The sequence below is a fragment of the Musa acuminata genome, chromosome BXJ1-9, assembly GCF_036884655.1.
Source record: "Musa acuminata AAA Group cultivar baxijiao chromosome BXJ1-9, Cavendish_Baxijiao_AAA, whole genome shotgun sequence".
Taxonomy (NCBI): domain Eukaryota; kingdom Viridiplantae; phylum Streptophyta; class Magnoliopsida; order Zingiberales; family Musaceae; genus Musa; species Musa acuminata.
In genome coordinates this window covers 25150060-25222148 of record NC_088335.1, presented here as the reverse complement: position 1 = coordinate 25222148, position 72089 = coordinate 25150060, and the positions used below count along the sequence as shown (strand labels likewise).

The 72089-nt window shown below is 38.8% G+C and overlaps 2 protein-coding genes and 1 pseudogene across 2 annotated transcripts; 1 reads left to right on the top strand and 2 right to left on the bottom strand.

Moving 5' to 3' along the window:
• Positions 1-18992: 18992 nt before the first annotated feature.
• LOC103973184 (protochlorophyllide reductase, chloroplastic-like) lies at positions 18993-20154 on the bottom strand (annotated as a pseudogene).
• Positions 20155-21422: 1268 nt separating this feature from the next.
• On the bottom strand, positions 21423-48599 carry LOC103973180 (probable protein arginine N-methyltransferase 6.2). The gene is made up of 13 exons (XM_009387682.3): positions 48138-48599; positions 41347-41412; positions 41179-41247; positions 39191-39226; positions 36392-36457; positions 33951-34019; positions 33702-33779; positions 30968-31046; positions 30679-30773; positions 29633-29717; positions 22182-22387; positions 21929-22047; positions 21423-21822 (listed from the first exon to the last, which is right to left on the bottom strand). The coding sequence occupies exons 1-13, from the start codon at positions 48354-48356 to the stop codon at positions 21780-21782; spliced, it is 1230 nt and encodes a 409-aa protein (XP_009385957.2). The 5' UTR covers positions 48357-48599; the 3' UTR covers positions 21423-21779.
• A 927-nt stretch (positions 48600-49526) lies between these two features.
• On the top strand, positions 49527-52799 carry LOC135586141 (transcription factor SRM1-like). The gene is made up of 3 exons (XM_065084514.1): positions 49527-49616; positions 51004-51320; positions 52466-52799. The coding sequence occupies exons 1-3, from the start codon at positions 49527-49529 to the stop codon at positions 52797-52799; spliced, it is 741 nt and encodes a 246-aa protein (XP_064940586.1).
• Positions 52800-72089: the final 19290 nt, after the last annotated feature.

Sequence of the window (72089 nt, the reverse complement as noted above, 5' to 3'; positions counted from 1 at the left end):
ACTACGAGATCCACATTTAATATACTTGAGGAATGAAGTTGAAAAGGGATTGAAGTTGAATTTTCAAATTTCAGACGATGGCCTATTGAGATTTGGGGATAGAATATGTGTTCCAAATGACTCAGATATCAAGAACCAAATTTTGAACGAAGGCCACAATTCAAAGTACACTATGCATCCTGGTAGCACAAAAATGTACAGAGATCTCCAAAGTCATTATTGGTGGAAAGACATGAAGAAGGAGATTGCAATATATGTTTCAAGGTGTTTGACTTGTCAGCAAATCAAAGCAGAACACCAGAGACCTGGAGGTTTGTTACAGCCCTTAGATATTCCTGAATGGAAATGGGAATGCATTACTATGGACTTTGTTTCAGGACTACCCAGAACCTCTAGAAAGCACGATGTTATTTGGGTCATTGTTGATAGGTTAACTAAATCTGCACATTTCTTACCAATCAATATGACTTATTCTCTTGATAAGCTTGCAGATTTGTATGTTGATGAAATAGTAAGACTTCATGGTGTCCCGAAGGAGATTATCTCAGATAGAGACTCCAGATTTCTTTCTAGATTGTGGAGGAGATTACAAGATTCTATGGGCACCAAAGTAAAGTTTAGCACTGCCTATCACCCTCAGACCGATGGTCAATCTGAAAGAACAATTCAAGTACTTGAGGATTTGCTTAGAGCCTATGTTATGGATTGGAGAGGTGAATGGGATAAAGATATTTCTCTTATTGAGTTCACTTACAATAATAGTTACCATTCGAGCATTCAGATGGCTCCTTATGAGGCATTGTATGGGCGAAAATGCAGAACGCCTATATGTTGGGAAGAAGTTGGTGATAGGAAGTTGTTAGCACCAGATAAAGTACAAGAGACTACTGAAAAGATTCAGGTTATCATAAAAAGGCTAAAGGCTGCTCAGAGTCGGCAAAAGAGCTATGCTGATAACAGAAGACGAGATATCGAGTTCCAAGTAGGGGATTTTGTATTCCTAAAGGTCTCCCCTTCCAAAGGCGTTGCAAGATTTGGAAAGAAAGGAAAGTTAAACCCAAGGTTCATTGGACCTTTTGAGATCCTTGAAAGAATTGGCTCTGTCACTTACAAGATTGCCTTACCACCATCGATGTGTCATATTCATGATATATTTCATGTGTCAATGCTCAGAAAGTATATACCTGATCCCTCTCATGTCATTGAGTATGAGCCGATTGTGATTGAGAAAGACTTATTTTACAAGGAAGAGCCCATTCGGATTATTGATAAAAAAGAGAAGATCTTAAGAAATAGAATCATTACTCTGGTTAAAGTAATTTGGAAGCATCATTCTACAAATGAAACGACCTGGGAGCTAGAGGAAGAAATGAAGAAAGGTTATCCTCATCTTTTCGCTGAATGAGGTATGATAAATTTAGAGGACTAAATTTTCTTTTAAGAAGGGGAGAGTGTAATATCCCCCATTTTTAAAAATTTAATAAATGCTTATTTGTAAATATGAGGATTATTTAATAATTTTTTTATATTAAATAATATTATAATAGAAGTTTAATATGATTTATGAAAGTTTCAGATTTAAGTTATAAAAAAAAAAAAAAAAATTTAGTGGACATGTGTCACTAGCTAGCCTAATGGTGCCACCTAAGTTTGCTCTAAGGATGACACCTAGCACTTTTCATGCATGCTTGCCACCTTGAAACTTTACAACTCTTGTGTTAACAAAAAGTAATTAAGTAAGAGATTAAAGGAGAAACTAAATGTAACCTTCAGATGCTGCATCCAACGTGAGTTTAAGAAGAGAAGAGAAGGGAAGAAGAAGAAGAAGAGGAATTGAAGAAGAAGATTTGATTGAGGTTTTGCATCAACTCCCCCCCTTTGGGAATCAAATTTGTTTAAGGCAAGTGTTCTAACCTCTTCCTACAGAACTCCTAATCTTTGTTTTCCTTTTAATTCTTCATAATGCAAAAGATTTCAGCTTAGTACCAAACCGTTGTTTCCTTTTGATACAAATCCATGAATCTGAAATTTTTTTGGTAATCTGACCTCTATTTAATATTTCGGTCATAACATTTTGTAATAAACTCTGATTTAGACAAAACCTATTCCATTTGAAAGTAGACTCAAATATCTTTATTTTGACACTAAGATTGAATGATTCGGAGTTTAAATGACTACTAAGACTTCTGTTTCAATTAACCCTACAGATTCTGCAAAATAGGGATTGAAATTTCTGACCTTCTGTTACTAAATTGCTCATAACTCTCTAGAGAAAATTCTGAATTAAGCAAAACTTAGTTCCTTGGAAACTAGATTCGTGTATCTTTCTTTTGACACCTAGTTGGAAATTTTGAAGTATGTTTGCCTTCTAAAACTTCTGTTTAAATCGATTCTATCAAGTCTGCAAAACAGGGATGATCAAATTCTGACCTTCCTTTACTCTATTTGTTGTAACTTCCTGTTAAGAACTCGAAAAAATTATGAATCTGAGTTTATCTGAAAATAGATTGAAACAGCTTTCCAATGACACCTATTTTTAGTGATTTGGAGTATGTTTGGTCACTCGAACAATTCAGAAAACGTACCATTCAAATTCTGTCATAGTTGAAAACTTTGTTGGGTTTTGCCTATTCAATTTTCATCCTATTGTAAATATGATTTCTACTAAATTCTTCTTCAATTGAGCTTTATATTAGTCCTTTGAAGTTCTTGTATTGTTCATCCTGAAATTATTGTATAACTGAAATTTATTATGTAATGCTTTGTTTGCATTTCCTTGTTTGATAAGGCACATGCATATCTTCGTTGTTCCGCATGTGTTTCTGATATGTGTCAATGTTATTGTTCATACTACCCTTTTGTACTCTGGTGTCTTGTGGGATATTGTGAACCTTTGCCAGAAATGGTAAAGGGAGTTATGCTTAGAGCCCGCGATTGCTCTGCCGACCCCATTGACTTCACTCAGACGTGGGTGGATGGAACTCCCAGACGTGGGAGACTTATGCTTGGTGGTCATCCAGAAATGGATGAATCACATTATGTATGTGGTCCCATAGCGCCATCTATGCTCATTGATATGATATCCAAAGTTTTGTTTATGAGTTCATATTATGCTTTGGATAAAAATGGAATGCATGCTACATCAAGAATGACATACAAGCTTGTGTTTATTATTCGGTTCACTTGTTATACTTTGAAGTGTTTCGTTTGTCATTATTATGCCCCCAAACACTCTTATACCTTTGGATATGCACCTAAATACTTCATGTGCCATTTGACACATGCCTAAATGCTTCCTTTGCCAATGAAATGCTCTAATTTCCTTTCTCCTATTGTTATGTCTAATGCCTGTTTTTGAACGAGGTAAACCTTTGTGATTTTATATCAAAAGAGATGACTTCAAATGAACACTTGTATTTCTACTTTTGTATCTTGATACTAAGCTTGCTTGAACTTCTCCTATTGCCATGGATATGTTAGACGCTTGCTGAGCTCTTTATGCTCACCCCGTTGCTATATAAATTTTTCAGGGTAGCTTGTCACGCACTGAAAAGCTAGAATTGGGTTAAAGCAGTGAAAGGCTAGAAGATTTTTAAGCTAATCTTTGTTGGATGATGGTTTTTGTTGTATAGTAAACTTTACTTCTGATGTAATGTTAAGGATCTGTTGATACTTATGTGTTGTAAAATGTCAAAGGACCGCTCATGTGTATGGAATGATAAGTTTAAGATGTGTAAGGATAAGAACTCATGGTAAATAATTATCTTTTTGTGATTGTATATACTTCTATGATTATGGATTTGTGTTGTGGTTGATGTTTAGTTGACTTGTCTTTGGATTTTGTGAATCTCTAAGTGAAGTGGATTATGATTTATGTAATGTACATGTTTATGAATTGTGAATATTGATTTTTGAATGATTCTTAGTATTCTCAAATTGTTAGATTGGATCTTGGATTGAATTGATGATCAATTATAATATTATTGATTTTTAGACAGGGTCACACTTCCTGAATGCGATAATTCAGGGGGGCGTGACACTACTATCAATCGAGTCCCTGCACCGAAAAGGTTAACAAGAGAAGAACTTCGGGAGCGATCTGCGAAGGGGTTATGTTGGCATTGCGACGAGCCGTGGAGCCGCGAGCATCGCTGTAAAAAGGTAGACTTCTTATGATTGAACCAGTAGAAGAAGAGGTCATTGAACATCTAGAAGAGAGCCATGAACATGAAGAAGAAGATATGGAAGAAGAGCCACAGCCGACCGACATTACGGTACACACACTAGCTGGCTACTCAAATCCGCAAACGATGAAAGTTGGAGGCCTTCTCAAACAACAGCCGATCACTGTTCTCATCGACACGGGTAGCACTAATAACTTCCTAAATAGTAAGGTTGCTGCTCGGATGACACTGCATATTGAAGGTTGCAGCAAGTTCGATGTAAAGGTTGCCGACAACAGAATCCTAAAGTGCGACCAAAGATGCCCGCAGGTGAAACTATTACTACAAGACCAAGAAATTATCACCGATTTCTTCCTCCTACCAATCGATGACTATGAGGCAGTGCTTGCTATAGAATGGCTGACTACACTAGGTGATGTCTCTTGGAACTTTTCTAAATTAATTATGAAATTCTACTGTAAGGGCAAACAGATCATCCTACGCGGGAAGCGCGGAAGCAACGTTACCACTGTTTCGACCCAACGAATGGAGAAAGTTTTGCACAAGGTAAATAGTGGATTTTTGATGCATCTCCAGCCACAACAAGAAGAGAAGAAAATAGAAATTGAAGATCAAAATCTTGCCCAATTGCTTACTGAATTTGCCGACATATTTGCTGAACCGCGCTGTCTTCCTCCTTCTCGGCAACATGACCATCGAATTCCAATCCTTCCGGGCAAGCCACCAGTGAACACTCGACCGTACCGATATCCTCACCTCCAGAAAGATGAAATTAAAAAGATCGTAAAGGAGATGCTTAAAACAGGGGTGATTCGGCCAAGTTGCAGCCCCTATTCCTCACCGGTGCTACTTGTACGCAAGAAGGACGGAAGTTGGCGGATGTGCATCGACTACCGAGCTTTAAATGGCATCACCGTCAAGGACAAGTACCCAATACCAGTGGTGGATGAACTTTTTGATGAATTAAAAGGAGCTCGAGCCTTCACGAAGTTAGACCTCCGATCCGGTTACCACCAAATTCGGGTATGTGACAATGACATTCCAAAAACTGCATTTCGCACACATAATGGCCATTATGAATTCTTGGTAATGCCTTTTGGACTCACTAATGCTCCTTCAACCTTTCAAAGTCTCATGAACGATATTTTTCGAAGCTTTCTTCGTAAATTTGTGCTGGTATTTTGCGATGATATTCTCATTTACAGCCCTTCTCTTGAGACTCACTTTCAGCATTTACGGATTGTTTTGACGATCCTTCGGGAGAATACTCTTTTTGTAAAGCAACCAAAGTGCAGCTTTCTCCAGCGAAAAGTAGAGTACCTTGGGCATATAATATCAGAAGAAGGAGTGGCGGTAGACCCAACAAAAATTGAGGCAATGCAAGGCTGGCCGAAACCTACAAACGTGAAATTACTGCGGGGGTTCCTTGGACTAACGGGCTACTACCGAAAATTTGTTAAGGACTATGGGAAGATCAGTGCACCACTCACTTCTTTACTAAAAAAAGATGTTTTCCAATGGTCGGACAAAGCCTCTACTGCCTTCGACAAACTTAAAGCAGCCATGACAACGACGCCGGTGCTTGCGCTACCAGATTTCAATAGACCCTTCATCATTGAGGCCGACGCATCTAGAGTCGGAATTGGAGTCGTTCTCATCCAAAATGATCGACTACTCGCATACACTAGCAAGGCATTATCTCCCTCCCATCAAAACATGTCAGTATATGATAAGGAGATGCTTGCCATTGTACACGCAGTAACGAGGTGGAGACCCTACCTGATCGGCCGGCGATTTCAAATTAAAACTGACCATAAAAGCCTCAAATATTTTTTGAAGCAAAAGATATCATCCCCTGAGCAGCAAAAATGGGTAACCAAACTTCTTGGATTTGATTATGAAATTATTTACAAAAAGGGGAAAGAAAACGTTGTTGCAGATGCACTCTCACGGCTACCTGAACAAGCTAAGGTTTCAGCCATCTCCCTTCCTACCACCGGTCTCCTCGAGGATATTAGGGAAGAATGGAAGAAGGATCCAGAGATCAGCAACATCATAAAAAAATTGGAGGAGGATCCAAGTGCAATAGCCTACTACACCTAGGATTTGAGGGATCTACGCCACAAAGGTCGCATTGTGCTTATACCTGACTCCCCTTGCATCACAATCATTTTGTATGAAATGCACTCCATACCTTCAGCAGGGCACTCTGGATTCCTAAGAACCTACAAAAGAGTGAAGCAAAATTTTTATTGGAGAGGGATGAAAAAAATTATTGCTGAATATGTGGCACAATGTAATGTATGTCAACAGCACAAGGGTGAAACTGTGGCAAATCCAGGGAAGCTACAACCACTGCCCATACCAGACTCAGTGTGGATTGACATCTCCATGGACTTCATTGAAGGGCTGCCATCTTCCAAAAGTAAAAGCACGATTCTCGTGGTGGTTGATCGACTTACGAAATATGCTCATTTTTATGCTGTGAGAAATCCCTACACTGCTGCTAGTATTGCCTAGATTTTCATAGAAAATATTGTTAAACTACATGAGATGCCAAGGTCCATCGTAAGTGATCGTGACAGGATCTTCACTAGTAAATTTTGGACCGAGTTATTTCAATTACAAGGCACCAAACTCAAGATGAGCACAGCGTATCATCCACAAACTGACGGCCAAACAGAGGTGGTAAATAGGTGCTTAGAGACGTACCTCCGGTGTTTCGCTAGCGACAGACCAAAAGAGTGGGCGAAATGGCTTCCCTGGGCCGAATGGTGGTATAATACTACATATCATTCATCTACAAAATGTGCCCCTTATGAAGCATTGTATGGTCGACTAGCCCCTGTGATTCCAAAGTATGTAATTGGCTCAGCCAAGGTAGATCAGGTTGACTAAGAATTGATTGATAGAGACAAACTCTTACAACTGTTAAAAGATAATCTCTCTACCGCTCAAGCCAGAATGAAGCAGCAAGCCGACACATGACGAAGTGAAAGAGAATTTTCAGTAGGAGATTGGGTTTATCTTCGCCTACAACCATACAAGCAACTCTCTATCAACACTCGAGCCTCCATGAAGCTATCCCCACATGTTTATGGGCCCTATCAGATCACAGAGCGTATTGGAGCCGTGGCGTACAGACTTAAATTACCTGAGGATGCCAAAATTCACCCTGTCTTCCACGTATCATGCCTAAAGCCCAAGTTGGGAGAACACGAGTCACCCCAGATCCAACTGCCCAACACAATGGAGGATGGAGTTATTCAAGCCCAACCACAAGCCATCCTCGATCGCATGATTGTGATGCGTCGCCGACATCCCTCTACTGAAGTACTAGTGCATTGGAATAATCTACCACTTGAAGACGCCACATGGGAACCATATGAGGAGCTGAAGACCCGGTTCCCTGAGTTCATGGAATCTCAGCCTTGAGGACAAGGCTGATTTGAAGAGTCCTAATTGAGAGGGACATTCTGTTAGGACTCTAGCTAGGAGAGTCTTAATTGAGAGGGACATTCTGTTAGGACTCTAGCTAGGAGAGTCCTAATTGAGAGGGACATTCCGTTAGGAGGTTTTTTCTTAGAGAAGAATTAGGAGTTGTAAGGGAATAGGAGTCTTGAGTAGGAGTCCTATTAGGAGTTAGGGTTTAGAAGCCCTATAAATAGCCATGTATTCCTTCTCTTTCAAAAGCAATAAATGAATCTTTTCTACAGCCTTTGAGCAACAACTTGGAGGGAGGAACCCCTATAGAGTTCCAAGGAGGCCGATCCCCTAAAGAGATCAACCCCAAGTTTAGAATCTACAAGGGTTCTAACACAATGCTCGTTAAAGCTCCAACAAGCATCTACCCAGTTTAAGCAGCATGAGGCATCTGAGAGACTAGCACATATTAAGGATGGTCTTTTTCTTCATCTGGAGGATCCATAGGAATCAACAAGGATCAACACAACTCAGCCAACCCCACACCAGAGTCAGAGTCATTGGTGAGTTGAAGCAGCATGGCGGATCAAAGGTTCGACTGCTCAAAAACAGTAGCGGAGAGCGGTTGGGAGCCAAGAGGCACATTGCAACTGGAGCAGAGATTGAAGACTCAATAAAGGCGAGGAGTTGCAATGTTCACAAAGTGTTCACAAAGGCTTCGATGAGGATGTCAAAGGAATAAGTGGGGGAGAATGTCATGGACAAACTTCAAAATAGGATGTTTGATGTAATGCTTATGTATGTCCGTGTCTTTTGGTATATTCATGCTTTACACAACATGTAGAGGGACGACCGAAGGCTTAATAGTCCCATTTTAGTTGAGTTTGATGGCAGCTTTAGGCTTGTAAATAAAGGTTATGTCATGTGGACACTTGTGAGAGATTTTCGATCTATAATGGACCATTTTGACCCTTTGTTGTGTAATTGTTCAGAGCTTATAAAGTCTGTTTGTAATTTGCATTGTCTATGAAGTGTTTCCTGGAATGTTTACTTGTGGATCCCAAGTGAGGCATTTTCTCTAACCCATTTTCTCTTTTGTGGGTCCTAAGGGATCATAGGAGGCTTCGGGGAGGCTGACCTTTGCGGACGAATATGCAAGGGTGCTGCACGACTTAGGCAAAACCAGCTAAGTTCGTGATAGTACAGGTCTGATAGCACCATGCCCGGTATATGGCCTTTGGGATACAAGATGGATGATGGACTATAGGTACACGGTAATTGAGGATAGATAGGTCCAATGGATTGGATTCCCCTATATCGTCTAGATATTGCGACGTAGTGGCCTAGTACATCAATAGTCGATGAGTTAAGTGAATTCTTATGGAGATAATAATTCACTAAGCTAGAAGGAGTTCTGACATGTATAACTCACAGCCAGCCTGATATTGGGCCTAGAGGGTCACACACATATGGTAGGTATTGCGATGAGTAGAGGTTCGGATATGAGATATCTGTCGGAGCCCCTATCTTATTGGATATCCAATAAGCCCTTGAATTATTGGATCCTATAAATGATCCAATAAGAGCCCATGAGAGATTATTGGGTAGAGATCCACTAATCTAAGAGGCTTGGGTAGTTGGATGGAGATCCAATACCCAATAGGGGAGGATCCATTAGGGTTAAGTTAACAGAGGACCTCTATAAATAGGAGGGTTTCAATAGTTTATAGGCTAGAGCTTTTTGCTTCCTCTCCTATTCTCCTCCTCCTCTACACCTCATAGCAGGCCTGGAGTTTTAAGAAGTGTTATCATAGCTCTATTGTGTGGATCACTACTAGAGAGGAGGGTGCTTGACCACCTTTACCCTCTCCTAGAGATCTGCAAGGATTCAGGGGTATATGATCTCCTTAGGTAACACAATCTATCTCACACGTGGTTTTCTATTTCGTGGATTTTTACGTACCAATCTTCGCACGATGACGAACACATCTTTAGGAATTGGAGATTTTGTTTTCAGTTCTTCCACTGCACATGTGATGTCGCCCTCAAGATTTCCTAGTACATTTGACCTTCTGTACCTCAAAAATCGATCTACTCAACTTATCATTTTGCATAGAGTTCTTTATGGTTCCTTTAGAAACCCAAATCAATTTGCATAGACTATATATCTTAAGTGGACATTTATAAGCAACATGTCTGAGTTTGCATCAAAAGTTTCATTTGGTGCAGGGTGATACATGCAAGGTAGGGCCTTTAACAAAGATGGTTGGATTTTGGTGAGAGCTACTCACAAATTCGATTCTGCCTCTTTTATGAACGTGACCCTTATTGGCAAGGATCATGTTCAAGGACTTGCTAGCAACCTCAAATTTTTCTAAAGTTTCTTTGAGTTGCAAGTTTTCCTTCTCAAGTACCTCTAAGTGTTCACACTTAGTGCATAGAGGCAAAGAAGGATTATCATGCTTAAAATTTTTAAAATCAATATTTAAATGGGCATGCTCCCTTTTCAAAGAATTATACTTTTTACTCATTATTCTACATTCATCAAATAATTCATGAAAAGCACTTAAAAGCTCATTGAACGATAATTTTGCATCTAATGAACTACTTATCTCATCTCTGATAGTCATTAGTGCATAGTTGACGATCTCTTTGTTGCTTTGTTCTTCGCCTTTGGAATCGCTCGAGTCATCCCACGTTGCTTTGAGCACCTTCTTCTTCTTTGGTTGTTTCTTCTTCATTTGGGGACATTCACTTTTGAAATTTCCTACCTTCTTGCATTCGTAGCATATAACTTATTCTTTCTTAGGTTCAACTTTATTTTTAGTGTCATTTTTATATTTATTTCTCTTTATAAATTTTTTGAACTTTCTTGTCAAGAGTGCCAAGTCATCATCGTAGTCCTCATCACTTGAACTTTCTTTCAAGTGGTCTTCATGAGTTCTTAGTGCCATATCCTTACTGTTCTTTGGAAGGTTGTTCTCAAGCTCTTTATGAGCATTGCAAGTTATTTCGTAAGTCATCAAAGACGTAATAAATTCTTTGAGTGAAAAGGTGTTCAAGTCCTTGGCTTCTTGAATTGCTATTACTTTAGGATTCTAATGTTAGGAACGAGTCGACACTAAGAGAGGGGGGGGGGGTGAATTAGTGCAGCAGTAAAAATTACGTCGATTTCATAAAATCTTCATTTCGTACGATAAAATTGATTTCGGAAATGCTTATCTTTGAAAGCAATAGAAAGAGCATAGCAGGTAATGAGAAGGCAGTTTGTAGTTTAAAGTAAATTGTAAGAAGTAAATGCAAACCAAGTTATAGTGGTTCGGTCATCGTGACCTACATCCACTCCATTGATTCCTCTTCCGTCGAGGCTACTGGCATCTACAATCGATCTTCCTTTAATAGGCGGAGATTAACCTCCTTCTTACAACTCGATTCTCCTTTTACCGGGATTAGGAGATAACCATTACAGCCCCCTTTTACAAAGCTTCCCTCACACTCTCTCTTAGAATGGTCTCTAAAGTTTAGGAGGAGGGACTCTATACTTTACAAGGGTTTTCAACTCTAGAAATATAGAGTTTTTGTTCTCTTTTTTTGCTACTCCATGCAGGAATAGCTAGGATATTTATAGACCCTAAATGACTTCAAAAATAGAGCCAAAATTTAAATCCCTTGAAATTTCAATGTACGGACGGTACCATCGCTTGTAGCCTGACACTAGGTGGTACCATTGCCCAGTTTGGCGATATCACCACCTAGAAGACTATGTCTGGGCGGTACCACCACCTAAACTGGCGGTACCACTGCCTGACACAGTCTCAGAGACTATGCCATGACGATTTCACCTGTTTGGTCACTGTTTGGGCCTTTCTCTTAGCCCAACACAGCCCAAACTTAGCCCAACTATCCCCTAATTGGGTTGGCCTAATTCTAATTCCAATTATATTCTAACTATGAATTTGAAGACATTTACTAAGCTAAACAAAGTCCATAAGTCTAGGTTTCTTCCGGTGAGCTTCTAGTGATCTTCCAGCGATCTTCTGACGATCTCTTGGCAATGTTCCATCGGACTCTCAGCAAGCTCCTGAACTTCACGATGATCTTCTTAGTGAGTTTCGATGAGCTTCTTTGGCAAGCTCCTGACTTCTCGGTCAATTCCAATAGAACTTTCGACGAATGTCCAGACTTTCGACGAACTCTCGAACGCCCAACGAAATCATGTTCTTGACTCTGGGACTTAATTTTGCTTTATGTCTTGCTATCATAGTTAATCCTGCACACATAAAACACACTTCGATCTAGATAATTATTACTAAGCATGAATCATGTTGTCCGGCATGTCATTGATCCATCGACGCTTCGTTCGATTCTTTGGCACATCGTTCTCTCTTGCGGCCTATTGCCTAATCGGCCAGTTGACCTCCGTAACTCCAATATCCTTGGCGCAATATCTGCTCTTCTTGGCCCGATGCCCGAATCCATGACCTGAAGCCTTCTATCGATATATCGACCGATCCTCCGGCTCGACGTCCAATCTTCTGACATGTTTTCCTTTGGCCCAACATGATTCTTCTTGCTTTAATTGTCTCATTCTGATCGAAGCATCCCACATCACTCAAAACGTAGATCAAATCATAAACTCTTACTAATTGGTTTCATCATCAAAATCCAAGATTCAACAATTTCCCCCTTTTTTATGATGACAACCAATTAATGACCGAGTTAATCTTAACTCCCAGAGTTTAAACAAACTCCCCCTATCAATATGTCATATTGATAGGGGGAACCACGCAGGGAGTTTAGGAACCACGTAGGGGTCGTCGCCTCCCATCATACACAGGGAGTTTAGGAACAGCATGGGCACCAACTTCGCCACGTGCATGAACTCCATTCCAAGAATCACTTAGAAGTCATACAGTGGCACTACCATCATATTGGTGTTCCCGCTCCATGTTCCGATCTTGATGGGAACTCTCTTTGCCAACTCGGAGATTCGCCTGGCCTCCGAGTTCACCGCCTTCATTCGACTTGGGCTCTTCTCCAAGATCAACCCAAGTCACTTTGCTTCTAGATCGACAATGAAGTTGTGGGTAGCACTCGTGTCCACCATTGCATGGGTCATTTGGCCATTTAGTTTAATGTCTATGTACATCAGCTCACCACTTCTTGCTTTTTATAGCTTTGTCTTCATGTTCTCCCCTACTTGACCCCACATGGCATTCAACAAACGCATTGCCCCCATCCGAGGTCCTTGCGATTCCTCATCATCGCTGCTGGATTTAGAACTGCTCGAACTAAGAGCGATAGCTTTGCCCTTGTCTGATCGGGAGCGGAGGGTGGATGGAAACTGTTAAAGCATTGAGTGCATGTTTTTGTGGGCACTCCCTCACCATGTGTCACGGACAAACTTCTAAACAGGATGTTTGATATAATGCTTATGTATGTCCATGTCTTTTGGTATGTTCATACTTTGCCTAACATGTAGAGGGACAGCCGAAGGCTTAATAGTCCCATTTTAGTTGGGTTTGGTGGCCGCTTTAGGCTTATAAATAAAGGTTGTGTCATGTGGACACGTGTGAGAGATTTTCGATCTATAATGGATCATTTTGACCCTTTGTTGTGCACCTGTTCAGAACTTGTAAAGTCTGTTTATAATTTGCATTGTCTATGAAGTACTTTTGAAAATGTTTGCTTATGGATCTCGAATGAGGTGTTTTCTCTAACCCGTTCTCTCTTTTGTGGGTCCTAAGGGACATGGGAGGCTTCGGGGAGGTTGACTTTTGCGGACGGACACGTAAGGGTGCCGCACGACTTAGGCAAAACTAGCTAAGTTCATGACAGATGGTATCAGAGCAGGACAAGCACTCATAGAAACACTTAGCATGCAAACGTGGGGGACCTAGCGGGGCTGTGTTGAGGGCAGTCAACACACGCGCGACCGTTTGGGGGAAAATGGGCATGGAGATATAGGGAAAAGGAGTCGCTCGGAGGAGCGAGCATCTGAGATTGGCATTCAGAGGAATGGCCAACCCTTCGCACAAGAGGCACCACGAGAACAGACAAGCTTGGAAGAATGCGGAGCGCACAAAGGTTGGGATGGGTGAGTTTGAGCTACGGCTCAACGTTGACAACTATACTTGATGGTGCTCAAGGCAAGTGAGGCGCTTGGTAAAGGATGAGACCATGCAAGGTAGAATGAGTTACTCAGCGACCGTAAAAGTTGTGCAAAGCTCACAGAGGTGAGGGGAATTGCTAACTCAAAGAATTCGGTACTCATACATGGGCTTGTATGCAAACGATGGAATGTTCACGGCCATCCCAAGGCAACCAAAACTCGGTGCCACGGAGCATTGAAACTTTCTCTTCGGCATGTGAAGGATACGTCCGTAGGAGGCTGAAATGTGCAATGAGTTCAGCATGTTGTTAGGCCTTGAGTGGTGCAGTGGGGGCTGTATTGATGTGGAGTCACAATCTAACAAGTGCGTTTGCAGGAGGCAGAACAATGCACAGTTTGTTCAGCAAATCGGATGGTGGTCTCCGAAATGAAGAGAGATGGTACTCCAACGGGACAGTTATCCAGGAGGGATAAGTCCCGGCTCTCCAGAGGGAGAATCATGTGGGATGGACCTCACATGTTGAGGAGGAGTACCTCAACAAACAATAACTCCACGAAGCGCAATGGACCGAGTAAGCAGCGAGGAGTCGTCGCATGATCTCGCTTGAGAGAATACATTGGTAGATGCATTGCGAGATCAAGTGGGGGAGCGACCCAAAGCAACACAAATGAAGTCACACTTGGAGTCGATATGGAGATCGGACTCAAGAGAGGGCTAGCCCGTGGAATGGTGGGCGCGAGCGCCATCATCAACTCAATGCAAAAACGAGGAGCGGAGCAACTTGGGTGTGACTTGGCAAAGTACCCAAGCCGTATAAAGGGAGCCAGCATAGAAGTTGGAACATGGAGCAGAGGCACAGTGCTTTCCTTGGACAGAGGTCAAGGACATGAACTCTTATAGAGGTAAGAGCAGGATCATGTTGTTCCATGGGTCCTTCATTCTGACGGAGCAGACTCATCTTGCGTGCCAAAGACAAAGGGAGCTTCTGGGCACATGCACCTTATCTCGGAAAAGCATTTGATGGAGGAACTAAGGCGACTCAATTTGCGGAGGCGAAGTTGGGTTTAGAAGGCCTTGGCATGGGGCAAGAGGACGCGGAGGCGGGTACTCTTGAAGAATATGCCATAGTATTGTCATTCAAGTTGCCAGGCAGGAAGTGGTGCGCAGCGAAGATTGTGTTGGTAGGGGCAGAGGCCCTGGATCCAGACAATGGTGCACTAATTACAGCGAAGTCGGTGGACTTCGGGAGCTACTAGGCAACGGACTGTCCTAGAGCGATGCTTCATCTAGGTGTGACCCAAGAGTGGGTGGATGAAGGTCGATTGCCAAAGGAGCGAACAAAATCGAAGGTGAAAGAGACCCTGCGATGTATTGGCAGAGGCCACACATGGAGGGATTACAATTCGAGTTCATCCCACAAGGATCAAAATGCAATGGAGATGTCACCAAGAGGCGACATGGTGCAGCGGATCGTGGTGGAATAGTTCATGGCAAATGCGATATACACGACATAGTCCCATGAGGGACTAGATTATACGGAGGTATGATCGGGAGCTACTGGAAGCTCCACTTCGGTGAACAATACGATGGCAAGAAGGGCTATGGATTCAAGGAGTGAAGGCCATGGTACCGCAGAGGCGGGTCTTTCGTGCGTGCATCGAATTTTGCATTAGATGAAAATCTTGGTCATCAGTATATGGGGGGCTGTGTTCCACCAAGGGAAAAGTTTGAATGCAAGTACCAGTGAGTCCCATGGAGGCGACAGCTTTGCCCTTGTCTGATCGGGGGGGGGGGGGGGGGGGAGGAGGGTGGATGGAAGCTGTTAAAGCATTGAGTGCATGCTTTTGTGGGCACTCCCTCACCATGTGCGGCCCTCCGCATAAGAAGCATCCTCCAAGTTTTGAGGCCTTGCCTTTCGGGTTTGGCCCTTTGTGGGAACTCTTCTTATTTTGTTCACCCCCGAGCTCCTTTCCTCGAGAATATTTTGGAGGGTGATTATTTGAAGATTGTTTCTTCCTTCCTAGGTCTTCAGAGGAAACAAAGTCGGTGAGTCTTTCTACAGCAGCAATTGCCCCGACCACATCGGTGACATTCCTCCGATTTAGTTCTTGTTGAGCCCATGGCTTCAGACCATCGAGGAAGCTGAATAGCTTGTCCTTCTCGGACATATCTTGTATGTCCAGCATTAGCGCAGAAAATTGTTTCACGTAGTCTCGGATGGAAGTACTCTAGCAGAGTTGTCTCAACTTCCTTCTTGCGATGAACTCGGTGTTCTTCGGTGGAAATTGAGTTCTCAAATCCTGCTTCAAGTCCTCCCATGTGTTAACCCGACACCGAGCTTGTTGGATCTCCTCCCAATGGGTTCGCCACCAAAGTTTTGCATCTCCATTCAGATACATTATTGCTAGAGAAACTTTGGTATCTTCAGAATCGGGCCTCGTAACTTGAAAGTATTGTTCCATGTCGAACAGAAAATTCTCGAGTTCTTTGGCATCTCTAGCCCCTCCATAACCATGAGGCTCGGGTGCCCTCAAGTTTTATGGTGGTGTAACGCGGGTGTTGCTTCCTCTCACATTTAGTGCTCTTGTGAGCATGGCCACTCTTGAAGTGAGTTCCGCCACAACTACTTGCAGGTGTTGCATGGAGTCTTTAGTATCATCTAACAGTCGGTCGACTAGGGCCTCGACCTTGTCGATCCTGGACTCCGCTTCCTCTTTTGAGCTCTCTACCCCCAACAAGCCTTTGTTAGCCATGGTAGAGTTCCTCCACGCTTGCTTCAAGAATATCCAAGTGGGTTTCCACTATTGTGAGTCTCTCCTTGTGACTCTTTTTCCCGATTGGCACTCCAGATTGCGCCTCCTCTACTCACGGAGAGTAGCCAACTTCTCGCTCATCATGTTTGCTATCGTGCTCCTCTTGAGCAGCTCCAATAGCATGAGAGCAAGTGTGCACATGCAGCCCACCTGCGGCTGCTTAGTGCAAGGGTCCGGTTTGCCCCGTCTTGCTTGATTTGTCACGATGCTTTGCCATGGCGAAGTTGCGAAGTTCCTTCGCTGCTCGCTCGAAGTGCTTGCTTACTCTAATACCATAATGTCATGGCCTTAGCTAGAATTGCCTAAGGCGTGAGGCACCCTTGCGGCCAAGACGCGAACTTAGCTTGTGTTGCCTAAGTCGCGAGGCACCCTCATGGCAAAGATGCGAACTTAGCTTGCCTTGCCTAAGTCGTGCTTCGCCCTTGCAACATTGCTACGCAAAGATTAGCCCACTTGTAACCTCTCGTAGGTCCCAAAAGACCTGTAAAAGAGAAAGTTGATTAGTTCGAAAGAACGAGCGACGGACAAGTCCCAACGTCTCGCGAAAAGGGGAAGCTTTATAAGCAATTCAGCGAGCACCTTGTATGTACAAAAGAAAAGAGGGAGAGGGGGAAAACAAGGACTTTAGAGGGTTGAACGAACACTGCAAGTCCACAAACAACTGCTCACCGGGTGCCGGGCGGGACAACAAGTTCCCGTCAAGGTAACGTGCGAACTTGCGAAAGGTTGTTCAATGCCTGACACTATACCGAAGCCCCATCTAGCCCAGTGCCACTTGGGGGGTTCTAAGGGGCTAAGATGGCTGATGTTTTGGTGAGCGGAAGTGAACTGTAGAAAACAGCTCGTGGCACACGAAAACGGAGCTGTTTTGGACTGTTTTGCTCAGTTCGGTGAGTGGTCACTTTGTAGCACTGCAACTTATTCTAACTTACATTTTTACATGCAAAATGACTCAAAACCAAGATAAAACATGCTGCCAAGTAGCTATACATATAGATATGAGCGACGAACAGTTCGTTGAATGGAGTTGTTGCGGGTGCGCGATGACCGTTCGTGACAAGACAGTGGCACCGCCCCTGTCAGGCGGTGGTACCGCCCAGTGCAGTGTCAGTGTCAAACTGACACTGGCGGTGGTACTGCCCATACCCAGGAAACCTGAGATGATATGTTTTTAGGCTCCAAGTTTGAATCAACTTGAGGCCTATAAATGCCCCTCTCATCCTTGGTTAAATAACACACAACTAAGAGCGAAAAAGAAAGAAAAATCTATTGCAATTGTGTGTGAAACTCCTCTCAAAGTTCTAAGTGTTAGAATAGTTTGAGAGAGGAGTAAGTGGGGGTATAAGGGTTATCTCCTAAACCTAGTAAAAGGAGAATCAAGTTGTAAAAGTTGGTTGGTCTTCGCCTATTAAAGAAAGACCGATAGTGGATGCTGGTGGCCTCGACATCGGAGGAATTGGGAGTGGATATAGGTTACGACGACCGAACCACTATAAACTCGGTTTGCATTTACTTTGAGCAATTTACTTTTATAGCAAACTACCTCTCTTCCTTACTGTGCTTTTACTATGCCTACGCTCACATACGCTTTCAAGTAAACACCTTCCGAGATCAATTTTAATCATACGAAGATTTTACGAAACTGATATTTTTACTGCTGCACTAATTCACCCCCTCTTTTCTTAGTGCCGACTTGTTCCTAACATATATCACATGTACAGCGGAAGAACATAAAATAAAATCACAAATTTCTCAAAATGTGTTCATCGTCGTGCGAAGATTGGTATGCAAAAACTCACAAAACTGAAAATCACGTGTGAGATATTTGTGTTACCTAGGGAAATCGTATATCCCTATATTCTTGCAAATCTGTGGGAGATGATGAAGGAAAGCGTCCTCCTCTCTAACGAAGATCCACGTGGTAGGGGTTACAAAGATGCTCCTCAATTCACTGTCCAAATCTCTACACCTGCTATTTGAGAAGGAGAAGGGGAGAGGATTATAGGAGGTGGCAACCAATAAGCCTATCATATGACTATTTGGTTCTCTCGTATTTATAGAGACCCCCTATCAACTTAAACCTAAAGGATCCTACCCTATTGGGTATTGGATCTTCATCTAACTACTCAAGTCTTTTATATTAATGGATCTCTATCCAATAATCTCTCATTAGCTTTTATTTTAGCTTTTATTGGATCTCATCCATATGATCTAATAATTTAAGGATTTATTGAATATCCAGTAAGCTACAACGATATAGTTCCTTTGTGATGATAGAGGTGATTCAAAAGGTTCAAATGATATTTTTTTAAGATACTAAATTTCAATCTAGCATATAGTTTTCGAAAGTTTTATTTCTCACATAGAAGCTTGGATCGCTCACCACGTGAACCCAACCCAGTAAAAGCTCCACACGTACTTGGCTATCAAGAGGTTAATGCATCATACCTGTGCAAGTCTTATTTGGTGATGTACTTTTGCTTTTGGAAGGGAGGGGAGGAGCCTGAACAAGGCGATGTGCTCACGAAACCTTTGGTGATGTGTGTTCCAGACCTTGCTGTCCTTGAACGCCTTCGCTCCATCGAACTCCCCGCCGTCGATCATGGCCGAACTACTCAGCCCGTTGAATCCCCCTGCGAGCTCCCGGAGGTCGCCTAAGTTCGCGTTCGGCGACACGTTCCCGGCCAAAGTGTTTGTATTCCCTGTTCATCACACGAGAAACGTAGCAAGCTTGAGCCAGTACCGTAATTGGATTTGCAGTGTTGACACCATCCGTTGCATGCCTGTTATCGGCCCGACGATGATGAGACGGTTCGAGGGGTAATGAACCATTCAAGTCCTCGAAGAGCTCCCTGATAGGGGACTAGACCGCAGCATTGCAGACAAGCCCATCGAGCGGCGTTTCGGATTGCCGCCGAAAGCTCTTCACGAACTGGCGGACGCTGTCCAACCACGCGAGGTCGAGGTGCATAACGGCGTAGTTCTCGTCGAACATGCCGGCGAACTTGGCGACCTTTCTCAGCCTTAAGGAAGTCACGGCACGCCATGATCACGTTCCATTTGCTAGTCTCCGCCAGTGCCTTGGCGGTGGCAAGTCCCAGGCCGGAAGAGGCTCCTGTGACTACCACATTGCCTTTTCTTATTGTCTTCTTCCCTTTAGTGGTTTGTTTGATTGCCGGGGTTGTGACTGCTGCCTGAGCTCTCGGCACTCCAACCGAAACATTTGGTTTCTGCTAGCCCAAAGACACTCGTTGCATATAAAATTTCATCAAGTATTATGTTGAGGCAGAAAAATTCAACAATTTTATCCGCCTCATCATTGAACAAGATTAGATTTTTTGACTTTGTAAACCTATGATGCAATAACCCAGTGGTCGAATCCAGTGCCGATATGAAGCTACCTTATCACTCCCCAGTACCGACAAGCTCATGTCTGATTTCATATGGTCAGTAATTGATATTCCAAAGAAAGCAGAGTCCTTGACGCCGCCATTGGCCTTCCCCTACACGAACCGGAAAAGAAGATGTTGACGACCCAGTGCAGATGGAGGAGACTCCAAACTCTACCTCCTTGTGGACAGCGGAGAGGGCTGAGGAAAAGAAAGAGCCCTCAAAGGCCATTGGACTGCGCAGTCGCAATGATCTGGGAAGAGACTGGCTTTACATGAGGGCGAGAAGTGAGATTTGAGGGTGGATAAGGTGATAAAAACCGAGCAAATGGATGTAGCGACCCCACAGGGATCGGCAATTAGGTCTCTCGGCTAGATCTGGTCGAATTGATAATGTTGATTTAACGTGCCTTGCCCCGGACAGGAAACAGTGGTGCTATATCATGATTGCTGGGCCCCATCCCTACGATTCAGTAGTGAGCAGGGAATCAGTCGTTCACATATTTAAACCTCGGATACATTGTCTTCGAATTTTTAATCTGTCATATATGTCACTCCTGTTAACCTTCGTATAGCAAAGTCAGATTTAACATAACTAAAATACTCTTTAATGCTTTCACCCAAAAATCAATTTTAAATTTATATAATTAAAAGATAATCAATTTGGAGGAATACATGTAACAATTTCGAAGGGTATTAAGTTAATGAACGAAGATGCACTACAATGACATTTATGAATATATAAGTAATTTTGTCCAACATTTTCAATAATTAAAAAAAAAAACCAATTGTACCATCATGTAATGTTATGCAAAGTAGGCCATAACAATGGTAGCAACAACCAAGAAAAGAATACACTAAAATTATCTCGCAAGACACGTTAAACAAGAAAAGATACACTTCGAGGGTTGCATGGAGAATAGTCAACTTGCACAAGAACCACGAATCAAGAAAAACTTCCGTAATCATCTTGCAAATAAATTAATTGGTAGGACACTTTAACGCACACCAATCTTATTCTAAACTTTGCAACTCAAATAATTAATACGAGCTGTTTATAGTTTCATCCTTATTTTTTAGTTCCTATTCTTGAATCCTATTGGTGGTATCCATGAGGCTGATAAGCTTGCAAGAAATATAAAGCCTCATGCTGCTCACATACAACCTTCTCTACATGCTTGCTTTAGAGCATGTTGAGAATGGACGGACCTTGGTCTGCACTTTGTATTTGAACAGTTAAAGACTGGCTGAGAGGAAACCAGCTTTGATCTCTAGAAAGCGGTCCAAGTCTTTAGCTTCTTGTATTAGTTCATAAAGTATCTGAATTTTTTTGCATACTGAAAAAAAGTTTTCTCGTCGATTTAACAAATAACTTCCGAGAACTTGACATAAACTTTACCACCACTCGAACAAGATTTTCAACATGAATGTCTGGCAATAAACCCAAGTAAAACAAATGGTATTAGTAACAAGAAGCCAAATATTGAAGAGAACGTATCCTAGAGTGAAGAACAATTACCTTTGTCATGATAAAGGTGTTCAATTGAATCATGTTGGCCCTGGTAAAACTCCCAAAGAAAGAATTTGACAAGCTGAATTTGCATGCAGTTAAGGAATCCACTTCTTACAATTGAAATCATCAAACTACAAACACTGTTACGGTTGTCATTTCTACATCACCACAAAGAAGCTGATGCCTCACGCAAGTGTTGATCTAGTGATGGAATCTCGTATGCAGCAACACACTCTTTACCCTTGTTCTGATTATAGTAGTCTTTAGCCCCATGAAGATAAAAATTTCACAAGGGCTGACAGTTAGAAAAAGTAGGAACCTTCTAATGAAAAATTAAAACTGTATCACCGCATAACAGACTCTTTCACGAATGATCGTCCGCCAGAACTGTGGAAGCATAACGAGAAAAAAATAAAAAAGAAAAAAAAGCATTTTAGCTTGCTAAGATATCAAGTATCAAATGCTCTAGACAGAATTTCATCTTAAAACTTACGAGTATTCCAGATGAATATTTAAGAACCGTGCATTCTCTTTGCTCTGGGACAATGTTACAGAACCTTCAATTTTCTGATCTTGCTGCAACTCAATTGGATCGTATAAATACAACAGAGTCTGAAAGAAAAAATTCAATCATGACTATCAAAAAAACAGAATCAGATGGTTCAAACCTGTATGTAAAAAAAATATTAAATTAAAATATAGAATATGCCCTTAAATTAGATTAAATAGAAAATTATATGAAGTACCTGCTGCCAGTGAGTCGGAGCATCTTCTGGTGCAGTGGAAAGTACAATTCCTTCATCAGATTTTATTCTCTTCTTATTCTGACTAGAACCATGTGTTTGTTGGTCAACCAGACTGCCCAGCGGAGGTTGTAGATGGTGATTGGAAGAATAATTTGCAGGTCCATTGAAGACAACATCAAACCAAAATGCAAAGCCATGTAGTGGAGCTTTTGGAGAGCAAAGAAACAACTCAGTTGCAAATGATCATTGCAGATACAAATATAAGATATGCAGAATTGGAAGATAAAATAAACAATTTTCAATGAAGACTGAAGATTGCAGATCTACTGGGTCACCCAATAGTAGGAAACTAGAAGTTGCAAGTTCATAATTCCATAAAAAATAGCTGCTATAAAGAGCATCTGTACTGGCATGAAAATGAACTATAATTCTTAAATACCAAGAATTATAACTTGAGAGAATGTGCTAGCAACTGTATTGGCATTCAAATGATATATGGTTCTTAAATACCAAAAGCTATAGTTTGAGAGAATGTATTAAAGCTCAGATATATGATCATTGGTCAAAACTGTGGATGACACAGTACTGACAACTAGATCTCTGAATGATTTTTGACTTACCTTTCAGAAGGCATCTAAAAATTCAACCTACTAGAGTTAAAATTCAAATTCTTTCCCACAAAAGTTCTCAATTTTGATCAGCTCCATACTTGAAATATGATGATTTGTTCTTAATTTGGAAATTGGCATCGCACAAAGCATAATCATATTCATTATCATAAACCACACCTTTTTCCATCAATAGGGGGTTGATTATAGAGGCATAATTCAATATCACAAAGACTTCATGGAAATTTTGATAAAGTTCTACAAGCGGCTGTCAGTTAAATGTGAGCCTGAAAGTCAATAATTACTAGCTAATAATACAAATTAATGGTACAGAAGGATCTGCCAAACGAGTGATGTAAAATTTAAGCACCAAAAAGCAACAAAGACATTTCTCATACATCTATCCCTCCTTAGCTGGACTAAGACATTCCTCACTGATATACCAAACGTTAAAAATCCAACCACAACAAATCAATTTAGGCCTATTGCTCTCTCAAATGTAAATTATAGAATACTATCTAAAGTCATTATTCCTTAATCACCTTGTTAGTGGTGAGCAATCAACTTGTATACCTGGCCGAAGCATCCATGATAATATTCTAATTGCTCAAAAAGCTGCCCAATCGATGCACTCCCCTAAAGGAAAGAACCCACTGGTCTTAGTGAATTGATTTAGGGAAAATCTTTGATGCTCCCATGGGATGCTATAATGCATGTCCTTACTAAAGAACCCACTGGTCTAAGTGAAATTTGATTTAGAAAAAGTCTTTGATGCTCCCGTGGGATGCTATAATGCATGTCCTTACTGATGAAGAACCATCTACCTTTATAACGGATTTCAGAAAAATTTATTCTAGGCAAAAAAATCAGCAAAAAGGTCATTAATTAGTTGGAACAGAAACTCTAAGAGTCGTACGGAAAATTGAAGAATCTTTTGCTCTTTTTAGGTGCTAACATTGGGACTCTACTTTTGTATTAAGTGCACTTTTGTACTATATGCTTTTTTTTTCTCAGCTGTAATAAATCATCTTAAAGTTGTTTAGGCCTACTAGAAGTTACATTTTGGGTTTCTAAAAGACATACAAGTTTCCTAGGAGGTTACTCTTGGGTATCATTAACTACAATGATTGTATTGAGGCTCCTAAACCCCTATCAATAGTGGGGCTTGTCAACGGATCAAACACTTCAAATTTGAATGAAAAAGAACTGCATCTTCTCTCTTCTAATCTCTCTCTCCTCTCTAATCTCTAATTTGACTCCTCTCTCTCTCCTCTCTAATCTCTAATTTGACTCCTCTCTCTCTCCTCTCTAAACTCTAATCTCATTCCTCTCTTGCTCTCCTCTTTAATCTCTAATCTCACTCCTCTTTTACTCTCTCTCTCTCTCTCTCTCTCTCTCTCTATTTCTCTACCTTGTTTTACATCAGTTTGGTATCAGAGCAATCAAGAAACCCACCCTGTATCCCATTGGGCCCTAACTAGTTTCAAGAGCTTCAATCAACGGTTACGCCATTCATTGATGCTTGCACCTCCAACATCAATCCCTTGCATGTGGAGTTGGACTTTGGAGCGACTTGTCTCTTTGGAATTGATGGATCAATTCTCTCTCGATGTTTGGTAATTTTTAAAAACTTCACTAATATTTTTGTCGGAAAAAAATCGTATATTTTGTTAGATCATGGTTTTCATCGCTTCTTCTTCCCCCTATTTTCTTCTTTTTTTTATATGTATCACCTTCTCTCTCTCTCCTTTAACTACAACTATAGTACCATTAAAATTTAAACTCTTGAAAGTTATCCCAAAAAAAAGTGAGAACCACTTGAATCATTGCATTTCTACCTTGTGCATTACAACAATTAACCTCATTACCAAAAGGCAATCTATCGATAGCATTACTAGGTGAGGTGAAAACCAACCCAATCCAGATTATTCCCAAAACCATCAAGAGTGAGATAGAAACCCTTAGGACCAAACTAACAAATCATGACACAATATTAAACCAATTATCCAACTAAACGACCCAAGTCCCAAGAGTTCTCCAATGCCTTAAAAAATGACCTATGAATAAGGAGATTGATGAATTGATTATGTAACATAACCATTCTCCACAATCTATAGCTTCCAATCAAGGAATTTTACCTACTTCCCAAACTCCACTTTGAACAAATCCTAGGTCCACATATTGGACACATGTTCACAATCATGCTCCAACAATTCCTAATGACCAAAATTTTAACCTTAACGATGAATTCTTAGAACCTATTAAAAATTCACATACCTGAGTAATGGATCAATGAAATTCGGTTTGCTAACAATTTAGATAAAATGGCTAGAAGCGTCAAAGTGGGGGGTGCTAGCCTGTGATGGTTGGTTTGACCCAAAAGTGTTTGTTGACCCAAATCCTAGATCCAACTGATTGAAAAATTGTTAAACTATAAACAGTTGACTTCGAGTGGTTGAGTATTTAGCCCGATTTGAGGAACTTGTACTTAAGTATGAAATTAAGGAAGACCAAATCATCACTGTAAAGAGGTTTGTTAATGGGTTAAAGTTTGACATACAACGAGGAATCTCCCTTAGTTATCCTGACACCATAGAGGAAGCTTCCCGACAAACCATTAAGATTGAAAAGTACCTTAAACTCTATCCAACTCGTCGAGTTTCTTCTCAGTCATTGATAATAGAACAATATCCCAATCTACCCCAAGTAGTGACTCTGTCAAGCCAAAGATCCCCACTACTAGCAACACTCGTGGCCCCACTATAAATCATCCAACTCATTCGGTCACTAATTCTCAAACTAGTTCGTCTTCAATTCAATGTCACTACTATCATAATAGAGGTCACATTGCCATTCATTGTCCTCAATGCACCGTTACCTTTAAACAAGAACAAGATGATCAAATCGAGGAAGTAGACCAAGTAGTTGAACACGAAACATACTCAGGTGATAAAAATGAACTAGAAATTAAAGATAGCCATGCTAATATTGTCTGCATCATTCTCTCTACTACTAATGATTCTAATGAATGGAAGAGAACAAGTATCTTTCATACTTTTATTCAAAGCGAAGAGAAAACTTGCAAGTTGGTTATAGATAAGGGTAGCACTATGAATGTAATATCAAAATATGTTATTAAGGGACAACCTTAAAGTAGAGTCACATCCAACACCATTCAAGTAGCCTAGGTTAACAAAACAACTTTACCCGTGACTGAAAGATACTTGATACCAATTAAGATGAGCGATTACCAAGATAATTTACTATGATGTTCTACTAATGGATGTTGCCCACATCCTTCAAAGTCGGCATTGGTTGTATGACCTTAATATTACCAATCATGGGAGAGAAAACACCAATGTCTTTCGGTATTAAGGTAAAAACATGATACTATGACCAACAAAACCATCAAAAAAGGATAAATCAGGAACTCCTAAGTCCCTTCCACAAGCCCCAATCACCAAGGGACTCCACTTACTAGATACTGAGTCTTTCGAAGTAAAGAGCCTAGATAATAAATTTTATGTGGTCATCATTACAAGAGATTCTTAGCCCTTATGCTACTCTTGACCTAACTCCTAAGGATAAATCCTTGTTAGATGAATTAATATCATACCTTTGGAATTACCTAGTGAATTGCCACCCTCATGAGAAATCTAACATGTCATTGACCTTACACCCCTTCCACTTGACTATCGTGCCTCGATCATTCCACTCCTCCATTCAACATATCCATAATTTGGATGTTGAGGTTCGACAAAAAATTGTCTTAAATAATGAAAATTATAAACTTGTTACTAATGCACACTGTAGGAGTCAAGAATTTCACATTGGCAATTATATCTTGGTTTATATTCACTGTGAGAGATTCTCCACAAACTCGTTCAAAAAGTTGCATTCTAGAATCGGTCCTTTCCCCATTATCCAAAAGTTAAATTTTAAAGCATATATATTCGATTTGTCTTCTGACTCAAATATTAGTTTTGTTTTCAATGTAGAGAATTTAACTCCATATCATGGTATTTTTGAGCCTCCTCTATCTACCAATGTTTCTAATCTAACTCCTCTCTTTCTCTCCTCTCAAATCTCTAATCTCAATCCTCTCTCTCCTCTTTATCTCTAATCTCATTCCTCTCTTACTCTCTCTCTATTTCTCTACATTGTTCTACATCACTTACCTTAATGAAATTTCCTCTCAATTTATACAATGGATTTTTTTTGCATTTCTTTTTCTTCCTTTCAATGTCTAATTAATGGACAATTTTCTTCCCCTTTCGAAAGCCATTGTGGGGTGCAGCAAGGGCATCCCTTATTCCCTTACCTCTTAATCCTTGTCGCCCAGACCCTTCCGCAACTCCTAAACCAAGCTACAACTCAAAAGAAACTTGCTCTTTTTTGTTTGGTTGAAATTGCCATCTAAGTCAATGATTTCTGATGACATTTTACTACGCTTCCAAATATACCTCTCTTCATCCTTGGACAACATTAACCTTAAAAAAATCCAGTTGGAGTAGCAAACTTCTCTATACGGCTATGCATGAATTAAAAAATAATTTTTTTAACAGATCGGTGATGGTAGACTTTCTAATTCACTAAATGATCTCCAGTTATTTGACGTGTCTTTAAGTTTAAAACCTACTTATATTAATGTAACAAATCTTCCTTCTGATACCCTTGTGCGTTATTTCATCCAATCTAATAGCTGTAATATCCCATTACTATTGGATTATTGTGGTCCCTCGCTAGTCCAAACTATCGCCTGTACAGAGATTGATCATTCGCCTAGTGATGATGTATGGGTTTGGCACAGTCATACATTAGGTAAGGTTTGCTTACTATTTGCTTACACAGATTCACTTAATCAAAACTGGTATGGCTGGCATTATCTTTGGAGAATACCTGTTGTCCCGCATATCCACATCTGATAAACTTAGAAATATCAATATACATCCCAGTTTTACTTGCCCTCTTTGTCAGCAAGAACCTGAATCCATTCATCACCTATTCTTTCAGTACTATTTTTCCTTAACGTATTTGGGTCTATTGAGAACAAAACCTCAGCCTCAACTTTATATATAAACCCACTTGGTCCCAAGGAGATTGGTTAAAAGAAGGCTTTACTAAGATCCATGATTCCTTATGAAAAGAAAGGAATGATTCACTTTTCAATAGTAAGGAACCCTCTGCCTGGTGGGTTCATTTTGCTTAACTCAAGCCCTTACCCAAATTCGCTACTATACTAGATCTACCATACCTGGTAGGAAGGCACCCAAATACCAACTCTCTATAGTTGCAATGGAAAAGACCTCCAAAGGACTGGACTCAGCTTAATTCTGATGGTTCCTCTTCCATGCAGGATGGAGGACTCAGATTTGTGTTGCAGGATCATTTGGTAGCTTGCTTAAGAGTTGGAAAAATATTGTCTTCAACGAAACAAATATACAATTTGAAGCCTTGACCATTAAAAAAGACCTTGCTTCAGATCTAGGACTGAAGCACATTCAGATTGAAACAAATTCTTCAACACTTTGTGATATATGCACCAAGGAAGCTAAACCTCCATGGCGTCTCCGACTCACCATCATACACATCAAGAAGATTCTTCAATGACTAATTTCTTATAATTTTTAAAACTGTTATAGGGAATGTAACCAAGCAGCAAATTGGGCTAAATTAAAGAAGAATGGATGGACCCCTCAATTTTATCTCTGTTATTACACAATGACCTATACAGGTCCTTTTGTAGAACATAGTTTCTTTTTTTGTAAAAAAAGCAACGAAGAAGGAAATCTAAACCAAATCAAATGATCACATAGCCAGCCAATTATACCACACATAGAGGAAGGTCAACATAAGCTAGCTTAAGAAAGTCGAATTTGGTAGTTCCCTTGCCAAATCTGCCAAACCAAGTTCTAGAACTGAGACTATGCAATTTCTACACTTGCCAAACCAAGTTATAGAACTGAGACTATGAAATTTCTACACTTTCCAAACCAAGATCTAAAGCTGTCAAATCATACTACCAATGAAAGAGACAAATCCACTTGTAAAACTGGTACTATGCAATTATATTCAAAGAGCTACAAAACATGGAACCAACAGGGCCAGCTCCACCAGTCAAGTATGCTTCTATTGGGATGCCCAAAATCAAAGTCCATATTTTGTTGCTATATGACATTCTTCTAGATGGAAGAAAAACCGTTGCATGAATTCAAGATTTGTCATCTTGTTCTTTCACTTATGGAAGGACTTCGACTACTGGTAGAGTACAACCTGCTATTTAATAATATGCATAATTAAATTCATTAGTTAATAGTAAATTGTAAGGTAGAACAGCTTGCTAGATATATTCATCCCCAGAATCGTACTATGTTTCATTTTGATAATTATTTATTTGTTACAACAGTTTCAGCATTTCTTTTAGTAGTTAAAAGAAATCTAGTGATTTTGAAAATCTTTGTCCAGATTTAAAGACTGTGCGGCCTTTCTTGCCCAACATGTAGTTTAGACTCAACAATTCTACTAAAAATACCCAGAGATCAATTGTAGAACATGCATATTTCAGGCGCATAAATCAGCAACATACATTGATTAAAATGAAAGTTGATCAGAAGAGCTTCTCATACATTCAAAACCTAACATTCAGGTTCCCTTACTAAAAACATGATATTGCATGAACATAAATCACCATCATCCCATTACCATAGAGCAAGCAATAAGAGGAACATTCCAGTAGATTCACTAATATACATTGGAGAGTTTTGTTGCAGCTGATCATTAAAACTTCCAAAAATACAAAAAAGGACCTAATAAAAGCATAAAAAAATTTAGTGCAATAATTACCTCGTAACATTGATGAAAAACTAAATTTTGCAGTGACAGATTCAAGCTCCTGAATTGTGACAGTGTAACAATCCACTTCCTTGACCTGTTTATCATATCCATATAAATGAATATTTGCATGAAGGCAGCACACATAATTAGAGCCAAGCGTGTAGATAAAGTTTTAACTCCTGTATCAATTCAAATGAATTATCTAAAGAAGAAATGAATCAAGCATATTTACACTTCAATTAATTCAAAAATAGTTTCTAACAATTAAAATTTTTGGTAGCTTTGAACTATTTACTGGATCTAAGATGATCAACAGCTTATCATAAAATGCAACTTTGCTAGTTATGACATTCAGAATAGAAAAAGCGTAGTAGTTCAATGTATTTCTTGCATTTTTCCTTTCTTTCAAGTAATACAAGTAAATTACATGATTGACCCAAGTAATTAAGTTGTCTTGCGAATGTCAATATTCAAGACTGGATGGATAACTAGTGCCTGAGTGAAAACTTCTACAGAACAAACTGGGAAACTGTACCCTAAAATAGTATATTGTCCACTCTCATGTATTCACATCTACCTATATGGGGTTCCAAAATTTGTTTCCATTAATTTGAAAAATAATATTCTTCAGGTCCATGTAAGGTGGTTGTCTACAGGCTCTATAGCATTGTAGTAGCTGATATTGGAACTAGCCTTAAAATGAACCTACAACCAACTAGCATTCGTGGCCCTTCATAAAACTTATCTTTCTTGCATAAGCAGTCTTTAGCTTGGATATAGATACCAACCTCAGAGATTTGCTGTTAGTCAACAATCATAGAAAGATTTAAATCTTCCATGAATCTTCACAATTTTGAGTTACAATGATAGACTAGAACCGCTAGTCTCTTTGAAAATATATCATGCTTACATAACACATGCAAGTTCAATCTTGGTACTTAAAGGTTAAGCTAACTTTTACATCAATTTGTTGTTTTGCATAAATATCAAAACAACAGAATAATATTTCAGGATAAGTAGAAGATAAGGACCATCAGATAACATCTTACACTTACCAATATTGGCCATGTCAAAACATTTTCTCCTGAAATGGTCTCAATACATGGCTCTTCAAAAGCACACTGTTTGGCAAGTGGCAGCATAGCAGACACTGCAGACAAGAATGATATTGAGTTGTGGTACACTCAACTAAAAAGTCCAAATTATTCTTTCCTTCTATTCCATACTGTTCCTGACACAGATATCATTTTTTACAGTTTGTGCAAATTAATTCATTCCGATTCAAGTCAATGCTCTGTGATTTTGCTTGAAAGTTCACCAATGAATGATGCACAGTTGACTTACTATTGATCCCATAAACATCACGCCAGAAATCAATGCTTTCACGGTACCTATCAGCATGAGTAACAGGTGCCATATAAAGCTGCAAGATAAAATGATATTAGCATACAATTTTTTATTATCAAATCTCAACAACAATGACTTCCATAAAAGGTGTTCAATTATATTGGAACTTACATTGGATTTCACACACCATAAGTGAGAAAATCCCAGTTGAACAGAAATGACAAGAAACTAGCATTTGTGGCAACCAGATACATAAAGCATCCAATTGTTAGACACAAAACCTGTGATGTATACAAGTTATGTTCGAAGAACATTTAAAAGGGTATCCAAGTGCATGGGGCTCTCGACAATTCGGTCCTGGAGGATCAATTCACTCAGCCCTACCCCCCATACAAGAAGCGAGGTTGTTCTTGTGACTTCAACCCGGGTAACAAAAGAGTAGTTTTACCATTGTACCATCACTCACCTCTTGTTTGGACAACATTCTAAATATAAATTATACTTACTTCAAGAGTAGTGTGTTAAGCTTACAAGTTAAACAACATCAATAATGTCATAGATAGCAACTTTGAATAATGTAGACAGAAGCAGCAATCTATTAAAAGCTTTCATATACTTTGGTTCATTATTCATAAGGTATGGGAAAATAACAATTAAGAGTATATTTGATTAAATGCAAGGTAGGCAATACCGAATGATACCGCCAGATACGGGCGGTACGTACCGGTCCGACGGCATACTGGTATGCGGACCGCCCGCAACCGGGCGGAACGTTTAAAAGCGCCCCGTATCGGATGATACGGGGTAATATCGAGCGGTAACAGTCGAAATTTCGACCATTACCGCCCGGCACAACTTGGTAATGGTCGAAATCGACCATTAACACACTATAACAATGCTACAGTGCTCCAACGGTCAAATTGACCGTTGGAGCCCATTCTCATAGTATTTAAACTCTTCTTCTTCCTTATTTCACTCCATTAGATTCTCATGCTCTCTTAAACTATCTCAAACTCTTTTTTCTCTCTTAAACTCTATAAAACAATAATTTGTGTATTCAATCAAGGCTAATTTGGGAAGATTAAGAGGAAAAACTTTCTAATCAAGAGGTATGTATTCTCTTTCTTTAATTAGAGAGTAATTAAGAGACATGATAGCAACACGGACAACAATGCCTCAACGGATGATGGCGGTGATGCCGGGCAGTCGTTGGTCTCATCTACACAACTTGAGGGTGGTGCATGGACTGAGGAGCAATATTTTACACATGTCATCCTAGATTCAAATCATGGAACTCGACAAGGTACTGGTCAAATTTATGCACGGAAGGGGAAGGGGAAGGAGAAGGCAGTGAATGAATTTAAGCAGATACGATAGAGCCTACATGATATAGACACAGAAAAAAGCTCATCGTATTCATAGACATCGTATTATGAAGAATCATACGAGCAACAACAGTATGGTGATAGTTGGTCATCCTTCTCTGAGCAACAGTATGATACAGAGCAGCAGATCAGTAGCGAAAGTATAAGCTCTGACATTCACCAATATATACCTCAAGAGCTGCCTCGGACAAATATGATTCATGACGATCAGCCTACGATCAACACCACATTGATACATCAATGGCATATAGTGTATCAATACACCATGTCATGGGATCAATTTCATGATTGGGTCCAACAAACATATCATATTGATATGCAAATGTATAGGATCGAGGACCCCGATCCACCGCCCGTGGAGGCCCGTCGTTCGTTTTGGTGGTAGAATCAACAATCAGGTATATCTACATATGTGATTATTTAATTCATTTGAATTTTACAGTTTATATTGTAACAAAATAGTCTAACAATTCAAATGACTTTTCTGTAGATATTTCAATATTTACAGGACAATCCATAACGGACTGAAATACGAACCTTGAACAAGACTTCCTCAAAGCCCGAAAAAGATATGTGATACTATTCTTACCTAATTTACATTGATTTTGTTAAACTTATACTATTACTATATTTATTTCTAACTTAAAAACCCTATCCTAACTTTTTTTTTTCAGGTATTTTCAGAGGGTTTTACACCCTAAATTAGGTGTATCGCTCGGTATGCCCTGGCGTACCGCTCGGTATACGATACCATACCGTACCGAGCCAGCCTCGAAACACCGGTACAGTACAGTATTGCAGACCTTGATTAAATGGAATGAGGTTACCACTTGAGATAATTAAGAAAATAAATCACTGATTTGACTAGTAAGAGCATTAAATATAATAGCAAGTAATTTGACAACCACTGGTTTGACTAGTAAGAGCATCCTCAACAAAGCTTAATGGCTGGAAATTATCCATGTTGCTTACAAAAAAGTTGAGAATGGTACAATATTTTTTATATTAAGGAGAGCTATCATGACAAATCATTCCTGTTAAGGCCAATTGTCATATATTAATAATCTAAAATAAAAAAAGAATGGAGTCAAGGTGCTTAGGTGCCAAAGTGAATTTAAGAAATCTAGGCACATGATGTCTCATCATGACCTAGGCAAGCACCATTAATGAGGTTGCCACTCCAGATGTTAACAGAAGCCCGGTGAAAATAACGTCTAAACTTGACCAATATATAACAGAAGCCCGATGTATGAAAATTTCGAGTCAAGGCAAAAAAGGGAAGTTGTAGTTAAAAAAAAAAAGGACTCAAAACTGGCCAAAATAATGAAAGTAGAACAAAGTGTTACCGAAGCATGTGAAGGAAGTATAAGCCCTCCTGGCTTAAGCCATTTATCCCTGGCAAAAATGATACTAGGCAACATACTCTGAAAGTCAAATTAAAAAAAAAATAGTCAGTAAAATTAAACCAAAAAGAAACCATACTTGGATAATGCAGTACTAAATGTAAATACCACAAACTCCACAAATTATCAGATGTTTCATGTGCACTCACCTGCAGATAAAATCTAATAAATAACAAAATAAACTATAAGCACCTCATATAGGAGAATGTAGCCCATCCATTCAGATACAATCACATCAACCTTCTCATCAATGCTTACATCCTGAATCAAAATGACATGCCACAAAACGATACGTAAATATAGCAAAACAAGAAAAAAATGTTAAGAATGACAAATAGGAGATAAAAGTGAAAAAGTGACGATAAAAAGGAAAACATATACTAGCAAGGAAGAATAACAACAACAAAAAGCTTACACAAAGTAGAGAATGTTCTTGCCAAAAGCCTAATTAAGATGGCCACAAGCAATTTGAAATATATCAAAGCTGCATGTCTTATGTATCATTTATATCAAGGTAATGATGAAAACCATAAATGTATAGGCTATGGTTTGTCTTACCGGTCCATACTGATGTACCAACCAACTGTCCGTATAGTACATACCGAGCTATACCGAGTCGTACTGAGCATACCGACACATAGTACATGAAGGTATACCGATATACCGCCCATACTAATAGATACAGGGAGGTGTTATCACAACATACAACAAAGAATCTTTTCTAGAGAAGATAAGGAATAGAATTTAAAGGATAGAGAGGTAATTCATTTTAGGAAAAGACACAATATATGCCCAGAAACAATCACGCAACAACAAAATTAATCCTCAAAACAAAAGGACAAAGTTACTGAAAGGCTGCAGAACTTGACTTAACGATATACTTTCCAGGACAAAACTAAAATAGGACACTGAAAGTCTATTAACTGCAACATGAAGTGTCTGGAAGCTGGCCTAAATATGACATCTACAAAAGACAAATACTTCAAATTTCCATCAGTTATGTATAAATATAGAGAAGAAAAGTCTGTGAAGTGATCACCATTGAAAATAAGTTAGGTATTATGCATTTAAAATTAAAACAAACCCATGGAGTTTCATGGAGATATCGAATATTTGGCGTGTTTTATGAAAGTGTCTGCACATGTTGGCTCCATCAAAATCAAGACACTGACAAGCCTACATATCAAAATTACAGACTTATACGCCTACATAACAAGATACTGTCAAACAAGATGTCTAGGGACATTAATCTACTGTAAGGCGTAAAATAACAGTGCTACTGTGTTTTTGTCCAAAAGAAATATTTTGAAGGCCCTTGATGAACATATATATCTAACTGAAAAATGTTCCGAGTCTAGTATTCTCATCGAAGGCAAATATCAAGCCATTAAAACTTTTCATACTTTCCATGTCAAATTGTACAATGCTACTTCTAGTTCCAGACCATAATTTAAGATTGATGCTGTAGAATTATAGCATGTTAATGTGTTGTTAAACTTAAAAGATAAGGCACTGAATAGAGCATGTGTAGGTGATCAAAGAAGCAAAAAAACCAACTGGTTTAAAAGACATTCAAACAAACACAGAAAAGTAATCGTTCATGATTTGCACTTCCATAAATATGAAAATTAGATTTTTGTCAGGAATCTCGCTTAATATAATAGAAATTTCATGAACAAAAATAATGGGCATCCGTAGGTGCTCAGCAAAAGAGTTCTAGAAACCCTAAAAAGTAAATGCAGAAATGGAAGTAAAAAAGGCATGGGAATTATCATACAAAATAATGGACATTTTGATTAAGCTTAAGAGTGCATTTCTTAGTTAGTTGTAGCAGAACAGATGCATAAGAATGGAAGCACAGATGTGTTAATTGCAGACAAATCGACAGTGGCTTAACTTATGAAGATCAAAGAGATACAACTTGTAGATGAAGGCTTGACCTAGCTACCCAGTCCAAGATCACTCGGTATTGATAGTTTAAAAATTCAGCATTCTAGAAGCCATTTTAATTTATTATGACCAGAAAAACCATCACATTGTGCATTGTAACCCTAACAAGGTACCAGGAGTGGCAAAATGACACGCCAAGTCCATAACCCCAACCCTAATGCGCTCAACTGACATGCACATGAACGGTCAGTGCCAAAAGAACTATATCGTCATAAAAGTTATACATCTTCTAGATTCATAACTAAGGCAAGAGCCAGAATTGCAGGATCTGAGGTTCAAAAAAGCAGTCTTGTCCTGCAAGTGTTCTGAGAGATTCCACTTCTGAAACCATGACACCTAGGTCATAAATAAAACAACAAACTACGGATTGCACTATGCCCTGCCTCATCTTAAAATACCTCTTGCTATCGATTGTCACTATTTGCCTTTCTCGATGACTTGGTACAATCAAAATATTCAAAACAAAACAAGGCTGTAATGCACTCCAGAGCCAACTATTCAAACTTTTCTATAATATTGTACAAATTCTGTAACTGTCATCAGCACTTGTACAAACAAACTATATTATCAAGCCTTGAGCTGTGGACCATAGGCCACTAGAAAATGATACAAACATATAAGAATCAATGGGATTACATGAACTAAAGAAAAAACAGCCAGAGTATATAACTATTGAAGTGTACCTCAACTCGTCCGAGAAGGACGGTAACCTTGTCAGATAGATTGTTTTCTTTAACTACCTCACTAGCCTGCTTAGATAATAAGCACGAGAATATTGTTAACAGTCACTATGACAAGCATTAAAAAATCCACAGTAACATGTAAAATACCAATATCTGACTATAAATCAAAGTACAATGGACATGGCATCATTTGCAAGGTATACAACTAACATGGCATAATTTGCAAGGTACACTTGATTACATAGAGCTACCTAGCAAGGCCAATTATAATACTATAGGAGCCATAAAAAATTAACAATTGGGACAAGCCTATATTGCTCCAACTTGGGTACAGAGTGCCAATTATGACATGGATGTTAGTGTCTGATGTGATGATTGTCCTAATTCCGTTACCCTCTCTCTCTCACAGACACACAATAAACCCACTCTAAGCAACAACCAAAGAGCAACAGACAATCTAACTCTCCTCCTTTTCTTACCCTGCCCCTCTTCTCTACTTCTATCCTACCTATTGCTGTTCCCCTTATTATTCTATACTTGTTCCCCAGTTTTAGATCAACTGGAATTGGCTAGGTCCAGCCAAGTCCGATAAATTCTAGCGGAGTTGAACCTATACCCCATACCAGAACCTGTGGTGTCATCTCAACATGGGTGTAGCAAGGCAAGGTGTCAGGTACGAGCAGTGTCCGATCAGCTACATGAACATTTTTCCCTTTCATGAAGAATTGTTAAGGGCAATATAAAAAAAAATACTTTCTTGGCAACAAGCAGTCAGAAAATTACCAACAACAGCTATATGACCAGAAGGCCAAAAATAAAATTAGCCAATAGGAAGCAAGCTAATGAGCACAATTATTAAGTTTATGCTCTCTACGATGGTCTGCTTAATTTAAAATTATGCCAACTCTAGGCGGCTTTCTCTAGTGTAATCATAAGCATGTTAATAACAAGTGAGGACAAGTTGGGACAAACATGGTCCAAAAGAAAAAGGAAAAAGGAAATGAGTCTTTGAAAGGGAACTTGCTGATCCATCAAAAGAAATTTTGTAACAAAATGACTTCCTTTAAGGTTTCAATCAAGGTTGTTAGTCTCTTTCTTATTATATCCAATCAATTAGATGGACTGATCTACGTGAGGTAACTTCTGTCTACTAACCATTAACTCAGGCTAACCATTGTGCTGATTGTCAAAACATGCAATTCTTTTTTCAAGGACCACAACCAATTCAAAAAGTAGATCTGCTTGGTCAACAAGTTCCTCACAAACTAGAAGATTATATTATTATGAATTTATGATACATCTGTTCCATTACTCAGAATCAGCTTTTCATAATCAAATTTCCAATTTCATCAACAGTAATGCTAATAAGTATAAGCTACACGAGGAGTATTTGTTACATCTGAAAAGGAACACAGCAACAATCAATCTTGTGAATTTCTAACCAGTTTGTCAATATCATCATAGAATTCCCTTTTTAGTATCTACATCTTTGTATGTATGTACACATATATATATATATATGTATATGTGTATGTACACATATACATGTGTATATGTGTATGTACACATATACATGTGTATATGTGTATGTACACATATACATGTGTATATATATATATATATATATATATATATATATATACACACACACACACACATATATATATATACATATATATATGTGTGTGTGTGTATATATATATGTATGTATATATATATGTATGTATATATATATGTATGTATATATATATGTATGTATATATATATATGTATATATATATATATATATATATGTATGTATATGTATGTATATATATATATAATAAAATAAAAATTCGGCGAAGTCGCTACGCGAAGTCGCAGAAAAACGAGGCGACGTTGCTGTTGAGGCTACGTCGCCAAAATCTTATATATATATTTTTAATATAAATATTTATATATAAATATTTATCTATAAATATATATATTTATATATATAAAAAAATTTATATATAAATATTTTTATAAAAGGTGACGTCGCGTCACCTCGGCGACATCGCCGAAAAAGGAGACGTTGTGTCACCTCGCCGACATATTTTATTATTATTATTATTATTATTATTATTATTATTATTATTATTATTATTATATATATATATATATATATACACCACCCAGTAACGAGCGATCCATGTACTGGTTTGCTGACGGACCGATACATACCACCCGAAATTGAAGACCTTGGTTAACAGTATGGGCCAAATCATTTCATGAAAGACTCAAAATGACCATCACCCCCATCCTGTATCTGGTCAAACATCCCAGCTTTTTGTTATCAGCATTTAACTAATAATATCACTCCACAAAGCTTATTGTTGTGTGGGCCTAAACATTTCATGAAGACTTAAATTGACCATCACCCTCATCCTCTATCCGCTCAAACATCCCAGCTCTTTATGCATCAAGACTATTTCAGATAAACCCAATTATTTATAATTATAGACTTCCAAAAGTGCAACTTTTTGTTATCAACCTTTAACTAATCAAACATGCCCCTAAATGGATTGGGAAAATACATGCATGATTGTAACACCTTTTAGAATATTTCCAAGACAACTATATGAATCATGCATTGATAATAACCACAGTAAAGGGAATAAAGAAAGACAACAGCTGATTTGCTTCAAACATTATGAAACAATTTATCTTTTTTTCCCAAAGAGAAAGATAAATAGTTAAACAGAAGGAAAAATACAGGAGTCACCCTCTCTCACAGCAATTTATCTTAAATGAAATTGATTATAGAAAACTAGAAATTACCTGCACTGCAATTTCACTTGCATCTACTGCATACACCTACAGTGCATAAGATGAATTAATAAAATATATCTAACATAGCAATGAATAACTCGAGCAAATTAAAATTTTAAGGGAAAAGTAAGCACATGCATGCAATATGAAATTTCATATTGCGCTTAACTGAAGAAATGTCAATGTAGCGGTTCAAAGCTAAAGCAATCAACATTCAAATTAATAGTTTCCAATTTGTTAACTGTTCCAGATCTGAATATTTTTCCTCTTCCTATTGAAAAATAACTTTGATTGACAAAATTTACAGTAAAAATCCAAAGTTTTGAGTCATTCTGCATTTAAAAATAAATCTCTAGCGATATATTAAGATAATAATGTCATCATATACAGTAATACAAGGGTTTCTTTTTTTCCTTCCTTTCTTTCTTTATGTTTCTGGATGTATATAACAATATTGATTTCATTTAGTTTGCCACATATTGCAATTTAGCATAAGATTATAATCATGAAACTGATTGCAAACATTGCCTAGTTTTAAGTGAATGCACCAAACACATGACCAAGCTTATTAAAAGTAAGTTTCTAACAGATACATTTTCTAAGAAAAGTAAGTTTGTTGCAACTTAGTTTGACAAAAATAAAAAGTTTAAGATCTCAAATTTCTTGACATGTGTCTTTATATAACTCATTCATTAGTCATGACCAAGCTTATTAAAAAAACAAGGGAAACCTTGAGACCCATTTATTTCTAGTATATTCATGAATGTTATCCCTTTGCTATGAGAAAGTTGGGTATAAGAGATTGAATTAATAAAGTAGCTTTAGCTAATTAGTAATTCAAGAAACTTGCTGACTTCATGAAAGAACTGAAACACTGAAACCTGATAGCTTGATTGAAAACTGCTTGTTACACCGATCAGAATTTAACCGATACTGAGCCAAATCAGTTTTAGTTTGATCCCAATGGTCAAATTGAACATTGGGGCCTCTTTTGGACTTTAAATCCCCTACCTCCCCCTCTTTCACTGACTCTCATTCATCCTCTCTTTCTCACACTCTTGTGATTAAAATTTCTCATCAGTTAATTCAAGATCAAGGGAAGCAACTTCCTTCAATGGAGGCTTGCGAGACAAAGTTATTCCTCGACGGATCTGTAAAGATAAATTCAATTTTTCCTCCTTACAATATAGAATTACAATTCATTTGTGGCTTAGACACAATTTATTCTTATCTAAATATAATTTATATACCAATAAATTAGGGGAAAATCCTAAACTGATTTTTTTTTTTGGCCATTCTTTGGTCTTTTTCCGAAAACTAGTACTGACCACTACATACCGGTCCGCTGAGGGACCTATACCACCGGTCGACATCACATGACAGTCCTTGGATGGAATTCGGCTTCTGAAATTCCAGTCCACTATTGATGAACCAAAAACAGAGGATCACAGGTCATTTAACCAACAACCACATTGGTGGTACACTTTTGGTGATACGAATGGGCCCTTAATTCCCTCGACCTTCCAAAAGTGCAGAAACTTTGAAGTTTCTCTTGCATGTAATTATAATAAATCCAGAAGATAATTTCTTCGTAAAAACTGCTGTATTTAGGCCAAAACTGTTTATATTCTAACATGTCGCAGGCACATTTACTGAATATAAGCAAGATAAATCTCAGTGACACACCAAACATAAGATTCTTTCTTCTGGAACTAAATCTCTTGAGGCATCCAACTAAATGGTTCCAGCCTGCACTGTAAATTGTGTTGTTTGCCAACAAATGGTCCAGACAAAAAGTCAGCAAAATACCTTTAACTTATCAACATCAGCTCACAATACATTAACCTTGGCATAGTCAAGATACATGATGAATGACTTATTTTTACTTGACGAAGCAGAATGACTACTAGTTACACTTTACAACTTAATACAAGAAAAAGATAAATATCATATACATTATATAGAAAAAAGTTGGGAATAAAGTGAGATGCATTTACCCGTCTGGCACCAGCAAAAGCACAAAAGATAGCCAGAATTCCGGTACCACAGCCAACATCCAGAACAACCTATAGATGATGATTGTTACGGAAGAATCAAACTGAAAATCCACATTCAATTTTCTTGATAACTGCAACTTTTTTTATACTAACTGCAAAAAATATTACCTTGTCAGAAATTAAATGTTGATACCTCATGATAGCAGCTCTGTATGTTTCAGTACGCACACGATCCTGAATTATGATTTAAAAATTAGCACTTGAGTCATAAACAAAGCATGATGAATGTCAGAGGTTAGGCTACCTCCACACATATAAGTGACATGAGAAAGACGTATTTATGCCATACTCCCACATTTCATGTGGCATGCTCATCTATTAGTTATCTTCAGAAAAAAACTAGCATACAAATTGCACGGAGAACCATTTCATCACATAATAGAAATTAGATAACTTACAGGTTGACAGGAATACTACTAATGTTAGACCAAAGGGAAAGTATTTGCATCATTGAGAAAACTAAAATGCAGATTACCCAAGATTTTGTTCCCTGTTCAGGAAGGCACATAGTGAACCCCAAAAATTTTAAAAAGTACATATGCATTTGCCCCGATCTTTTTTTTTTTTAATCTGTGAGACAGAACCACAAAAAAAAATCCTCAAAAGTCTCTAAGTTCAATGGGTCAGGTGGATGGGGATGCCACCAACAAATATGCATAACAACAGAAAACTTAATACTCATAGGCAAGGTTCGCCGTACCGTACCGTACCGGCGTTTCGACTCGTGCTCGGTACGGTACGGTATGGGTGTACCGACCGGTACACCAAGGTGTACCGAGCGGTATACCGAGGTGTACCGAGCACTGTAGGGGGGGGGCGACATCATATGCGCAGCGGAAGAACAAGAAAACAAAAATCCCCGATTCCCAAAAAGATGTTCATCGTCGTGCGAAGATTGGTGCGCAAAATCCGCAAAAACACAAAACTGCGTATAGAGATTGTGTTACCTAGGGAGATCGTATATCCCTGTTTCCTTGCAGATCCTTAGGAGAGGGTGAAGGAGGTCAAGCGTCCTCCTCTCTAGCGGTGATCCACACAGCAGGGTTGCGACGACGCTCCTCAAAACTCCAGGCCTACTCTGAGGTGGAGAGGGAGAGGAGAATAGGAAGGGCAAGCAAAGACTCTAGCCTATGAGGCTGTGAATCCCTCCTATTTATAGAGATCCCGTGTCAAAACCCTAATGGGTCCTTTCCCTGGTGAGTATTGGATCTGCATCCAATAAGACAAGGGCTCCGTCGGATATCTCATATCCGAACCTCTACTCATCGCAATGCCTACCATATGTGTGTGACCCTCTAGGCCCAATATCGAGTTGGCCGTGAGTCATACCTGTCAGAACTCCTTCTAACTAAGTGAATTATTATCTCTGTAATAATTCACTCGACTCATCGACTACGGAAGTACTAGGCCACTACGCCGTAGTCCCCAGACGATACAGGAGAATCCAATCCATTGGACCTGTCTGTCCTCAGTTACCATGTACCTATAGTCCCTCATCCATCTAATATCCCAGAGACCGTATATCGAGCATGGTGCTGTCAGACCCATACGGTTTCTACTCGAGTCTCGCTCTAATCGGATTCTCCCGGAGAACTCTTTCTCTCTCAACCCGAATGACCCTGGCCAGGGATTTGTCTGAGCAAGAACACATGGGATATTCCTCTCATGATACCGAGAGTGGATGATCCTCTATCGACACTCAATAGCCCTCGTAAGGTCGACTACCACTCCCAATGACCAGCTGTACTAGATCTGGGAACAGCCAAACCTATAAGTCTGGTATCAAAGAGTGGAGCACTCATACAGGACATCCTTGGTGTCTCAAGTCTAAGAACCAGATACACCACTAGGACTACGGAATCGTTGTCTGACAATAAGGCATCATCAACCATCCAGCATTCCGTAAGCGGATCAATCAGTGAACTCATTCTCCAATGAGCACCTGTACTGTATCCCTAGTGTCCCTACACGAGCAGCTATGAAACCAGCTGCATCCATCATATGGACGGGTATACAGCACACCAGTCTATCCGGTTATCACGATGTCCCTCTCGAGTAACCTATGACCGGGATTATTTAGGATATGTGTTTAAAGGTGAATCGATCTCATTATCGTGATCTCATCACGATCCGATTCCCATTGCACAAATCCAAGGACATCACAATATATATGCATTTATGCAATAGTTATAAAGTGATATACGCCAAAATATAATAAGCAAAAAGATTCTGTATCAAGTCACACGTGCCATCACTCACGTGATTGGCTTGCTGGGCACTTATGACTAGCAGCATTTGCCCCGATCTTTTTTTTTTTTTAATCTGTGAGACAGAACCACAAAAAAAAATCCTCAAAAGTCTCTAAGTTCAATGGGTCAGGTGGATGGGGATGCCACCAACAATTATGCATAACAACAGAAAACTTAATACTCATAGGCAAGGTTCGCCGTACCGTACCGTACCGGCGTTTCGACTCGTGCTCGGTACGGTACGATATGGGTGTACCGACCGGTACACCAAGGTGTACCGAGCGGTATACCGAGGTGTACCGAGCACTGTAGCACTGCTACAGTGCACTACAGTGTTACTGTAGTGCTTCTACAGTGCAGACCGGTACAGAGCGGTCCGCGTACCGACAACTTGTCGAACCGGTACGTACCGCCCATACCGGGCGGTACGGCTCGGTACGGCAAACCCTGCTCATAGGTACATTCAACCAAAAGCAACACAGGCTAACAGATTTAAAAACTAAAACTGATGGATGAGACATCAGAAACAAGCATGAGTTCTTATTGTAGTACCGAAACTTCAGATAGTAAGCATTTCCTATCCTTTAAAGAAAACCTAATTGAGGCAGGTTATCACTTGGGCACTTAACTTACAGACCTTTCAAGCCAGTAAAATACCAGTAATACCATTTGGTAGTATCATTGAAAAAAAATCAAAAATGAATACCCACCGGTACTGTGTTATATGGCCCAAAATTGGTCCTTCATCAGAAAATACTGGCCAGTGCATACTGATTCCGCTGGTATTTGAATCTCGTCCTTAACAACCAAATCATGGACTGCCAATCCAGGCATGAATTGATATGCTAATCGCCCCCATTTCAGGCAGTCAACTCCAAACCCTTAAGAATATATATATATATATATATATAATTAAAACTCTTTAGCAAACCCTCTTTGTCCAAATGCGAACTCCTTTTGTGTGTTCACCACATGTTGCCACCTGCTGCTCGTTGTACGATGCCAACAGATATGCTTCCTCCTCTTCCTCTTCCCTCCTCTTGCTCTTCCTCTTCCTCTTCCTCTTCTGCTTCTTCCTCTTCCTCCTTTTCCTACAATGCCTCCTATTCTTCCTTTCTCTTCTTCTTCCACTTCCTCCTAAATCTTAGTACGGATATGTACCATTTATGCAGAAATGGAAATATATCCAAGAGAGATAGCATCAAAAGAGAAATTATTCTTCATAACAAATCCGAAATTTTATTTTCTACAGAGAAGTTAAAATGAATTATATGCCTATATTATGGGATTTTATTATATTATTCTTTTCTATTCTTGTACCTAGGATCTATAAAAAGGCAAAAGGGTTGTTTGTGATGAGATCACAAATGATGAAATTAATAAAAATTTAATGTTTCTTACATCATGCGTGAGTGAAACAAAATTCATTTTCACTTACATGATTCCATCATCCAAGTACAAGATGTGGAGGTGTGAGGTCTTCATCCTTGGTGTTTTCTCCTCAAATCAAGACGAGTCTGGTAGCTATCTCTTTTTCCTATAATATCTTATGTTCTTATCTTCTCTCTCGTTCTCTTCTTGTATTCCCAAATAAAAAGTTATAACTTATACTACATCGGATTAATCTAATGTAGGACAAGCTCTTATCTTCTTTATTTGAAAATATAGTAAGGGAACGAGAGACGAAAGAAAACAAATAATGAGAAAATAATTGAGAAAAGAATGGGATAACTATCATACTAACTATGGCTTGTGAAGAAAAATTCCATGTGATGAAGGTCACATGCGTCTTGCATGTGGACGATGGAACCGTACCATCAAAAAGATATGTGACTTTGCCCACTCACACATGATATGTGAAAAACAAAAATTTAATCCATAATTTGTCCTATTTATAGATCCCAAGTGCAAGAATAAACAGAAAAACTACAAAAATGGGAATGAATATAATAACATCTCATAAATCAAGACAAACAATGTGTTACAACTTTCCTTCTTTCAAGAAAATAATTTTTCTTATGATATCTGGAGATAAAATCTTCCTTTTTCTTTGAGATCTTCAATCAAACCAATCATTATCTTATTAGTTTTGTTTGGTTTCTTTTTTATCTTGGACAATATTTGAAACAAATATAGGATGATAGCATATGCTGCAATGTGGCAACTTACAAAAATTGCAACAGACATTCTTAGCTAATAAAAATTTTATTCAAATAGGAAGTAATTAATATGGTCCAGCATCAAGAAGGAAGATTTCATCTTCAAAAGAGAGTTCCTTCTTTGATGAATTAATTATAACATATCAAAGAGATATATCATCAAAAGAAAAATTATTCTTCAACTCAAATCTGAAATTTTATTTTCTTCAAAAAAAATTATAATGAATGATATGCTTTGATATATAGGATGTTATGTTATTCTTCCTCATTTTTGTAAGTGTTCCTTTTTATTCTTGTAGTTGGGATCTATAACAAATTATAAACTGAATAAAAGTTTAGTTCTCACATAATATAGGTGAGTGGTACTAGGCCACTTATCTTTTCTGAATAGTATAATTTCCTGTGCACATACAAGACACGCAAAGGTGCAAGGCCCTCACTCTGGGTGTTCTCTCTTTGAACCATAACAAGTCCGGAAGTTCTCTCCTTTTCCCTTTTTTTTTCACATTTCCCTTTTCCTTCTTTTGTTTTTCAAATTTTTAAAGAAAATAAAGATTGCACTACATCACAAAGATTTCAATTGTCAATTATATTCTACATTTTTAATTTTCTTAATAATTTCAGTTGAAACATTACAACGTGATCTTTAACTGCTCATATCTAGCAGTTCAGACTGCCAAAATCAGAAGAAACGTTTGCAACCCTTGCCAGCATTGCTATCAGCATGCTACAAACAGGATAGAAGAAGACAAGTACAGGTACAACAGACTCTGAGAACACCATGCAGTATAAAATACTTAAAACTCTAATACAAAATAGTAAAGTCAATAATGGTATAGCTACAAATTCTGCAGAATTACTTTTAAGATCTATCACAAGATTGCAACTTGTCTACCATTAAATTTTGTCTTTAAAGACTGCAATTTGTACAAATGGGATTCTTGACTGAAGCAAAAGGGAAACTTATACTTTATCGTGTCATTAATGATGACTTCAAAGAATGATGACTACTGCAATATTTCATGTTTTGCTATCACATAAATATAGGCACAGTAGATTACATCGGACCATTTTAACTTATTTATCATTGGAATAAAGTTTATTAGTTTAAGGGGTGTTTTACCAATGTCATATGTTGCCAAATAGCAACAACTTCCATGATCCTACACTAAATTACAAAATCGCCAGAGGCAAAGAAAAAGGCAAGGCAAATAAAAGACGGTAGACATCTAACATTCTAGTTGAACATTCTAATGAAAAAGGAGGTAAGTATTGGATTTGGTTGAAGATTTCATACCTCGCAAGAAAGTTTCTTCTTACTTAAAGAATGTATAAAATTATAATATATCGATCAAATATAATATTAAAATTGCCAAAACATATCTAAAAATTTACCTTCCTCAGAGAATAAAGGAATAAATGATTATTTGTCCTGACATAATTGCAGCATTTTCTTACTTTTGCTTTCTTTTCTTTTTTTCTTGTACATAGAGTTTAGATAAAAGAAAAGGGGATCATAATTGGGACATGAATAGATCAATGAATGAATGGTAACAATGAATTTTTTTTTCTCATATTATGTGTTAGTGGTACAAGACATCCCTGACAGTTAAATCTATGGGCCAAAGTTAATCTGATAATTATTTTTTTTATTTATACTATCTAAAATCTTTTGTTTTCTATTCTACAATTACTGAATCATAGGAAAATTATATTTTATTTGCCTCTGATGCACTTGTTCGTATAGGAATTACTTGTCCTACATTTGCAAAATTACCAAAGGTCGTTTGACTCAACAGAAGGCTACCTAAAAGCATTTCAGAAAATTAGAAGAAAAAACTACTTTCTTTTCTACTCTTTAACCCACATTTCATGGAATAGGATCTTAGATGTTGTCTATTTAAAAAAAAGAAAGGAAAAAAAAATGGAACTAGCTCAAGAAGGCCAATGGCAGAAGGAACAGGAATGAGTACTGAAAATGCATATTTTGACATAAAAGTATGGCCTGAATATATAATCAATTTTCAACTCCAGGAAGATGGATAATATTGTGAAATGGCTCACAGTAATCACTTCTAATGAAACATATACAGAGGTCACAAAGATACACCATATGAACATCAAGTACTAACACAATAAGCATTCCACCATAAAATTCGCAAAGAAGATCCTTAATAGTCTACTTCCAGCTCGTAATTCACTCGTGTGTGGTGAACAGATCAACCAGCATACTTTCTCATCCACATAAAAAACAGAAATCATAGAAGTTAAAGGAAAAAAATCATAAATATGGGTGAATATCAGAAACGAGACGCAAATTACTATTGGCTGATGGAACACCGGACGATGTGGAGGAAAAGAAAGGCAATATTGAAAGAAAATGTTCTTTTAATTCCTACGAAATAATGGTTCCATAAGCACGAGATCATATCTAAAGCAAGACCACAACAAGCACATTGAATAAACGGAGGAGGATAGAGATGAGGGTGACCTTAAGCATCTCTTCGTGGACTCCGATGTGCGAGTAGGCCCGGAAGTAGGCCATGTCGAACTCAGTGCACGGGGGAACAACCGGACTTATCTCCTGCTGCTGATGATGATGGAGCGACTGCGGCTGCCAGAATCCATAGCCGCTGGCTCCGCCACCCCTCGGCCTCCCCCTCCTCCGCCGCGACGCAGGCGACGACGCGTACCCATTACCGAGCATCATCCCAACGACGAACACAAGGCGATCGCAACAACAAGAAATGGGACCGGAACCCCAATTGAGAAGGATCCACGGAGGGCGAAAATAAAGGCCGTCGCAGCAGGAGGATTGCGCCTGCAACGAACTCACGCCACACTAGAGACGACCCACTTCAAAACCTAGGCCGAGAAGGTTTTTTAAGTCGCCGCATCACGCAACGATTTAATTTACGACGACCTAACCCGGCGCTCGGTGACTGGGCGACGGAAAACATTGCAGGTTCAGATTCCGAAACGGCTTCCATAGCGTCATCGTAATCTTAGTCGTCTCTTAAGTCGACTGCAGAATCATTGGCAATTTACCAAATAGTACCTTTGGACGACGCTCCCACTATTCATTTTTTTTACCAATGACGCTTTTTTTTTTTTTTTGAAAAATATCAAATTTCTTTTTTATTTTTAAAATTTTTTAAATTAATTTAATCAATAAACTTGTTGAGACTAATAAATTAATTTGCTCGATCATCCTCACTGTACCCTTCCTTTCACTCAATCTCCCCCTTTGCCCTCCACCTCCCCCTTCGTTTTCTCATCTCTTATTTTGTATTCTATTATCCTTGTATCATCCTCTTTCTCCTCTTCTCTCTTTCTCTTTTGTCTTTTACTTATTTATCACTACTCCGTTCCTCCTCCACTTTTTTCTCCTCTTAATTTTTTTTAAAAAAATTATTATACTTGAGTTACAATCAAATTATGTTTTAATTACACTCATTCACAAAATATATTTTTAAAAATTATTAATTTTTATATAAAATTATCCTAAAGTTATCTAAAAATAAAAATCTATATTAATTTTGTTGAAATCATATTCTAATAGAATTCTCAAGTTTTGATAATTAATTATCTTAAAATTATCTAAAAAATATTAATTTAAAAATAGGCTAACTGATCAAATTTAACTTAGTTCAACTTCAAGTATGACTATGACTAAATAGGAGATAGGAACTATAGGATTTTATGATTAGTTTTATGATAAATTTAAAATAATTTTACATAAAATTGATATATTCTTAATCTTTTAGTCAATTTAGAATAATTTTATATAAAAATTAAAAATATCTTTGAATATGTTATGTAAATAAGTGTAACTCGAATGTAATGATTTTTTTCGATAAATTTTGAGAAGGCAAAGGAGATGAGGATGAGAGTAAAAGTGAAGCAACCGTGGAGAAGGAGGTATCCTCCAAGGGAAGGAGGTGAAGGTGGAGGGGTAAAGGAGAAGGAGGTGAATCAAACTAGATTAACAAAAAAAAAAAAAAAAAAAATCAAATCATGAATTTTGCATAGATTTCAATATAATTTAATTAAAAAATGAGGATATTTTTGTCCAATCAAAAAAGGATGTCATTGTGTAAAAATGAGTAGTGGATATGTCGTAAAAGAAGAATAGTTACAGTGCTATTTACTAATTTGCCCAACATGAATTATAGTTAGGTTCTTAATACTAGAAATTTGCAAAGGCTGGCTCTGGGTTTATATTCTCTAAATTTAATTTAGTGTAAATAGTAACTGTTAATTTGAATAAAAAATAAAATTACAATTGATGTCAAAATTATGAGAGGTAAAAAGTTTTAGGAGGGAATATTGGTACATGAATCTGGGACACTGTTATATGTCCAACTAAAGGAAGAAGTTATTGGACAAAATCAGAGCATGAATATGGAGAATGGAGTAAGTTAAAGGAAGATTTTGCTGTCAGTCCACTCTAGTATTCATCCTTTCCAACATGTGGTGACTGTCAATACCTTCACAAAATATATACATGAATCTCTTGCTTTCTGGGGAAACTTCTAAATTGATTCAAGATATGCTGATTATTTCCCAGGAAACTTCTATTCTATAAGCAAGTTTCAAAGATACAGTTGTGTGCATAAGTACTCTGTAAACAACAAAGGATGGTCTTCAACTCATTGGGAAGTAGGATCTCAGAGCTTTTACATCTCCTAAAGGAAGGTTAGACTTATTTTTCTTCATATGTTTTCTCATTTTAAGAGTTTTTGTTTTCTTCTGTTTGTGTCATTAGTAAGATTTATTGGAAAGCGTGTTATTTTTTATGTTTTGGGTATTTACTGTGCATGTCCGGGAAACCAAAGTGGATTGGGTCTCTTTCACCACTGCGTGAGTTTCAACAAATAGAAAAAGGAAAAAATATTAAAATGGTTAGCTTCTAATGATGGGAATCAATTCAACTTATTTTTCTGAGCATTGGTACGGCGGGAGGATTTCATAACCATTTCTTGTGATCCACATGTTTTATTCATATCGGTCAATGAATGAACAAACTCCTCGATTTCTTTGTTGTTGAATTTGTTCTCTTCATTTGTGTTCTCTCTCTCTCTCTCTCTCTCTCTCTCTCTCTCTTTTGTAAAATTGACAATTCCTCTGCACACAAATCTTTGCTTGAACATATTCTCAAGGGGGAAATCTTTGCCTTTCCTTCTTTACGCCAGCTAGCTCTCAGGCGGACAGAAGAAGCAAATCTGTTAAACGACAGTTTCGTACATTACGTTGCTTTGTGTCTGTCTTCCACAAAGCTTTACCAGAGAGTTGCTGATGTTGATTTGCGGCTGTTGTTTGTTTTAGGGAGTACCATTCTCTGCTTGTCCTAAAAGGAAGCTGAAGGAGAGGGCTGTTGGAACTGGGAGAAGAACAAGGCTTTTGAGATAACTCTTGCAGCTTACACCAAGGACCATATCAATCCATGGGAGAAGATTGCAGCTGCTGTGCCTGGAACAAAACTGGAAGAGATCAAACATCACCACAAGCTCTTATCGAACGATGTCAACAGCATCGAATCTGGCGTGTTGCCATTGCCCAATTATACTATCAACTCAAAGGATCTAGCCAATGATGATGGTAAAAGAGGAATGAGGTTAGAAGGGTATCAAAAGCGCAGCAAGGGGCAAGCCTGGACAGTGGACGAGCACAGGTATATAATATATATAAACATATACTACCTTGCTTTCTTATGGTGGATTCTTGATTAATGTGAAGAGGAATTAAGTTGGTCATAATTAGTAACATGCTAATTTCTCGCAATAATGAAATCAGTTGTTTGTTTCTAGCTGAACAAACCTGGCCACCGAAATTCTTTAATTATTACATCATCATCATCATCTAATGGTGTTTGAGACTGGAAATTGGTGGATTTTGATGCTTGGATTCATTTTTATGGCCTCATAATGGCACATCAATTTGAATGCTCGGATTCATCAATACTGGGGCAGACTGCAGAGTGGTGCATCCAATTTTTTTTTATCAGTCAATCGAAAGCATATTCATTCCTGTTACGATCCTAATTATCTTATGAAGTATTTGGGTGGTCATGCCCGTGTGACAAATGGTGGGACGAGCATGAATTAAATAAATAAAACCATAATCCAAAATCGCCGTAGACCGAAAGAGATTAAGAGAGAACATAAAAGAGTTTCATCGAGAAAGAAAAGATCGTGAATGAATGATTTGATGATTGTTCTTGATACCATGTGTTTGTCGACCATTGAGAAGCCTCTTCCTATTCTATTTTCTGGCATCAGTATTACTGAGATCTACTCTTTTTCTCTCTCTCTCTCTCTCTCTCTCTCTCTGCTTCCTTTGTTGTGGAAACTAATTGATTATTTTCAGAGCCAAAAGTTATTCTTAGCAATATTTAATGTCCCTTGGTTGATGTAGAGAAGACAATATGCAAATAAATGATTATGATTAGTGTAAGAATCTTAAATGGCTTTCCTTGAACACTAAATAATTTTGCATATAAATTTATTGTGTTATAGACCTTACGGGTTGTGCCCTTTATCTCATTATTTTTTATTGCCTTCTTGATTGGCCGACAGTTAAAGTTTGCTGCAACTTGATGTTTTGGTTTTGATTATCATGAATGATTTAGGAAAGAGAAAAAAGTTTGATGTTTATTGCTTTCACATGTTCAAATATCTTTTCCCAACAAATGTCGCCAATTTGTTCAGCCTTCAGTTTTGCATAGTCTCTCTTTCTTATTCCTTTTTGTTGCCATTTGGTCGTCAATCATCTAAAGCAAGCATCGTCAATCATGATATGTCATCTCTGATGGCACAGGCTATTTCTTCGTGGACTCGACAAGTACGGCAGGGGAGACTGGCGAAACATATCGAGGAACTGCGTGTTGACTCGGACGCCGACGCAGGTGGCAAGCCATGCGCAGAAGTACTTCCTCCGACAGAGCTCAGTGAGCACAAGGACGCGGACGAGCATTCTTGACATCAGCAGTGCGGACAGCGAGGAGGATCTACCTGTGTCCATCACTTACGCACTAGGCACACCTGCTGATCCTGCTGCAGCAGCAGATCAACAAGCGTCCAGTAGCGGAATGGGAGTCTCAGTTTCAGAATCTCAAGTCTTTGCTGCCTCCAACATTGAATTTTATTTTTAAAACATATATATTTTTAAAATTATTTTTTGTGATTATATATGAAAAGATATGTTGTTTTTTTTGGGGACGAATGTCCCTTCACCTTTGAGGCATTTATAAACTCTATAAATAGAGTCCTAACTCGATTACTTAGGTTTACTATTCGGTTCGGGATCATTCTTCCACCATCGTATTTATAGGAGGAACGATATTGATTAAATTTTATGGTAAAAATCTTGAATCAATCTCGCAAGTAGGGATAAAATTTCGCCTTAACAACCATCACGCGTCTATGAATGCTTTCTAAATTTTATTTTTTATTATATTATTTTAATATTTTTAATTTTTTTAAAATTAAGATCCAAATATCCTGTGTTTTGCCCTAACAATTTAAAATGAAATCTTATTGGATTTTGATTAAAAAAATTAAATGAGATTCAATATGATTAAACTTTAATTGTTATCCTGCTTTTCCTTTAGTTACTAATAATACATCTATAGGTTTTCTGAAATTTCTATAATCGTTTTGCATGAAAATAAAATTTTGGGCACATATTATTCGTAACAGAGCATGTAACTATTGTGGCACATGAACGTGTGACATTCCATATTACTATCATGCCTAAACATGATCGGTAACACAATTTGTAATATAATTTTATCATCATAGATGTAGTTTCTAAAATTTATCAGTTAGTTGTTTTGTATCCTATTTCATCAATAATTTTGTTTATCGAAAATTATTTTTCATAAGTTTTCATATTTGTTTGTTAACCTCTTAATTGCGTTGAGTGTATCTATTATATATGAATATTAAACATATGCTTTTCTTTGCTACGAAACATTACTTTTCATCTTCTTTAAAAAATAATATTTATTTATAATATTCTATTTCTAGTTTCACACATGCTGTACACGTATGATTAAAATAGAAAGTCACTATACCCTTTTACTTATGTATCAATAAGTGAACAAAGTAGACCAATTTAAAGCATGCCAATTTGCTAAATAAAACGATATGATTTTCTATCATAGTGAACACGTATGATATGCTTCTCCTCCTCCGATCGGAAAGGGCAGCGCCTCTAGCGCTCATCGGCGCTGTTTCTCCTCCTCTTACGGTATTCCCTACCCTAGATCTCGTTCTACTTCAGCGAAAAGTAGGGATCGAGATAAGTGGTGGACGTGTATGGAGCGACGACCACGGAGCCGCTCTCCCTAACTCTGAAGCTGGCCATCGGATGCATCTTGACGCTGCCGATCTCCCACATTGCTCACCGATCTGTAGCGTAACAAAGCTGCCCCTTCTCAGTCCTTTAGTAAGCTACCTTCCCCTATTTTAAATTGCTGCTCCTTTGCCGATGACTCCTCTCCCTCATACTCCGGCCACCAAACTTGACTGCAAGCTGTGATCTTCACCGATTGTAGCCTGCGTCTCCTATTGCGGATTGCTGCCTCATTATATACATCTAACGCTCTAGTTACTGTTTCTATAGGAAACCACAGTATTTTTTCCTCTACAAGCCTTATTTTCATCAATACTTACGACGTATCCTGGTATCCTGGCATGTTTAATTTTTTAATCTTCTATTTGACTATGATATATTAGGTTACGTCGATAGTTCTCTTTATTGTCTACCAGCGATGCTTAACATTCCAAGAGCACCCAACCTAGTACCAAATCCAGACTACAAACTATGGTTACGTCAAGATCATCTCATCCTTCAAGCAATTCAAACTTCCGTCGTTGAATCCCTTGCCCCACTCATATCTTCATGTAACATTGTTACCAAAGCCTAGTGCAAGCTGCAAACCACCTTGGCAAATCGTTCGCATACTTGCCTGCTTTGTCTCCTATCTAGTCTCATATAAGCAAAACAAGAGGGAAGTACTATTATTGACTATCTACAAAATATGAAAGTTATCATTGATAACTTGGCCCTGATAGATCATAATCTTAGTGATGAAGAAGTTATTATCCACACACTTAATGGCCTCAGGGATGAGTATAAGGAACTGGCAACAACGATACAGGCACGCGACTCACCGATGTCATTTGAAGAACTCTATGATAAGTTGACTGACTATGAGATATATCTCAAGCGTGAAAACAAATTATCAGGTCCATCCATCATAGCTTAAGTCACTCAAAAATCACAGAAGAATGGTAACTAGTACAATAAAACCATTAACAAAGATTTGGCCAGCATGCCTCATGAATTTGTGGGCTCTAACTAAACCTCCCCCCATCCACCTCATCAGCATTTTCATCGCAACCATCAATGCGACTATTACTATTATCCTCAGTCCTGGCGTCCTAATTATACCTTCCCATTTCAAAACCCCAAGTCTCCTACTGTGTGACATACTCCATCACATATACATTACTAGAGTACGCCATCAATCTCGTCAATCGAGTCTCTTATAGTACCATCCAGTCATTCTCCTTAGGATCTACACTCTCTCCTTCTCCTGGCTCAATAGCTCCTCACTCCCTCCATTTTGTCTCTTCTTTCTTCACAAGGTTTCCCTACGACTGAAGGCATGCCCTCGGAAACACAACCACTACATTTATCCTCTCTTGAGACCAATGACACTGAAGTCCCTCAGCCTACCCTAATCCATGTGAGTGCCTCTCCACCGCCCATACCTACAACACACCCCATAGCCCCTAGACATCCAATGACAACACGCTCCAAAAGTGGTGTTTTTAAACCGTGACAAGTCCTTGACCTACATGTTGGGAAATCTTAGGGACGACATCACATGTGCAGCGGAAGAACAAGAAAAATAAAATCTCCTATTCCCAAAGAGATGTTTGTCGTCGTGCAAAGATTGGTGCGTAAAATCCGCAAAACTTAAAACTGCATATAGAGTAGATTGTGTTACTTAGGGAGATCGTATATCCCTGTTTCTTTACAAATCTTTAGGAGAGGGTGAAGGAGGTCAAGCATCCTCCTCTCTAGCGGTGATCCACACAGCAGGGCTGCGACGATGCTCCTCAAAACTCCAGGCCTGCTCTAAGGTGGAGAGGGGGAGGAGAATAGGAGAGACAAGCAAAGGCTCTAGCCTATGAGGCTCTGAATCCCTCCTATTTATAGAGGCCCCCTATCAAAAACCTAATGGATCCTCCCCTATGTTAGGATCGGAGCGGCACTAAGAGGGGGGGGTGAATTAGTGCAACGGATTAAAACTTGTAAGTTCGAAAATGATTCCGTAAAATGCAAGGTGATTTCGCTTTGATTGTAACATGAGTAAAGAAAAAAAAAGGAAACAATTACAGAAAGGTAAGTACTCACAGATTCAATGAACACACCAATTTAAAGTAGTTCGGTCAAATGGCCTACATCCACTTGCGAAGCCTTCTTCAATGAGGCTCCCAACTTCCACTAGCAAATCACTTTGAAGGGGAAGGACTAATACCCCTCTTACAACTTTTACAAGTGGTTCACACTCTTACAATTTTTTCAACAAGAAGGAAGGAGGTGAATACTCAAGCAATTTGAAAACAAGACTTGCTAAGACTTTGCTAAGACTCTTATCTCAAACTATTGCTTTGCAAAAGTTGTTATCTCAGTTGAGAATTGAGGGGTATTTATAGGCCCCAAGATGATTCAAATTTGGGTTCCAAATTTTGAATTCTCTTGGGTTTCCGAAGCTGGCGATGCCACCGCCTGTTAGTATCTGACACTGATAGTGTACTGGTAGTGCCACCGCCCAGTCCGGCGGTGCCACCGCCGGACCTCTCGGGTGCTGGGTGGTGCCATCGCCTAATTTGGAGGTGCCACCGCCTACACCATTTCAGCTCACTGGTTGGGCTCCAAACTTAGCCCAAACTAGTCCGAACTCGGGCCCAATTAGCCCCTACTTGGGTTATAGGATTAACACATAATCCTAACCCTAATTAATGTGCTAACTATGAATTTAAAGACATTTCCTAAGCTATTACAAAGTTCGTAAGTCAAGACTTCTTCTGGTGAGCTTCCGACGAACTTCCGGCGGTCTTCCGATAAACTCTCGGAAACCATTCTGCGGACTCCTGGCAGGCTCCTAGACTTCACGATTTGATCTTGGTGAGTTCCGATGAGCTTCTTCGGCAAGGTACGATCTTTCTCGATGAGCTCCATGAACTTCTGACGTACCTTCCGGCGAGCTTCCGAAAACCCTTCGGCAAGCTCCCTACTCATTTTCGGCTAGTTCCGGCAACATTCCCGATGAATCTTCGGACTCTCAAACGTCCATCGGACTTGACTCCGGTATCCTTGCTTTATGTTTTTAGGCTATCGTAGTTAATCCTGCACACTTAACTTTAATAATATGGATTAGATCAATTAACCCATCAATTGATTTCATCATCAAAATCCGAGATTCAACAATCTCCCCCTTTTTGATGATGACAATCAATTAATGATGAAGTTAAAAATAACTCCCCCTATCTATATGCCATATTATGAGAAGATAAAAATACTTGAATTCCATCCCTTTGAATTCAAGCATAAACCGATAAGTTCTAACGGTTGAACTTATCGTTATTCTCATTAAGCATGAGCAAATACAAAACTTCATATTTCAGCTATGAAAATCATTTTTAAGTCGAATGATAAGGGACAATTTTCACTACGACGAGAGATAAAAATTTTCAACATGAATTTCATGATATAAATGTGAGACATAATTTCATATGATCAACCAATCTAAGAACTTGCGATATACTCAAAGATTTTGCAAGGTATATAAGACATTTGTATTACACAAGCTTTTGCAATTCATGTAAGTCATGCTGTCGATACACATAAGACATTTTCATTAAGTCATGCTAAGTCATGCTATCGATGCACATAAGATATTTTCATTAAGTCATGCTATCGAAATGGTACAAGTCATCACTTCTCCCCCTTTGTCATCAACAAAAAGGAGATGGGACTTGGAGTACACAAATTGTGATTATAAAATCATTAGAAAAAGAATTCAGCATCAAGATTAATCATACAAAATTCATCATTCAAAATTAATCTCGCTGAAAATATTTATCCAGAATTTATCTAAAAAATTCAGCATTCATCCAGAACAAATCAATATTTATTCAGAATTTAAAAATACATCTCAAAAGGAGGTTCAGTTTTCGTTCAAAAGAAGATAACAAACTTCTAACTTGACATTAAGAGTAAATAGAACAGAATAAGAAGGTACATCGATTAATCCTTAGGAGGTAATCTATAGTGCTGATATATGACATCTATTTTTTTGATTCATTTGTCGTAGTTCCTTCAAAATTTCAATTTGCTGGATTTGAATTTATTCTTGCTGCGATTTGAGTTGGTCTTACTGTAATTTGATCTGATACAATTCTGCCATAATGAGTTCTTCGGAGGATAAAACAGGAGCTGAAGGTGCTGCGCCAAAGGGACTAGAAGGAGGAGATTCATTTCCCCTAAGAATTAGTGTTTCGGGGTGTTCTACTGGTGGGAAAATTTGATCAGTCCTTCTAGGTTGCCTAACCCATATACCGTTGCTAAATGTACACCTAAGTCTTTTCAGCAGATTTCTATTGATGATGTTATATCGATCACATTGAATTGTTTCTTCATCGGGTGGGATACAAATGTCATGGGCAAGTAGGAATCGAGTGATTAACCCTCCATATGACAACATAGTGTCTTTAGCTATAATATCCTGCATGTGTTGCCAGATTGAGTATCCAAAATAGTTATGTTGACCGGTCATAATCCAATACATGGTGCTTATCTCTATTTGACTCATTTCATCAAGATGAAATTGCTTAGGGAATAGTATGCTTGTTATGATATGATGAAGAATTTTAGAGTTAAACGACAGTAAGTGCTCGCAACTCTTGGGTATTATGCCGAGGTCCGGATTTGCAAAAATAGTTTCGACGGCTTCGGAGTAAGTTGCTCCGATTATATTGACATCCCATTTACCTCTAAAATAACAGCCCATATCCTTTTCAGTGATTCCAATTAGTTCACAGATAGTACTATCAAAAATTTTAATTTGTGTTCCTAGTAGGTAAGTACTTAGGCTATTGTTATCCACATATAAGTTTACATAAAATAGCCTAACTAACCTAGGATAAATTGGTTCATTTATTTGTAGGAGAGGTAGAGCATCTAGATGTGCAAACCACCTAATGGGTTCTAAGTTTCCTAGTTCATTGAGATTAACGTGTTTACCCTTATGGATACATCTTGTTTCGAAATTTGGAAACCTAAGAGCTACTTCTTTGGATCTAAAAAGGTCTTGGTCATATGAATCTCCTTCAACCCTTTTCCCTTTTGATCTCTTAGGGGCCATTATCTAGATAAGATGATAGATGAAACTATAAAGAGTAGGTAAAATAATAAGAAGAGAGGAAAGATTTCAGATTTTACCTTATTGAGAATCTCTTGGAAGATGGAGAGCTTGGACCAACAAGAATCCCTCTCCAAGGCTTCTAAATGCTGGAATGAGGGTTTAGAGAGTTTATGGGAGAGCTTGAGCCAGTTTCTCACGGGTTGGGGGCGGTGTCACCGCCGGCCCTAACCCCTCGGCTTATAAAGGGGCTCTCGGGCGGTGCCACCGCCTGGCGCCCGAGCTCAGGTGGTGCTACTGTTGGTTCTGGCGGTGCTACCGTCGGTTCTGGCGGTGCCACCGCTGGCATGCCGTGGAAGAGAAGGAAAAATTCTTTCTTCCCCCCTTTTGTTTTTCAGAGGTGTTTGATTCAAGATAGGTTGAGATATTGGGTTGTACTTAAAATATGTCATTTGGAATCGAAAGAGAAGGATGAAATCAAATCCACAAAAGAACGGAACAAGGATGAGACATTTTTCAAAAAATACATTTAAACAAGCTTATTTTCAGGGACAATTTAACATGCCTAGTTCCCTTCTAATGAATTTAAATTGGTCTTCATTTAAGGCTTTTGTAAAAATGTCTGTTAATTGATGCTTTGTGTCAATAAATTTTAGAACGACATTATTGTTAAGGACATGATCGCATATGAAATGATGCCTAATATCTATATGCTTAGTTCTAGAGTGTTGAATTGGATTTTTGGTAAGACATATGACACTTGTATTATCACATTTTATGGGAATGTTTTTCAAGTGAATTTCATAGTCTTCTAATGTATTTTTCATCCAAACAACTTGTGCATAGCATGCACTTGCAGCAATGTATTCGGCTTCCACCGTAGATAGTGCAACTGAATTTTGTTTCTTGGAAGTCCAAGAAACAAGTGTATGTCCTAAAAATTGGCATGTTTCGGATGTACTTTTTCTATCTATCCTGCATCCGCCAAAATCGACATCTACATAAGCTATTAAATCGAATTTATCAGATTTTGGATACCACAATCCTAAATTTGGAGTTCCTTTAAGATATCTAAATATTTTTTTAACACTCTTAAGATGAGATAATTTAGGATTAGATTGAAATCTAGCGCAAAGTCCTACACTAAACATGATGTCCGGTCTAGTTGCGGTGCAGTATAGTAGACTACCTATCATTCCCCTATATGTTTTTTGATCGAAATTTTCACTATTTTCATCCATATCTAACTTAGTCGAAGTACTCATAGGGGTGTTTATCGCTTTTGAATTATTCATGTTAAATCATTTTAACAATTCTAATGTATATTTAGATTGGTTAAGAAATATACCATCACTAAGTTGTTTGATTTGTAATCCTAAAAAGAAAGTTAATTCACCCATTAAACTCATTTCAAATTCGTGACTCATACATTTGGAAAATGATTCACATAGTAATTCATCCGAAGAACCAAAAATAATATCGTCAACATAAATTTGCATAATAAGAAAATTATTTTTAAAGTGTTTGATAAACAATATAGTATCAACCTTGCCTTTGGTAAAATTATTTAAAATAAGAAAGGAACTAAGCCTTTCATACCAAGCTCTAGGGGCTTATTTCAAGCCATAGAGAGCCTTAGTCAATTTGAATACATGATTAGGAAGAAGAGAGTTTTCAAATCTGGGAGGTTGTTCGACATATACTTCTTCGGAAATAAAACCATTCAAGAAGGCACTTTTGACGTCCATTTGAAATAGTTTAAAGTTATTACTACTAGCATAGGCAAGGAGCATCCTAATGGCTTCTAATCTTGCCACAAGAGCGAAGGTTTCTTCGTAGTCGATACTTTCTTCTTGGTTGAAACCTTTGGCCACTAATCTAGCCTTGTTTCTAACCACGATACCGTATTCGTCTTGCTTGTTTCTAAAGACCCATTTAGTACCAATGACTAAATGGTCACTAGGTCTAGGAACAAGCTTCCATACCTCATTCCTCTCAAATTGGTTCAATTCCTCTTGCATTGTAATGACCCAAAAATCATCTTTTAAGGCCTCGTCAATGCATTTTGGTTCGATTTGAGAAAGGAAAGCGACGTTAGCATAAAAATTCTTGAAAGAAGAATGAGTTTGAACCTCTTTTGATGTATCTCATATAATTAGCTCATTTGGATGAACATCCATATACTTCCATTCCTTAGGTAAGGAAATTTCAGAAGAAGATGCATCCAAGTTGCTATTTTGAGGAGGGGGTTCATTTAAATTCAAATTATCAAAACCAAGATCACCATCAAAATCATTTTTCTTTAAATAAAAAATTTCATTAAAAACTACATGAATAAACTCTTCTATAACTAAGGTTCTCTTGTTAAAAACACGAAAAGCCTTAGAAACGGAAGAGTAACCAAGAAAGATACCTTCATCGGATTTAGCATCAAATTTTCTTAAGGTATCATTTTCATTCAAAATAAAGCATTTGCAACCGAAAACTTTAAAATAAAAAATATTTGGTTTTTTGTTATTCCATAATTCATAGGGAGTTTTTGATGAAGACGGTCTTATTAGAACCCTATTCATGATGTAGCAAGCCATATTCACGGCTTTGACCCAAAAATACTTGGGTAGACTATGTTCATTTAACATACTTCTTGTTATTTCTTGTAGGTTTCTATTTTTTCTTTCAACTACTTCATTTTGTTGAGGATTTCTTGGAGTGGAGAAGTTGTGATTGTATCCATTAACTTCACAAAGATTTTGGAAATCACGGTTTTGAAATTCGCCACCGTGATCACTCCGAATTGATGAAATCATGAAGCCTTTTTCGTTTTGAGTGAGTTTACAAAATTTTGAGAAACACTTGAAACAATCATTTTTGTGAACTAAGAAATAGGTCCAAGTGTACCTAGTATAGTCATCCACAATTACAAAAGCATATTTGCTTCCTCCTAGACTTGTTGTGTCAATTGGTCCAAATAAGTCCAAATGGATCAATTGTAATGGTCTTGTGGTGCTAATTTGGTTTGAAACTAGTTTTTATTTGTTTACCTAGTTGACATGCATCGCATACTTTGTCCTTAATAAACTTCATATTTGGAATCCCTCATACTAATTCTCTAGATGAGATCTTAGATATTAGTTTCATGCTTGCATGGCCTAATCTCCTATGCCAAAGCCAAGCATCATCATTTAGAGCAGAGAAGCACATTTCATTACTTAGTTCATCAAGGTTGATGGTGTAGACATTATTTTGTTTTAATGCAATCATAGTCATGTTATTGTTTGGTTTTTCAATAATACACATATTTGATTCAAATCTAACGATATAACCTTTATCGTATAATTGACTAATACTCAAGATATTATATTTCAATCCATCAACTAGTAATACATCATCAATAGAAAAACTTAATTTGTTACCTATGGTTCCCTTGCCAATGATTTTGCCTTTGTTGTTATCTCCGAAGGTGACGTACCCTTCTTCTTTGCTAGTGAGCATAGAGAAATGAGATGGATCTCCAGTCATATGTCTTGAGCATCCACTATCGAGATACCATCTCTTGCTCCTAGCTTGTGGGTTTGTCTATAAAAGAGGATGATTTTTAGGTACCTATTTGATTTTCAGTGCCTTAAAGAATGATCTACTAATTTTGTTATTCATTATTGAATTTTTTATAGCTCCTTTAGGAACCCATATTAATTTATATGGACTAATTTTCCTAAACGGACATTTGTAGACAATATGTCTGGATTTGCAACAAAAGTTGCATTTCATATAAGATGAAACATGTAATGTATGTCCTTTTATGAAAGTGGTAGGATTTTGATGCGATCCTTTTACAAATCTAATTCCACTTCTATTTGTGACGTGACTCTTGTTTTCAAGGATCATGTCTAATTCTTTGCTATGACCTTAAACTTGTTTAAAGTTTCTTTAAGTAGCAAATTTTTATTTTTTATTGCTTCTAAATGCTCACACTTAGAGCATGGAGGAGTTTGAAGACTATCAAACTTATTTTGTAGTAAGACATGCTCTTTCTTTAAGATATTTAACTTCTTACTAATAATTCTACATTCATCAAATAATTCATGAAAAGTGATAGAGAGTTCTTCAAAAGATAAATCTTCATTAATTAAATCACATACCTCTTCTCCTAAAGCCTTAGCGCGTAGTTTTCCTCTTCTTTGTTGCTAGCTTCTTCACTTTCGGAATCACTTGAATCATCCCAAATTGCTTTTAAAGCTTTCTTCTTCTTCGATTGCTTCTTCTTGTCTTGGGGGCATTCATTTTTGAAATGCCCTGGCTTCTTGCATTCATAACATATCACTTGGTCCTTTTTATATTCAAGTCTATTTTTGGTGTTATTTTTAAATTTGTTCTTTCTTAAAAAAATTTTAAATTTTTGAGTCAAAAGTGCAATCTCATTTTCACTATCCTCATCACTTGATGTTTCTTTCAAGTGATCTTCTTGTGATGTGAGTGCCATATCCTTCCTGTTCTTTGGAAAGGGGTTCTTGAGTTCGTCATGATCTTGACACGTCATTTCGTAGGTCATTAGAGACCCAATAAATTCTTCAAGAGGGAATGTTTTAAGGTCCTTGGCCTCTTGAATGGTCGTAACTTTTGGATCCTAACTTTTAGGAAGAGATCTTAAGATTTTATTTACTAGTTCAAAGTTAGAAAAATCTTTACCAAGAGCTTTGAGTCCATTGATGACATTCGTGAAACGGGTGTACATGTCTCCGATGGACTCACTTGGTTTCATTCGGAAAAGTTCATAAGAGTGCACAAGGATGTTGATTTTGGACTCCTTCACTCGGCTAGTGCCTTCATGAGTGACCTCAAGAGTTCCCCAAAAGGACTAATATCCCTCTTACAACCTTTACAAGTGATTCACACTCTTACAATTTTTTCAACAAGAAGGAAGGAGGCGAACACTCAAGCAATTTGAAAACAAGACTTGCTAAGACTTTGCTAAGGCTCTTATCTTAAACTATTGCTTTGCAAAAGTTGTTATCTCAGCTGAGAATTGAGGGGTATTTATAGGCCCCAAGATGATTCAAATTTAGGTTCCAAATTTTGAATTCTCTTAGGTTTCCGAGGCTGACGGTGCCATCGCCTGTCAGTATCTGACACCGACAGTGTACTGGCGGTGCTACCGCCCAGTCCGACGGTGCCACCGCCGGACCTCTCGAGTGCTGGGTGGTGCCATCGCTCAGTCCAACGGTGCCACCGCTCAGTCCAGCGGTGCCACCGCTCAGTTCTCGGGTTCTGGGCGGTGCCACCGCCTACACCATTTCAGCTCACTGGTTGGGCTCCAAACTTGGCCCAAACTAGTCCGAACTCAGGCTCAATTGGCCCCTACTTGGGTTTTATGATTAACACCTAATCCTAACCCTAATTAACGTGCTAACTACGAATTTAAAGATATTTCCTAAGCTATTACAAAGTCCGTAAGTCAAGACTTCTTCCGGCGAGCTTCCGGCGGTCTTCTGATAAACTCTCGGAAACCATTCTACGGACTCCCGGCAGGCTCCTAGACTTCACGATTTGATCTTAGCGAGTTTCGACGAGCTTCTTTGGCAAGCTACGATCTTTCTCAGTGAGCTCCGCGAACTTCCGACGCACCTTCCGGCGAGCTTCCGAAAACCCTTCGGCAAGCTCCCTACTCATTTTCGGCTAGTTCCGGCAATATTCCCGACGAATCTTCGGATTCTCAAACGTCCATCGGACTTGACTTTAGTATCCTTGCTTTATGTTTTCAGGCTATCGTAGTTAATCTTGCACACTTAACTTCAATAATATGGATTAGATCAATTAACCCATCAATTGATTTCATCATCAAAATCCGAGATTCAACACCCTAGTGGGTATTGGATCTACATTCAATTACCCAAGCCTTTTAGATTAGTGGATCTCTATCCAATAATCTCTCATGGGCTCTTATTGGATCTCGTCCATGGGATCCAATAATTCAGGGGCTTATTGGATATCCAATAAGATAGGGGCTCCGACGGATATCTCATATTCGAACCTCTACTCATCGCAATGCCTACCATATGTGTGTGACCCTCTAGGCCCAATATCGAACTGGCCGTGAGTCATACCTGTCAGAACTCCTTCTAACTTAGTGAATTATTATTTTTATAATAATTCACTCGACTCATCGACTACGGATGTACTAGGCCACTATGCCGTAGTCCCCAGACGATACAGGGGAAACTAATCTATTGGACATATCTGTCCTTAGTTACCGTATACCTATAGTCCCTCATCCATCTAATATCCCAAAGACCATATATTGAGCATGGTGCTGTCAGACCCATACGGTTTTTACTTGAGTCTCGCTCTAATTAGATTCTCCCGAAGAACTCTTTCTCTCTCAACCCGAATGACCCTAGCCAGGGATTTATTTGAGCAAGAACACATGAGATATTTATCTCATGACGTCGAGAGTGGATGATCCTCTATCGAAACTCAATAGCCCTCGTAAGGTCGACTGCCACTCCTAATAACCAGCTGTACTAGATTTGGGACATCCAAACCTATAAGTTTGGTATCAAAGGGTGGAGCACTCATACAGGACATCCTTGGTGTCTCAAGTCTAAGGACCAAATACACCACTAGGACTATGGAATCGTTGTATGATAATAAGGCATCATCAACCATCCAGCATTCCAAAAGCGGATCAATCAGTGAACTCATTCTCCAATGAGCACCTGTTTTGTATCCCTAGTGTCCCCACATGAGCAGCTATGAGACCAGCTGCATCCATCATATGGATGGGTATACAGCACACCAATCTGTCCGGTTATCACGATGTCCCTCTCGAGTAACCTATGACCGGGATTATTTAGGATCTGTGTTTAAAGGTGAATTGGTCTCATTATTATGATCTCATCGTGATCCGATTCCTATTGCACGGATCCAAGGACATCACAATATACACATGCATATATGCAATAATCAATATAAAGTGATAAATGCCAAAATATAATAAGCAAAAAGATTCTATGTCAAGTCACATGTGTCATCACTCACGTGATTGGCTTGTTGGGCACCTATGACTAGCAATCTCCCACTTAACCTAAATCCAATCACCTATGTGTCTGATCCCCATCAGACCCCTATGACGCTCAAAGACAATATGAGACAACAGTTTTGTTAGTGGATCTGTAATGTTATCTTCGGATGAAACTCTTTCCATTGCTACATCTCCTCGGGTTACGATCTATCTGATAAGGTGGAACCTCCTCAGAATATACTTAGATTTCTGATGAGACCTGGGTTCCTTCGCTTGAGCAATCGCCTCGTTGTTGTCGTAATTTAAGAAAATCGACTCCTCACTATCTGGCACGACTCCCAAATCTGTGATGAACTTCTTCATCCATACTCCCTCCTTTGCTACATCTGATGCAGCAATGTACTCTGCCTTTGTGGTCAAGTCAGTTGTAGTATCTTGCTTGGAACTCTTCTAGCACCACTACTCCTCCATTCAATGTATACACATACCCTGAATTCGACTTGCTATCATCGACATCAGATTGAAAACTCGAGTCTGTGTAGCCTTCAACCTTAAGGCTACTACCTCCATATACTAGTAAAAGATCCTTAGTAGTTTCTCAAGTACTTAAGGATACACTTCACTGCTTTCCAGTGCTCCAAGCCTAGATCCGCCTGATACCTGCTCGTGACACTCAGAGCATGTGCTATATTAGGCTTAGTACATAACATGACATACATGATAAACCCTATCGCTGAGGCATAAGGTATCATATTCATGTTCGCCCTTTCTTCTGGAGTCTTTGGGGACATACTCCTAGAAAGTGATATCCCATGTCTCATCGGTATGAGACATCTCTTGGAATTTTTCAAGCCAAACCTTTTGATAATGGTTTCTATGTACCTGGACTGGGACAAGCCAAGCATCCTCTTGGATTTGTCTCTATAGATTTGAATCCCCAAGATATAGGATGCTTCCCCTAAGTCCTTCATGGAGAAGTGTCTAGATAGCCAAGCCTTTACTGTGGATAGTATTCCTATGTCATTCCCAATGATCAAGATGTCATCCACATATAACACCAAAAAGGTGATAGCGCTCCCACTTACCTTCCTGTACACACAAGGCTCATCTTCGTTCTTAACGAAGTCATAAGATCTGATTGCCTCATCAAATCTTATGTTCCAACTTCGGGAAGCTTACTTTAGTTCATAAATGGATCTAAGCAACCTGCACACCTTATTTGGGAAGTTCTTGGACACGAATCCCTCAAGTTGTATCATATACACCTCCTCCTCGAGGTTCTTATTGAGGAATGTAGTTTTTACATTCATTTACCAGATCTCGTAATCATAGTGTGCTGCAATAGCCAATAGAATTCAGATGGATTTTAGCATTGCTACGGGTGAGAAGGTTTCGTCATAGTCAACACCTTGCCTTTGATGATACCCCTTAGCCACTAGCCTTGCTTTATAGGTCTCTATTTTTCCATCTACTCCGATCTTTTTCTTAAAGATCCACTTACAACCGATGGGTACAATACCTTCGGGCGCATCAACTAGGTTCCGAACCTTGTTGGAGTACATAGAATCCATCTTAGAATTCATTGCTTCTTGCCACTTCCCGGAGTCTATACTCATAATAGCCTCCTTGTAGGTCTGAGGTTTAATATCCTCAACATCTTCTCCTCTAGTATGTCCCACATATCTCTCAAAAGGATGGGATATTCTGTCGGACCTACGTAAAGTTGGAACTTATGTGTTAGGTACCTAAACATACTTAGGCTGTAGAGTGGTGCTTGAGCTAGGTTCTCCAACCTCGCTCAACTCTATCATGCTCCCACTGTCTCCGCCAAGAAAGTGTTCCTTCTCAAGGAACACTGCTCTCTTAGCTACAAAGACCTTTTGGTCCTTGAGATGATAGAAATAATATCCATAAGTTTCCTTGGGGTATCCCACAAACTTGCATCGCTTTGTCCTCGATTCCAACTTATCGAGGTTGTCTTTTAACGTGGGTAGAGCAGCCCCAAATCTTAACAATATTAAGATTGGGTTTCTTCCCTTTCTATATCTCACATGGTGTAGACACTACCGACTTAGTTGGAACTCTGTTCAAAAGGTAAGCTTTGGTCTCTAGAGCATATTCCCAGAATGAGATGGGTAGGTCAGCAAAACTCATCATGGACCGTACCATATCTAATAGCGTACGATTTTTCTTTTCAAATACACTATTGAGCTGAGATGTATAAGGAGGTGTCCATTGGGATAAATATCCCATAGTCCTTGAGGAACTGAGTAAACTCTGTACTTAAGTACTCACCTCCTCGATCTGATCGAAGAGTCTTGATACTCTTTCCAGTCTGTTTCTCTACTTCATTCTTATACTCTTTGAATTTCTCAAAGGCCTCGGACTTGTACTTCATTAAGTACACATATCCATACCTCGAGAAATCATCAGTAAAGGTAATGAAATATGAGTAACCACCAATGGCATGAGTTGACATGGGTCCACATACATCACTATGTATGAGTTCCAGCAGTTTAGTGACTCTCTCTCCAGTTCCACTAAATGGAGAGTTGGTCAGTTTTCCATGAAGGCAAGGCTCGCAAGTGGCATATGACTCATAGTTGAATGGATCTAGATATCCATCACTTAGCAACTTTTGAATCCTTTCTTCATGGATGTGACCTAGCCTACAATGCCATAGGTATGCACTGTTCATCTCATCTCGTTTCCTCTTGGACACACTTACATTCGTGATATGTGGAGTAGTGTCTAGCATAAACAAACCATTATGCAATATTCCTTTCGTAATGATCTCATCATCTAATAATATCGAACAACCATTGTTCTCAAAAACTAATTTATATCCACTAACTATCAAACATGAAATGGAGATAATGTTTTTGATAATAGAAGAGACAAAATAACATGCATCTAATGCAATAAAAGCTCTACCAAGCAGATGTAGGGCGACCTCACCAACAGCTACTATAGTAATTTATACTCCATTGCCCATCTTGAGGTCCATCTCGCCTCTCTCTAGTCTCCTAGGCCTTGCCAGAACCTGTAACGAATTGCATATATGATAAGCACTATCAGTATCCAATACCCATATGTTATCATAAGAGTCTGACAAATAAAGACTAATCATGAATATACCTGAAGCTTCTCCAAGCTTCTGTTTCGCCTTCTCCACAAGGTACTCTTTGCAGTTCCTCTTCCAGTGCCCATCTTTGCCACAATGGAAGCACTGGCCTTTGTCCTTTGCTGGGTCTTTCTTAGCAACCTTTGCTTTACATGGTCTGCCCTTGCCCTTTCCCTTCTTAAGGGACTTTTTTGCTTTCCTTTTCTTTCTGGTCTTACCAGTGTAGAGAACTGGCTTCTCTTTCTTAATAGTACTCTCTGCCTCCCTCAATATATTGAGGAGCTCTAGGAGAGTTACCTCAAGCTTGTTCATATTAAAATTCATTATGAACTGTGAAAAGGAATATGGTAGGGATTGAAACACAATGTCCACACACAAGTTATCCTCTAGGACCATTCCTAGACTTGTGAATTTCTCTATCCACTCAATCATCTTTAGGACATGGTTATGAACCGGTGTCCCCTCAGTCATCCTAGCGTGGAAGAGACTCTTAGATATCTCATATCGCTGAGTCCTTCCCTGTTCCTCAAACAATTTGTGGACATGTAGGAGAATGGATCTAGCATCCATCTTTTCATGTTGTCTTTGTAACTCAGGAGTCATAGAGCCCAACATATAGCACAAAGCAAGAGTGGAGTCATGAATGTACTTCACGTAGCGAGCGATCTCATCCTCGCTTGCCCCTTCCTCGGGCATAGACATCACTGTATCAAGGACGTACGTGATTTTCTTCGCCGTGAGAATAATTCTCAATTTACGAAGCCAATCCGTATAATTTGGACCAGTGAGGTGGTTGACACCAAGCATGCCATGTAAGGGATTTGAATGCGACATTTTCTAAAAATAAAAATGTAGTAAAAATAAATAATATGCAGATTTTGCAAGAAATAAATAATCAAGATATGAGCTTCTATCTTAATATGCTCCCACTATTTTACTAGCGAGTCATGCGACACCCTCAGTACGTGAAACAGAAGTCTCCGATAGACTTCTAGTGGGGATTAGGATCCAATCAGCGTCTTAGTGTAACCTCGAGGGACTCGACCAATCACACTAAGCCCAAAAGGTAGGCAACTTTTGCGGATCATAACTCCTTATGATTCCCGTCCTGTTCGGCCTTCGAATCACCATGGTTTCGAGGGACTAGACCAACCATGATGCTCGGTTAAGTCAACACCTTCGATACAAGATGAGTCTGATTTGATGATATACCCTCGAGGGACTCGACCAAGCCTACCATGTCCTCAGGTCACCTGTGACATCTTTATGTCATAAGCAAGATAGCGAGTCGCGATATAGGTGAGCCTCGAGGGACTCGACCAACTCAACCTACACCGGGAATTGGTTCCTACCTATAACGATGGAAGGCCATGTGGGTCAATCTAATTGCCTCACGTTTACCGACTTAATATTATTGAGAGAGATGTTTGTATGATTTGGTCTCCTAATATGACATGTCATATATATACATATTTAATATATATCTACATCGCATGCAAATATATATACATATCTAGTATGTGTATTAGCAATCACACCAGATGATCATGGACCATAACCTAATGTGATCAGGCCCAAGCCAGTAGGCCTAATCACTCACATCAAAATCTATGTGTGTAATGGTGCATCTCCATGCCCTATAATCGTCCAAATCGTCCTCACATCAAACATCACATGTATAAATCATTATCATGTAGGACTACTAGATAATAATAAAAACTAATAATCAATTAAACTTTTTAATTAATTAATATTTTCAAATCAGGGATATGTAAAGAATTTTTTGAATTCTAAGGGTATTTTCATAATTTAAATAAAATAAACATAATTGGAATTTTTGAAATTCACATGGGGTAAAACTGTCTTTTTGTCCAAGAATGCCCTAATGCCCTACTCCCCTTTGTTGCTACCGCCGCCGCCGCCACCCTATTGGCTGCGACCTATGTGGCGGGGCGAGGGCACTGCCCTCGCATGTAGGCGGCATGCCCGCTGGCGGCACTGCCCCTGCAGGTGGGCGCCCCCGTGGGCGCTGCCGCCTTCGCGGGTGGTGCTGCCCCTGCGGGTGGGCACCCCTGCGGGCGTCGCCACCTCCGCGGGGGGTTCTGCCCGCAGGGAAATGCTCACAGGCGGTGCTAACCCGCCGGGCGGCCACCCCTACGGGGGGTTTCACGCGCAGGAGCAGCGGTGGTAGGCGCCGTTGCCATGCGACGCCTCACCCCGCGAGAGAAGCGACCGCAGGCGCCTCTGCCCACGGGTTGCTTGCCCTGTTGGCCGTAAGCCTATTGCAAGCAGGTCGCCGGCCGACTGCTGCAGGCACAGCCCTTGCGCATGCACCGGCGTTGTGCTGCCTAGCTACGATTGCAGCTGCAGGTGGCTATAGGCACGTAGATCGAGGGCAGCATCTATTGTTGCCCTTCCTTGTTTTGGCGTGAACGATTTTAACGTCAAAATTTTTCCTAAACACAATACACACAGTTCAAAACCAATCGTTCGCACGAACAACCTAGCTCTGATACCACTGTTGGGAAATCTTGGGGGTGACATCACATGCACAGCGGAAGAACAAGAAAAACAAAATCCCCTATTCACAAAGAGATGTTCGTTGTCGTGCAAAGATTGGTGCGTAAAATTCGCAAAACTTAAAACTGCATATAGAGTAGATTGTGTTTTACCTAGGGAGATCGTATGTCCCTATTTCCTTGCAAATCTTTAGGATAGGGTGAAGGAGGTCAAGCGTCCTCCTCTCTAGCGGTGATCCACACAGTAGGGCTGCGACGACGCTCCTCAAAACTCTAGGCCTGCTCTAAGGTGGAGAAGGGAGGGAGAATAGAAGAGGCAAGTAAAGGCTCTAGCATATGAG

Excerpts from the sequence above, each read along its gene's own strand:
- LOC103973180 (XM_009387682.3), bottom strand. The coding sequence starts at position 48,356 with ATGATGCTCGGTAATGGGTACGCGTCGTCGCCTGCGTCGCGGCGGAGG. Across the intron at positions 41,248-41,346 it reads AACATTTAATTTCTGACAAG|GTTGTTCTGGATGTTGGCTG; the intron begins GTAATATTTTTT and ends CATCATCTATAG. Across the intron at positions 31,047-33,701 it reads TACTTCCTTCACATGCTTCG|CTTTATATGGCACCTGTTAC; the intron begins GTAACACTTTGT and ends TTTATCTTGCAG.
- LOC135586141 (XM_065084514.1), top strand. The coding sequence starts at position 49,527 with ATGAGGATGAGAGTAAAAGTGAAGCAACCGTGGAGAAGGAGGTATCCT. Across the intron at positions 49,617-51,003 it reads GAGGGGTAAAGGAGAAGGAG|GAAGCTGAAGGAGAGGGCTG; the intron begins GTGAATCAAACT and ends TTGTCCTAAAAG. Across the intron at positions 51,321-52,465 it reads TGGACAGTGGACGAGCACAG|GCTATTTCTTCGTGGACTCG; the intron begins GTATATAATATA and ends CTGATGGCACAG.